The sequence below is a fragment of the Helianthus annuus genome, chromosome 4 (genome assembly GCF_002127325.2).
Source record: "Helianthus annuus cultivar XRQ/B chromosome 4, HanXRQr2.0-SUNRISE, whole genome shotgun sequence".
In the NCBI taxonomy this organism is placed as follows: domain Eukaryota; kingdom Viridiplantae; phylum Streptophyta; class Magnoliopsida; order Asterales; family Asteraceae; genus Helianthus; species Helianthus annuus.
The window spans coordinates 178677998-178745592 of NC_035436.2; the positions used below are offsets into that span (position 1 = coordinate 178677998).

The 67595-nt window shown below is 36.7% G+C and overlaps 4 protein-coding genes and 1 long non-coding RNA gene across 5 annotated transcripts; 4 read left to right on the forward strand and 1 right to left on the reverse strand.

The window, feature by feature from the left end:
• The first annotated feature begins 192 nt into the window (after window positions 1-192).
• On the forward strand, window positions 193-698 carry LOC110935130. The gene is made up of 2 exons (XR_002588889.2): window positions 193-313; window positions 393-698. It is a non-coding gene; the product is annotated as an uncharacterized LOC110935130 (long non-coding RNA).
• An 8877-nt stretch (window positions 699-9575) lies between these two features.
• Window positions 9576-12182, forward strand: LOC110937429 (40S ribosomal protein S24-1). The gene is made up of 6 exons (XM_022179851.2): window positions 9576-9699; window positions 10732-10811; window positions 10896-10937; window positions 11130-11300; window positions 11675-11761; window positions 11911-12182. The coding sequence occupies exons 2-6, from the start codon at window positions 10737-10739 to the stop codon at window positions 11944-11946; spliced, it is 411 nt and encodes a 136-aa protein (XP_022035543.1). The 5' UTR covers window positions 9576-9699; window positions 10732-10736; the 3' UTR covers window positions 11947-12182.
• A 17957-nt stretch (window positions 12183-30139) lies between these two features.
• LOC110933973 lies at window positions 30140-37335 on the forward strand. The gene is made up of 12 exons (XM_022177172.2): window positions 30140-30381; window positions 30465-30622; window positions 31397-31607; window positions 32048-34021; window positions 34551-34662; window positions 34781-34863; window positions 34968-35197; window positions 35354-35440; window positions 35535-35634; window positions 36250-36463; window positions 36582-36958; window positions 37054-37335. The coding sequence occupies exons 1-11, from the start codon at window positions 30211-30213 to the stop codon at window positions 36953-36955; spliced, it is 3714 nt and encodes a 1237-aa protein (XP_022032864.1). The 5' UTR covers window positions 30140-30210; the 3' UTR covers window positions 36956-36958; window positions 37054-37335.
• A 1944-nt stretch (window positions 37336-39279) lies between these two features.
• LOC110937431 (40S ribosomal protein S18) lies at window positions 39280-40993 on the forward strand. The gene is made up of 5 exons (XM_022179852.2): window positions 39280-39396; window positions 40012-40053; window positions 40153-40313; window positions 40387-40575; window positions 40660-40993. Exons 2-5 carry the CDS (start codon window positions 40051-40053, stop codon window positions 40763-40765), a joined length of 459 nt encoding a protein of 152 aa, XP_022035544.1. The 5' UTR covers window positions 39280-39396; window positions 40012-40050; the 3' UTR covers window positions 40766-40993.
• Window positions 40994-61393: 20400 nt separating this feature from the next.
• On the reverse strand, window positions 61394-62509 carry LOC110933940 (ATP-dependent DNA helicase PIF1-like). Its single transcript, XM_022177140.1, has 2 exons — window positions 62359-62509; window positions 61394-62244 (listed from the first exon to the last, which is right to left on the reverse strand). The coding sequence occupies exons 1-2, from the start codon at window positions 62507-62509 to the stop codon at window positions 61394-61396; spliced, it is 1002 nt and encodes a 333-aa protein (XP_022032832.1).
• Window positions 62510-67595: the final 5086 nt, after the last annotated feature.

Here is a 67595-nt window from a genome sequence, read left to right on the forward strand (position 1 = left end):
AAGAAACAAGATACACATGTGTCAATTGTGTAGATGAAGCAACCTTTATATCTCTTCTAGTATCAATGAATGGCATACCAACTGGTAATATAATTTGGACCATTGACATAAAGTGTACTGAAGGTGCTTGTTTGCATTTTGACACTGACTTCATACCAAAACAAGCCTTGTTACTTATTATTACAATAAATTACCATAAATGATCATCAGTTGAGGAGTTGAAGCTTTTAAATGGGGTGGCTTCAATCTTTATTCTCCCCCATCAAGAACCTGTGGAATCGAATTCAATGGACTCATACGCGCCATCGTAAACGTGTGTATTTAAGGTTTGTCCGTATTGTTCTTGAATGGCGCTTTATTGATGTTTGGGTTATGTTGCGGTTTGTTTGTAGGTAAAGGTTTGTATGTGTTGTATGAAGACGTCAAGTGTTGCTCGTGCGAAGATGTGCAGATGTTGTGGTCGATTTTGGTTGGACCAGAACCAAGATTTTCGATCTAAAACACGAAGGAAATAGTAATTACGCGGTTATGATTAAAAAAGTATAGCCAACCAATCAAGGTTATGTATATATTTTGTTTAAAAACCAGTGTAAATGATATATAATTGTGATGATTGGTTTGTAAATTGTAATTTGTTACTTAAAAATCAGTGTAAAAGATATATAATTGTGATGATTAAGAGTAAATAGTTTGCATAATTATTTTTAATTTTTAGGTTAAAATGCATTATAACTTTTGTTTGACCCACTAGTTTGATGTGTACTGTTCTAGTCGAACAATTGAAATAGTTGGTACATATGAAATGTTCTATTTAGTTAAGCACTACACCTGAAGTTGCATTTAATCTGTCACGGCCCCTGACCCGGTTTGACCCGTTTCAGGAGCCGCGGGACAGGAATCCCGTGGTTTTTAATTTAGGCGACAGCGGAAGTCTTTTTAAAACAGGATCTTTCAATAATTTAGGGATAAATTCCCGTAATTTACAATAATGTGATTTCCCAGGGAAATCTTTATTTTCAAAACATGTTTCTTTTATTTATTTACACTGAGCCACTTTTCTAAGCTGGGAGTGCTTCACGGCACTTTTCTTTGCTCACAACAGATCACCTGAAACATGTTTGAAAAAGGTTTTGTCAGCGGGGAAATACTGAGTGAATCATTCGGTTTACTAAAACGACACATTTGTTATAATTTACAGTATTAAGGGGAATTACAATGTTTCTGATATCAAACCAACTACCCACAGTATTTGTCACTCGACTACCCATTGGCTAGCCCATTTGTCCAATGGTGTCTGTGACTGTGGTCAGATCACCCCTTGGTCGCCCGTTTGTCCAAGTGTGACGGGAAATAAGTAATGTATACAAAACCCCACATACCGGCTGTAACTTGGTGATTACATAGACTTAATCCCTGTAATTATAACTTTGGAAAATAATTTGGAGTTTTGTAAAACAGTTGATAAAAAGAGAATGACTCACATTGCAGATTTTAGGAGCAGAGTTTAAGCCTACTGTATAGCCCTGATTAACCTAATTTAAATAATAATGCACACACAAACGGGTTAGTAACTAATTCAGCAGTTACGTCAATTCACGAGATTTAAACCCTCACAACGATTATTAAGTGAAATACTTAATCAATTCAATGGATTCACAACGAATGACAGAGCATAGTCCGAATTCGAACAGCACTCAAACATTCAAGTCGAAATCACAATGAATAATAAAGTATAAGCTCTATTTAAGCAGCACTTAAACAATCGTTGGATAGTTGTAATCGATCGGACGTTGAATCGTAATAGCGATCGAGTTATTACCCTGATTGCGGCAGCACTTCGTGAATCGTGTGTGTTTAATTGTACTGTAACAGCTCTAACTCGACGTACAGACAGAGTTGAGACGTCGTTTTCATTTCATTGTTCAAGTCCCAATGTCTGCTATTTATAGTGATTTTTGAGACTCACTTACGGACCGTAAGCCATTTCCTTTGCGGTCCGTAAGCTAAGCAGTCTAATTATAGGCTGCCTAGGCTCGGGACTAGCTTGGCTGAATCAACAAATTGGACAAATCAGATTGTCCCAACGTTTTATTTAGATAAACGTCCAACTAGGGTTTGCCCCCCTTGAGTTTTAGGGGCCCTAATCCTGATTCCGATTGTTCTGAAAATTTTAGGGTTAATGCAAAATTACTTGGGTGTCTCAATTAGGGTTTTCTTATTATCTAATTATCATCCTACTTATTGATTTTTGTGAGAGTTGTTACATAATCCATCATGTTCAATACAAAATATGTAAAGAAGCCAAGTCAAGGGGTTGTTCAAAACTCAAATTGAGTCTATTTTAAACCAACTCAAGCCAGTGTTGAGCCTAACTTAAAACTTGTTTATAAATGAGTTCGAGTCCGAGCCTTATAGATCAAGGTTCGCTAGCTTAAACGAACTTTAATTTATAAATATATTATAGTTAGTATGTAATATCATTACATAAAAAAATTATCTATGCATAGTGTATTAAAGGCATAAGCAGTATAATAGCGAAAATCGAATAAACGTTTATTTATAAAGTATGACAATTACATTTATATATAACTTATGACAATTACAATAGAAGATAAAAAAAAGTCTGATGTGTCATAAAGTTGTTAACTAATATAAACTAGGATTACGACCCGCCGCATTGCGGCGGGGATGCTTTATTTATAATTAAGTCGATCTACGACCCACACGTTGTGTTAAACCTGTCAAACGGTGTAACACCTCGAAATTTTGTGTCCAACAATGTATTGACACGTGTCTTAGGTTTACACGTGGTATTAAATACTAAATAAAGGACTAAAGTTGACAAACCTTGAAAGTATGTAAATTCGAGGGTTTGTAAAAATGTCAACGAGGGTTAAATATACTGTATAGTAACCCTAAATGATGCTCATACCTTCAAACGAATGAATCATGGATCGTACGGAGCGAAATGCGGAAGAAAGTGAGAGATTACAAACTACAGGGGTTAAATGTGTCAACATATTTAATTTATACCTCTGAGTGACCCTTTGACGAACCCGAGACTTTGTAACAGTAAATTACGCTCACTAGAATATACGATATAAATTTCGCGAAGTTCCGTTTTAAAACGAGAAAGTTATGATCAAATTCGTATGCGAGGGGTTAAAAGCGTCAACAATGAAAGTTAAGGCTTTTCGGATAGTAATTAAATTAACCGGGGACTTGACGATGTGGGTAAAAGTCACGAGGCCCTTATTCGTAAATAATCGAGGCCCAAATCGCAAAGTTACCCCTTCGAAACCGAAAGGTCAGGTCAATGATTACAAAAGATTTGAAAATCTTGAAAATCAAGTCTGAGGCGGGCCGCGTTAAAGATCTGAGTAACTTAATGTGGCCGCGAGCCATCTGTAGATCCGGTTACTGACATTAGGATTCAGGCGGCCCGCATAAAGGTGGCCTGATCCTTAATGCGGGCCGCGTCAAGGTGCCAGATGCAGTAAACATGGGCAGATTCACTGTTTGAGCTTGTAAACGACCTTGGATGCATTAATTGAAGCATGGGCGCCCCCTACATGTCCCCTAGCACTCAGGGACACCTGCTGATCATCCATGAGCAATCATATGTTGAGTTGTAATGATCTTGAGCTCAATTTTTCAGTATAAAAGGCAAGGTAGTGCACCATTGTTCAACACACCTCAAACCTGCCTTCTTGATCATTTCTGAAGCTCTCAAGCATTCTTCTAACATCTCTGGTCGTGCACCAAGCTTCTGTAAGTATGCCTAACCCTTTGTGGCTTAGTTTATGCATAGTTTAGCTTAAAAGTCAATCCGTCGTAATTAACGATTGACTTTGCGATAAATCACAAATGGTCCAGTGGTTTGTCGAATCAAAAGTAGTTATATGTTGGTAATCATGTGGGCTTTAAACCCCAAAAAGGGCACCCTCTGATTCCCACTCTAACTAGTCCGAATGTCGAGTCAAACTTGCCTAGAAAAAGTCAACAGAATACCATTTTGTGATTTTATGCATAATCAGTAATGTAGATGGTGTGTAACCTGTTTTAACACTCATAAAACATGATAATAAGTATATTAACTAGTCTGAGCTTGTTTGATCCGACCATTTACTGTTTTGACCCGGTTCGGAGCCGAAAGTCGCAAAACTTTGACTTTTGTTTTGACTTCAGTTCTGACCCGTTATGATGTGATATAGATATGCCTTAGGACTCTCTTAAGACCAGGTTACATGATGGTATAACCCTCTGTGACCGGTTCGTTGTTTGTCCGAGTCTTTTACACCTTTCCGTTAAATGCTTAAAAGTTGACCGTAACGCCCTTTTCAATTTAAAACGAGAATTTCGGACATGTGAAAGGACCATAACCTTAGTTACTGATTTCTAAGAATGTCCCTAAAATTTCACGTCAATCCGAGGTCCAGAATAGGAGTTATGCTAAATAGCGCAATTACGGAAACTTTAGTAATTAAATAACGCAATTAGCATAACGCCTATCTAAACCCAGATTTCGACACCAAACCTTTTACACACTGATGTAAAATAATATTTTGGGATTTTTAAAGATTTTTAATTATTTTTAGCCTGCTCATAACCTGCGGTTATGGCATCGGTTCGGTAATTACCGAATATACCCTTTTCGGACATAACTTGAGTTCTACAAGGTCTTTTGACCCGATTCCAGTTGCTACTGATTTTAAATATTAAATAAAGTATTTCGGACTTTATAAACTGTTCGGAAAACTCAGATTTCCTGTAGAACTCAGAAACCTCTTTTATAAATCTTTAAAATGACCGAAATACCCCTACGGGGCATAAAATAGATTTAAACTCGTTACGGGCATTATGGAAGGTATCCTAATGATACCACAACCTCTTTAAAGCATATTGACTTAGGAAACCTGTGTAGGACTCTTACGGTTACCCGTTGCGCCTTTTGCGCGCACGGTTCGGTTTATGTAACTAGTTTACATAAACAAGCCGAAACGGGTCAAACCTTATTGTTTTGACCTCAAAATCCAGAGTGTGATTATTATACCCATATAAAACAAGTCTTCAAACTTGTTGGGTCCAAATCACATTCCATTCCCGGTTTTCGCCTTTCACGCGATTAAACCGTAATTATCCTTTGAAACTGACCGGTCTAAGCTACGGCTAAATTAAAGACCCGTCAGGATTCTAATAGGTTTATTTTAAACCTTCGTTCCAGAATAGGAGACCAGTAAAAGATATTTGCACTTATTCGATTAAGGATTTATACTTGCAAAGGTAAATACTTTTAACTTATTTTCCGTTATACGGGCTTGGGTTACGGTATATAAAATACCGCTTGGTCGGGCAATTGACCCCAACTCATTAGTAGTTGGGTATTATCAATGTGACCCGTTTAAAAATTGGTTTTGTTGGCTTTACGCCTTTGGGAGCTTAATGACCATGTCCTGGATATCCTTGGCAGCATTTTACGAAATGGCCACGACCTTGACATCCGGGTGTAGGCGTACACCCGGCATTATGTCTATAATTATAAAGGTATAGCCGTTGGTTTTCCCGCCACGGTTTTATACTATGTGGTGTGTCTATTAACCTTTAACCCGGCACGACCCGGGCGACCGAACGCATAGTAAACATGTAATCTTTTACAAGATCTAATTATAAATTATCCCAAGTTATAAAGAGTTCGTGCCTTGTGCATTCAAATCAATTTTATTAAACATTTTACAAAAGTGTCGGTTGAATGTATTTACCAGTGTAAACTGACGTATTTCCCCAAAAAGATTAAATGCAGGTACTAAGCGTAATTGGCTGGATAATTCTCCTTAGCATCAATAAAGAGTCTCGCAAGCTTAAGATGCCTACGTCTGTTAAACAATACTTATATTTTTATTTGATCCCCTGTGGATTTTATTTCAACGATGGTGATACTTTGATATTACATTCAATGTTGAAATACATTTATCTTTATGCTTCCGCTGTGCATTCATATATTGTGTGGTTTGGCTATATTGTTGCCAACTACATCACGGTAATCCCCCACCGGGCCCACCGGTGAGACACGTGAAAATCGGGGTGTGACAAACGGGGTAAAAATAGACGATGTAAAAACGTTCACCCACACACGCACGTTGCGTCGTGTTAACTCGCAAAATTTAGAACGAAACGTAAAAACGTTAAGACAAAGACGCACGCTGTGATGTGTTAAATCACAAAATTTAGAACCAAATTTGCGGAAAATGAAAACTATAAAGGACCAAAGTTGAAAGTAAAAAAAGTTATGAGGATAGATTGTAAAAGATAAAAAATTTTGGGTTAAAAGTAAAAAACAAATAGTTTTGGGTTAAAAGTAATTTATGAAATACTTTTGGGTGAAAAGTAAAAAAAATCAAAATTTTTTTTTGGAAAACCCCCAAAGCCAACGTTACGACAACCATATGCATAACAATTTTTTCTTTGAAAAATCCCCAAAGCACACCCCGCGTTGCGGCGGGGCGTAAAACGGTGTCAAATAGTACTAATGTCACACAACCGTCATCGACAACCAACACTGACTCGACCTATAATATGCGTATTGCGACGAACCTGTCAAACATGGAAAAATAGAAGTAAAAACGTTGAACCACACATGCACGTTGCGTCGTATTAACTCGAAAATTTTAGAACTATACGTAAAACGAAAATTTGCGAAAGATGAAAAGTATAAGTGATAAAAGTTGTGAAGTCAAATTGCAAATAATGAAAAGTTTTGGGTTAAAGTTAAAAAAACAAATTATGTAGGGTTAAAATTGAAAAATGTACAAACCTTTGGGTTAAAACAAAAAAATCAAGTTTTTTTTAAAAAAAAAAAACACCAAAACACAGCTTACAAGTCCTTATGTACAAAAAGTTTGCTAATTTATATAGCTTTTAATTTAATTTTAATTTTAATATAAACAATAAACTAAACTTGTCAGAGTCAAGCTCGAGCATGCTGACTCACAAGTCGGTCCATTTACACCTTCCATCAACACCATTATGCCACATAGCAAAATATCAAAATACCATATATCAACTCATACAAATATTTAAGGGTGTTAGAGCATTCACATCCAATCCATCAAATTATACATACATTCCACTAAAAAACAACTCCTATATCAATATATTTCCACTAAAAACAAATACTTTTTCTCTCTCCTTTCAATTAAATAATATTATCATTACATTTTTCTCTAACTTCCACTCACAACCACTTTCAAAATATATTAAAAAATTATAACGGGTGAACAGTGTCCCCCCAAATATACAGATGAACAGTAACATTTTCTCTCTCCTCTACTCACAACCACTTTTTATACCCTTTATAATATAAAAACCCTTCCTCACATAATTTGATGGTTAGGATGTGAATGCTCTTAGAGCATTCACATCCAATCCATTATATTTTCACCCTAAATTACACTAAAAAACATTATATTTTCTCTCTCATTTTCAATTAAATAATATTTCCTTATACCTTTATCATTACCTTTTCTTTCTCCTCAACTCACAACCACTTTCTAAATATATTAAAAAATTATAGGGGGTAAACAGTGTCCCCCAAATATACAGATGAACAGTAACATTTTCTCTCTCCTCCACTCACAGCCACTTTTAATACTCTTTATATTCTAAAAACAACACACACATAATTTGATTCCTTGGATGTGAATGCTCTTAGGAGTGGGCGGTAAACCCACTCGGCAAACTGCCTTTGTCGTGCGGTAACATCGCCGCCAGTGGGTTTGCCGCTGGTGAAGTTTGCCAATGCGGGGAGATGACGCCGATGCGGGGAGATGATCGGAGAAGAGAGAGAGGGAGGGTATGAGAGAGAGGGTATTATGGGGTGGGGTCCATGGCATCTCTCAACCAATCACACATTTTCCTTTTTTTTTAAAAAAAAAAGTTTACCACTTTACCAAGTGTCTAAACCATTGCCAACACTTTTCACCAAAGTTTAAACACTTTTGACTGATTGACATGACGCGCTCTAATTGGTCGGTTTTTTAGTTTGCCACTCCAAAGTGTTTAACCACTCCTAACACCCTTATCAGGTATGAACAAATACATTGTTTAGTGTTGGCAATAAATATACATCCTTAATTTAACATTTAACAAAAATGGTTTCTGAGTGATTTTTACTATTTATTTTTCTTACATATTTGACCTTTCAACTTTTAACTTCATACTCATCAACCCCTTAGTTTTTATTTTTTAACCTCTTTAATTTTCATCTTTTACAGATTTGTCGTTTTACGTTTCGGTCTAAATCTTGCGAGTAAACATGTTGCAACGTGCATGTATGATTTAACGTTTTTACATTTATTTTTTGGAAAAATTAAAAGTTTTGTCCTTTATCTTTATACCACTTTTCAGGCGGTGTCCTTTTTAACGAATGTTGACAGGCGGTATCCTTTACTAGGTATTTTGTTGCAAGTTTAGTCCTTTACACCCAACCCAGTTAAAAAACCCTGTTAATTGTTGGTTGTAAAAGACTAAACTTGCAACAAAATACCTAGGTAAAGGACTAAACTTGCAACAAAATACCTAGTAAAGGACACCGCCTGTCAACAATTAACAGGGTTTTTTAACTGGGTTGGGTGTAAAGGACTAAACTTGCAACAAAATACCTAGTAAAGGACACCGCCTGTCAACATTCATTCGAAAGGACACCGCCTGAAAAGTGGTATAAAGATAAAGGACAAAACTTGTAATTTTTCCTTATTTTTTTGGTGGTTTAACGGTCCCATTACAACTTGCGGGTCCTAAGCCGACTCAGTTATTCTTTTCTATGTTTTACATTTTGGTCTAATTTTTATTAGGGCTGTAAACGAGCCGAGTTCGGCCCAGCTCGAGCTCGAATTTCAAATCGAGCTAAAATTTGAGGCTCGACTCGATTAAAATTTTAGCTAGCTCGGCTCGATCTTGCGCGAACAACAAAGAACCGCAAAATTTACTACTTAAAAAGCCCTGAAAAAATGAATCTCTTCATAGACTAAGGGTCATAATTGCAATTTAATTTAACCAAATGACTAAATATGCAAATATAAATAGTAAACTCACTTTGTATATTGTCTTTACCTTCTATTATAGGGGAGATACTCCCTTAATTTTTGTCTTCCGAGCGATGTGGAATAAAAAAAATGAAGGATGTAAACCTTATCGAGCCGGCTCATGAGCCGAGCCAGGACAAGCTCGAGCTCAGCTCGTTTACAAACCGAGCTGGCTCGTTTACAACCGAGCCAATTTCGAGCCGAGTTTTTTTTCGAACTTTTTTCGAGCGAGCTGCGAGCCACAAGTTTTTTGAACACCCCTAATTTTTTGTAAGTTAACACATTGTAACTTGCATTTGTAGTTTAACGTTTTTACAAGTTTACTTTTTTTTTTTTTTTTCAGTTTAACAGCCCTATCACAAATCACGGATTCTAAACACTAGTTTTTAAAAAGACAACAAATCTTGTTGTGATGTGTTTTGGGTCACAAATAAAATAAGTCTGTTTGAAGAAAATGGGCCATAGTGTGTTGAAAATAAAGATCAGCCCAGCCCAGCCCACTAAAAGACCGTGTGTGATTCATTATATGCGATTGCAATATGAGCGTTAGGGTTTCTAATCTGTCTCTGCCGATTTCTCAACAGCAAAAGCCGTCGTCAACCGGAGTAGCTCATCTACGGTAATTCTTATTCTTACTACTCTAATTTCGGAATATGAATTCACAAATCTTCATGTATTGCTTCATTTCAGTCAAACAATCACTTGTTTTATCCAAAAAACAAATCTTAGAATTCAATGTGGTTTTGGTACCAGATTTTAATATGGTTAGGGTTTCCGTGCTGTGATTGATCGGTGTGAGTGTTAATTCATCGAGTTTCTTGTAGATTAGTGTAGTATTAATCAGTTTTATTCTTCTTATTGCATTTAGAAACTGTATAGATGTTCATTAGTGGCGTGTTAGTTTGTCTGGCTGCTTAATGTTGACTATACATGTTATAGGCGTTTTTGTTGGCTAGTTTGATACTTTGATCTAGTTTAAGTTAGGGGTGTGCACGGTTTGGTTATTTATAAAACCAAAACCGTAACCGAAAGTTCGGTGTTCGGTTTTTTAAAACCATTCGGTTTTGGTTTTTTTGGTGTCAGTTATTTCGGTTTTAGCAACGGTTTGGTTTTTCGGTTTTTGAAACAAATTACGCAAGATTCAAAAATTAAAAGATTAAAAATCTTTCTTAAATGCAATCTTTTAAAAACCGGTTTTTATACCATACCGGGTTGAGCTCAGAAACGGTTCGACGGTTACTACCTGCCAGTTTAAACCGGTTTTTAAAACATCGCTTAAATGTTTACATTTATGTTAGTATATTTAGTCTTTGTAGTTAGTATTGTTTACATAAATGTAACCTTCTAATCTATTTTAATATTTCTCCAAAGTTTTCGGTTATTGAAAATGGTTATTTGAAAACCGAACCGTCGGTTTTCGGTCCGGATTTTTCGGTTATTTCGGTTTTCTGCGCACACTTAGTGTAAGTTATGTGTTGGATGAAGGTTATTTGGTGTGTTGTTGCAAAAGATTAAACAAACCTAGCTAAATTGATTGACTTTTGTTCAAAGTTCAAACCAGAGTTGTGAATTAAGTTTCGTTGTTCTGTTATTACTTGTGAATTACATGAATAGAAGGTTTTATATTGTTATGTTTTTGTGCATTGTTTAGTGAAAATGGCGGACACCAAGGCAGTGACAATCCGTACCAGGAAGTTCATGACAAACCGACTCCTATCCAGGAAACAGTTTGTGAGTCTTGTCTAGTTTCTGATGCTTTGATTTCTAGTTTTGACAGTTGTTTATGATACTTACGAATTGGTTGTGTCGATGTAGGTCATTGATGTGCTACACCCAGGCAGGCCAAATGTCTCCAAGGTTTGTTCTTTTTTGTGATCTTCTCATATACGTTTATGTTTCTATTGTGCATGTGTTTTGTTTGGATATCAAGGATTTGTATAAAGTGTAGATGAAAAGTTATTGTGTTTGATTAGTTATATGTTATAAGGTATTCAATGTTTTGTTTTTAGGTCCTCTAAATTGTTTTTTCACTTTTTGTTTTTGTTAAAGGCTGAGTTGAAGGAGAAATTGGCTAGGATGTATGAGGTGAAAGATCCAAATGCTATCTTTGTATTCAAGTTCAGAACTCATTTCGGTGGTGGCAAATCAACTGGTTTTGGTTTGATTTATGATTCTGTTGAGAATGCCAAGAAATACGAGCCAAAATATAGGCTTATCAGGGTAACTCTCTAAACTCCAATGTCAGCATCAGTTGATCTTGGTTTTCCTTATTTTTGGTCATGTGGCATTTAGGGGATGCTTGGATTCAGGGTTTGGGCTCATTTCAAGGTTATGGGTTTTAAAATTAGAAATAATAATTTTAAAATTAGAAATAATAATTTTAAAATTGGCATTTTCTAAAAGTACCAAAGGGGATGGGTTTAGATATTTGTTCGCATTCTCAGTTTACTCCGCTGGTTAGCAGTATTTATAGTGATCATACCTTGGAAACCAAAAACACCACCTTATATTTATGTGTTTTGTAACCAAAATAAGTTTATCGTGACATTTACTCTTGGTTTTTTTATTTCTAATATTTTTGTGAATTTATGCAGAATGGACTTGATACCAAGGTTGAGAAATCAAGGAAGCAGTTGAAGGAAAGGAAGAACAGAGCAAAGAAGATCCGAGGTGTAAAAAAGGTCAGTACCCAACTATATTTATCTTGATGCGTACAAAGGGGTTCGTATACATACGCATATGTGTGTGTGCGTACATGCACCTTTGTTTTTATTGTTTTCTTAAAACCACGGGATAACGGAAGTCTAATAGATATTTGCTAACTGTGCAGACCAAGGCAGGGGATGCTGCCAAGAAGAAGAAGTAAGCAATGAAACTGGTGGTATTTGTTTTGTTCTTATGACATCTGTCGTGTTTTCTTGGTGCAACTTTTTGGTTGGGTTTTTGTTTAGGAACTTAAAATTAAATGAACTAGAATTGTAGCTTTATGTTGGATGTTTTCGGCAGTTTTTATGGCTTAATGTTTTGCAATATATGTGCTCTCCGAACCTGGTCATCAAAGGCTTTTAGAAAGTGAAACTATTCTGTGGTTGGCTATGGACACTCGACACGGTCTTGTGCTTAATCTTGAACTTTTGCTTCATAACTTACACATCAATATGTGTTTTGTCAAAGCTTTTATACTTGAAAAACCGAAGGGCTGTTTCAGAACTTGGAACTTGTGAACTATTAAGTGCTGAACTATTAAGAGCTAGTATAATACTTAATTATTCAGAGGCAAATGTCTGACCAATTCAGATAAGAGATCATAATCATTCAGATTTGGTATAATATTTAACCATTCAGAAACAAATGTCTTAATCATTCAGATATCTGCTCGTGAAACAAACAGTCTGAACCATTAAGTGTTGAACAAGTAAGACGTCCAAACCATTAAAAGTTCGTTAAGAGCGGAAACAAATGGCTTCTAAAACTTGAAAGAGATAGAATAGATTTAAAAATATACTAGATTATTCGACTCGTGTATTACACGGGTTTAAGGATATAAAATTATAAATTATTTAGTTTTATATTGTCTTCATAAATTTACATAAGTGAATTTTTTTATCATAGATGATGCAACAGTTGGTCATTTGTAAAAAACTATTCTTTTAAAAACAGACCAGCTTTGCATAGAAATTGCCCTATACTTTTATTTATCGTCATTGAGGCGTGTGGGTGTGTATATATGTTTTAGGTATATTTTAAGCCCTTTTTACACCTTTTTTAGCCAAGTTCTAAATTTATAAAACACGATATTTACTAACACTACACACACATATGGGCAAGTGCACCCATCGTGGACGTAGTATAGTGTTGGTAAGATACCGAGGTCGTCCAAGGACACAAGAGCTTTTAGTACCGGTTTATCCTCAACGTCTAATCAAATCAAAATGTTAGAAAAGATTTTTAAACTAAGAAAATAAAACTAACTAAATGCTGAAAAATACAAATAAAACAGATAGACAAGATGAATCACTTGGATCCGACTCGTGTATAGTGTAACCTTTGATTATTTTCACACTTTTGCACTTGTTTAAGAGATTATCTTAGTTATTGTAGTAGGCCCCTCTTTTGAAGGTGACGTTACCCTCAACCCAGTAGTTTGAGTCAACAAGGATACAATCCTAAAGGGTCGGATTATTGAAAGATAATTAATTAAGTTATTAATGCAAAATATGGTAGGCCCCTCTTTTGAAGGTGACGTTACCCTCGACTAAGTAGTCTGAGTCAGCAAGGATACAGTCCTAAATAGCCGGGTTATAGTATTAATAGTAGTTAACTTATGAGGGGGTCAAAGAGTTTGGATCCCTGCCATCCAATACCTTTGGGTATTGAAGGAGATCCTACTAAATTTGACCCAGGTCCCTTACAGGACCTCTAAACGCTGAACAAGGGCAAGGCTCTTACCAAACCGTTCCCTTAACCCCCGACCAGGTAGCCAACATACCTCCATATAGACCGTGGAGATATGAATAGTGAAAAACTTTTATTTTATATAGACAGTAAAATAATGTCAAGACACCACGGACAAATGATAAGGAAGAATCACCTTCAACATAAGAAACTAGTTATTAAAGTCATCAATACAAAACCAAAAAGAAAGTGCAAAAGATTAAAAATAAAAAGTATTACACTAGACACTTGTCTTCACCAAGTGATGTAAGAGACTTAGGCAAACATGGCCTTTGATTGTCAATAACTCTTACGATCAATCTTGGATCCTGAGACGACTCACACACTCTATGATGGACAATGGATGATGGTGGTGGATGATGGTGTTATGGTGGTGGTGGGTGGTGGGTGAAGTGTGAGAGAGGTGGTGTGCCAAGGGATGAGTTGAAATGGCTCCAAGCACTCCTATTTATAGGCTGAACATAAGCCTGGACACGGCCCCGTGCCCGCTGGGCACGGCCCCGTGGCCGTCTGACACTCTCTCTCTCTTCATTAATTGTAATTCGCAATTACAATAAATGCGCCTGCAGTACTCTGACCACGCCCCTGTGTCCGCTGGGCACGGCCCCGTGGTGGGCAATAGAAGCTTCTATTAGTTTGTCTTTTCTGCTGCTTCTTGGGCACGACCCCGTGCTCGCTGAGCACGGGTCGTGTTCAGTCTTCTGCCTTCTCTGTTTTGCTTGGGAGGATGCTGTCGAGGGGTCGGGCAATCCACTTTTGTTCCTTTTCTTGTATTTATGTTAGATTTTGCTGTCTTTTTGCTTCTTTTGTTAATTTGAGCTCATTTAATCCTGAAAATACAAAAGGAATACAAAAACACACTTTTTCCAACATTAGTACTAAAAAAGGGTTAGTTTTATGCCACAGTTGATATAATTTATATGTTGCATTTTACGTGTATCAGTCATAGCAAAACATATGGCAAGAGGAAACTGTAAATTTTTCAATTTAAACGGAACTTTTCTATTTGGTGATATTAAACGAAATCCAGTGATAAACGTTTGAGTGTAATACTGGATAATATGAGTGACTCATTAACCGGATCACCCAATGATAGGACCTGTAGTTGAGTTCCATTACATAAACCATTCTTTCGGTCAATATTTCTTGATACGTCACTGAAACACTGACCTTTGGTAACTATCAATGGGTTGACAATCCTAAAAATTTAGCTCAATTTAGGACATCCGGTGAGTATAGATTTGCATCAAAATTATTATGAAAATATTTTATGCTTAAACCCGTGTATTACACGGGTCTAATAACATTAAAAGTGTTTACGAAACATGGAAGTAAACTCGTTTTTAAGTATCGGATTTACCTATTCTTTACCATTTTTATTACTACCTATTCTTTACCATTTTTATTACTATAATACGAAATAATAATTTATTTAATAGATGTTTTAAACATATAGTAAAAATCCTTTTAAAAATAAGAAGATGTTACATTGACATTATTTGAAACTGTTTAGTATAAGTAGAATCGTTGGTAATAACTAATTATATATTTAGATAAGTCAAAAGTAATTGATCAATATCCAAGTAAACAATAAAACATTTACTAGTATAAAGTTGTTAAGGAATTTTTCATTGTTTTGTATTAATTAATTAATTAATTTATATTAATAATAATAATAATAATAATAAATTGAAGGAGAGAATGTCATGTGACACTAAGTAGAATTCTTTATTACTATTAGATATGATTTGGTTTAAAAAACGTCCTTCTCTATGATGTTCATGGTTCTAGTCCCATAATGGACAAAAGATGTGGATTTAGGGTTTATAACCTGGTGGTACCACAACGTTGGAACACGTCCCCCTGCATAAAGTTCATGGTTCTTGCCCCCGTAGTGGACAAAAGATATAGATTTAGTAGTATGAATAATGGATGGACTTCAACCTACATGGACGGAATATGTAAAAAAAATCAATTAAAACATACAAGTTACATTCAAGTTCTAAAGTGAGTTCAAACTCACCTTTCTTTCTTTTCTTCGTAAATTCTTGCTTCAAACTTGTTTGGAACACCATTTTGAGGTCCAAACTTCCTGTTTTGAAGTTATATATTACAACTTTTTCATAAACTTAGGTTTCTTGTAAGAATCATGCACCTATCTTGCTTCTAACTAAACCCATGGTTATGGGGCTTGAATATGGTTGATTCCCACGAGTTTAGAGGTCCAAGAACTTCCTAAACGTTCTGTTTTGATAAGGTTCCAAGTAACCTTCAAGTGTGTGACCATCCAAGCTCACCATTGTTCGTATGGTGAGTCTTGCATGTGTCTAAGTGTGTGAACCATGGAAGCTTGGGCTTTTCAAACTTGTTTCACTACCTCACTTACTTGTTTTTGTTTATCCAAGTAGCTTCATAGAATCAAAGTAATACAACGCCATCACACCTCTAACATTTGCCATGATGGGTATGGAACACTCGGGTCGATCTTACTTGGCTACTTGACGAACTAATTATTTAGACTTTTATTTTCTTATTCATGACCAACTGGGTCATCAACTAAGTTGATGACTTTATGCTTTGGTGAATCATACAATGAAGTTTAATGGATGGAATTCAATTTACCTTCATGTTTGACTTACATGATAATACATGATGGACTATATTATAATATATCATATATAAAATATAATATAGAGTAAATTACGTTTTTGGCCCCTGTGGTTATATCACTTTTACTATATTAGCCCAAAATAAGATTTTTTAACATATGTGCCCCCATGGTCTCTATAACTAACTATTTTGGCCCCTGAGACTAACTCCATCCCAAACCCTGGTTAATTATTAGACACATGACATGCACATGATGGGTATTTTTGTAATTTATCACTTCTCCTTAATCCTATTTCTTTTTAACCAACATCTGCAAATAATTTCTTTTATCACTTCTCCATCATCTTCCCCAAAACCCTCTTCAATCCCACTCTGTAACACTCCAATTTCCCCTTAAATTTCACCTTTTTTCTTGATACATATGCCTAAAACATGAAAAGGGTTTTATAAGGGTTTCAATCATCATCATCATCATCATCATCTTCTAACTCATCACTTTCAACCATCATCATCTCCAATCAGAACTGATTCAAAGCAACAGACGAACAAGCAATCAATCAATCTCAAGAGAGTTGGTGTCTAATTTTTTAAAACATAAAACACCCCACCCCATCCACGAACCTGCAACTTCCGGCGACTTTACCCAGATTCCGGTGAACCTGCAACTTCCGGCGAACCTGTAACTTCCGGCGAATCTGCAATTTATAGCGATTAACAAAAACGTGAAGATTATAAATGTAGCAGTTTCACCATTGTGTGTGTGTTACCATGTGTTTGATGAAGCTCTTGCAAAAGATTATAAACCTCGCCGGAGCCTGGAATGTGCTGGGTTATCAAGAATTGAGGTTAGGGTTTCTGTGTTGGGTCATCAAGAATTGAGGTTAGGGTTTCTGTTTCTTGATTCTTGAATCGTTGAGTTGATTTTGTGAAGTTTGTAAGATGGGTAATTTTTGTTTGATGTGAATGTGTTGGTTTGGTGAAGGTGAGTTGTAGTATGTTAGGTTTGTAATTAGGGTTTCAGAGGTGTGTAATCTAGTGATTTGTGTTGGGTTTTGGGTTGTTGTTAGTTGGTTATTGCTGGATCAGTTGTGTGTTATAGGGTTTTGATTTGTGTTTGAAGTTTATGTGGGGATGATGATGATGATGATGGATGAAGATGATGATGTTCGTTAAAGATCTGGGTTATATTTAATTGAAGATCTGGGGATGATGATGATGATGGTTGAAGATAATGATGTTCTTGAAAAATCCGGGTTAGATTTAAAGGGGAGGTTAAATTACAAAAATACCCATCATGTGCATGTCATGTGTCTAATAATTAACCAGGGTTTGGGATTGAGTTACTCTCAGGGGCCAAAATAGTTAGTTATAGAGACCATGAGGGCACAAATGTTAAAAAATCTTATTTTGGGCTAATATAGTAAAAATGATATAACCACAAGGGCCAAAAACGTAATTTACTCTATAATATATTAAACCGAATTCATGATACTAACCGGCAGTGGCGGAGGTTGACCAAAAGTTTCGAAGGGGCATGAAGTGATGGGACCCAAATTGTTTTTCCTATCGTTATCTTTTGGGTCGGGTCAAATAATAATAGTTCCAAATAAAACTAAAAAAAATAATTCATTCAAAGGACCCGTTCTTGCATATAGAAAAACTAAATATTGTATAACAAACTAAATATTTATGATATACAAATTAGGAAAAATAATCTGGGAGGGGGGGATCCTATATAATTTTAAAATTTTCGGACGAAAAATCGGAACTTATACACTTCTAACCGAAACATTGGGGGGGGGTTGCACCACCGACCACCAACTATCATTTGCCCCTGCTAACTGGATTATGGTTAGATGTCATGAACTTAGGTTATATTGTCTTCGTTCATTACTCCTTGTTTGTGATTCTAATGGGCAAATTGGTGCCAATGAGAACACATGAAACATAGTATCCAAACGAGTATTTAGACGAGATATATTACATATACTTTTATATTTAATTTCGAATCCAAACCCTCTACAACTCCGAATACTCATATGCCTTCGTTTCCCCAATGTAGGGTAACTTCGGTGCTCCACTCTAACAAACTCGTCAATCCACGGTTAATCAGAAAGCTTAAGAAAAGCGTGAGTGTACATGACCCTTTTTCTTTGAGTAAACTGCCATTCTGGTCCATGAGGTTTGGCCACTTTTGCCACTTTAGTCCAAAACTCAAACCTTTAAAATCTGGGTTCTTGTGGTTTCACTTTTATTGCCATTTTGGTCCAAAAATGAAATCAGCTGATATTTGGCTAATAAAATCCTGTTATTTTGGCCTTTTCCTCATGGGCAAAATGGCCAAATATCAGCTGATTTCAATAATTTAATTAATAATGTGTTATAATAAGATTATATTGACCGTTTTGCCCCTGAGGAAAAAGGACAAAATAACAGGATTTTATTAGCCAAATATCAGCTGATTTCATTTTTGGACCAAACTGGCAATAAAAGTGAAACCATAGGGACCCAGATTTAAAATGTTTGAGTTTTGGACTAAAGTGACAAAAGTGACCAAACCTTAGGGACCAAAATACCAGTTTACTCCTTTTTCTTTTATGACACTTTTTGGGTGCAATACTTATTACTTATTAAAACGCACACATGCACTTACAAACATGCTTACAAACAAACAATCCGATATACATGCTTGATACGTGATACTAGAACTCATACATGCTAGAAACTTATTTGCTTTATACCTGTCATTAACTTCGTACAAACCTCCCTTAACATGTATAGCGCTATAAGATTAACGCACCGCCCGTATTCTTGAGGTCATGTTAAGTTAAACAAAATGGTCTTGTCGTTGTGACGACAAGATTACGTTAGCGGGAAACTTTGGGTTAACAATTATAAGTTGCATGTTAGTATTGTTATGTTAAGTCATATATTACGGTTATGCCATGTGGGATTGTTTAAAACGTTTATACTTATGATAATACTCAAACTTGTATCCTCGCCAATACTTTATGTGTTGACATGTACTTTAATACGTATTGCAGGAAATTGATGATGATGATGAACGGAATCTAGGAGGATGACTAGAAACCCACTTTTAAATTCCGTATTTGTTATTGTATTTTGTTCTTTGTTCAAGTCGTTGTAATTTGGTTCCAAACTATGTAATGCTATTATAGAAATGAAATGAAATTCTAATTATTAAATACTTGTTGCAAAATAGTCGTCACGAAGTCTCTTGCAATCTCGTTTTCGTCTCACTCCGATGTTTTCGCCATCGGTTGGGGTGTGACACGCAGGTCTTAGAGTTGACTCAAAGGTAGAGGATCGGGTCTGAAGATATGATTGTGTGTGACCGACATAGACGAATTATCTATTAAGTAAAATGAAAGAATTGTTAAACTTAGATATTCTTTAAAAGATTTTAGTTTGGGAAATATATTGTTTGTGTGCATTGGCAAACAAAAAAAAATTATGGTGACCGCTTTTTCGCTGCTAATTAAATTGCTAAATCTTATTTTAAACTAGGGTGTTACAAATTACTACCCAGGTGTAAACATTATATGTAAATTGGAACTTGGTTGTAAAACACCATGTATAATAAACCTTATTCAAATCGTAATATCGATTGTAAAACACCATGTGTAACGCTCCGCGTTTCCAAAACTTTCCATATTTATAAGACGTTGTTCATATTCTTATTTTTGGAAACTTTGTATCCTCGTATTCGTCGTTTTGTTATGATCGTCGAAAAATCTTCTATCTTTAATTTAATTCGTTATAAACATGATTATTTACCTAATCCTATTTTATTTAATTAATTAAATTAATTAAATTTTACAATGTAAAAAGTTTATTTTTATAACAAATCTAAGTTAGTCTCGTTAGCTGGTAAAGTTAGTAAACTAACCTAGTTAGCTTTGTTGTTAAGTTAATTCTTTTAAGGAAAAATGTCATAACCTAACCAAGTTAATTAAACCTCAGGAGTTGGATGTGCAAATTCAGAAACTATTAAATCAATTAATCAAAATAAAAAAGACTTAACCCATACTTAACCTAACTATTTAAGAGAAGTGAAGCCCTAATCCTCTTCCATTTTATTTCTTTGTAGCCGACACCATCTAGTTTCCTCCCAAAACATCCCCTGCCTTCAACTTTTGAGAAAAGCCTTCTTCATTCTTTCTTTTATTTTTGAACCCACATAACCAAGAACATGTAGACACTTCATCTTCTCCATCTACTTCCTAGTGAAAACCCTAAACCCACACTTACACCTCCTGTGTCTCTCAAATCCCACCTGCAACACCCCCGCTCGGACCCCCTGTAACCCGACAACCACTCAACTTTCAGCCACACCCCTCCTCCCCTCGAGCTACTGGACGGAAGACCACCACAAGTCTGGTGGCGGTGGCGATGGTACAACAAAGCAGGGAGAGAGAGAGTGCTAGAGAGAGAGAGAGAGGAGATCAGAAGAGAACGACGGAGCAAACTGTGGAACCGCCGTGTGCGGCGGCGTCTGCGGTAGTCGGAGACTCGATCCGACGAGCTCACTCTGTAAAGCCTCACCTCCTTTCATTTTGGTTTCTTTTCTTTTAATCTGATACGGATGACTCGTGTCGACGATTTCGCGCTGGTTGCTGATGACGGTGGTTAGTGGTGGTTGAGGCCGTGGTTGACGGCGACTGGCGACATCTCAGGCGATGTGGAGGTGATTCAACTCGGATCCTTCAGTTCTGTTTCGCTACGGTTCGGATTCGGGTCAAAGACGGTTTAGACTCGGTTCGGTTAAGGTTAGTCAAGCTTCAAGTCTTTTTTTTTTTATTTGGTTACACGTTTTGATTCAAACCCGGTTGTTTTTGTTATCTCAGTTGGTTCGGGTTTTACGGCACGAGTTAGCTCGGTCAAACAGTCCACTCGGTCAACTGTCGGGTCCACTCGGTCAAAGCTGGCCAGCCGGTTCAGTCACGATTCAGTCTTGTTTCGGTTTCGCGTCAGCGAGTTAAATGCGAGATTTGAATAACATTGGCGACGTTATATAATGTTTTGTATTAATTAAAATTTTTATCACAGAACCGAACCTTAAACAATTTGTATTTATAAGCATACGTAGAATTTTATGTTTAAATTGTTGCGAATATTGTTGCGTTTTGGAGAATATATCGACAGGTAGTTGTCGGGGGATCGTCCAAAAACAGAGGAAACTCTGCCCAATTTTCGTTAAAACGATAAACATATATTTTTTTTTATAGCCAAACCACATATTAAAATCAAATAATTTTTATAACCATAAGTACAAAAGTATATTTATCTTTGTCAATACTTCCACAATACTCTTGATGGATTTAATTCCGAATATATTTTTTTACATAAACTATACATTTATATCACCAATTTATACTCTAAATTCCAATTCATATTCTTCGTCGTAATTTCGTTTATTCATGCACCATCGCTTGCCTATATAGGGTGACATTGGTGTTCCATCCTTCGAATCTTACGCTCGTCAATACTTGGATAATCGGAAGACTTAGCAAATTTTGTGAGTATACTCGAACCCATTTTTACTTTTAAACACTTTTGGTGCAACATGTATTCTATATTAAACGCACGTGACACTTGAAACTTATTTGAAACTTACTCTATCCATTTAAACATGAAACATGAAACTTGTGATTCTTGAGACTATTTTGTGCTATGTGAACGTTTAATCCCTGTGTGTAGTTCCGCCTTAACAATAGTAGCGCTATAGGAGTAATGCACCTCCCCGTTAGTCTTTGGGGTATTGTTAGGAGGAGACATATCAACCTCCCGTGAAACTTTGGGTTAGGTACTTTAACGCATTGGGAAACTTGGGCTATCACTTGGACTACGTAAACTAGCATGGTTGAAACTATTTTAATATGTTCGTGTTGGATATGAGTTTTTATTCTATTATGCTATGTAAACAAACTTGTATACTCGCTCTTTGCTTTTGCATTGAAACTCTATTTTAATACATGTTGCAGGTTGACAGTCAAGATGTTGAAGAATCAAGTTAGGATGGACCAGATACCCATTTTAATAATAAACCATGTTTGTTGCAATTTGTCTTATTTGAATCAATGTATTTGAATTTAGTCATTTATGAAATTTGATTTAATCTATATTGTCACAAATAGTGTTATGATGCTTTTGAGCGATTTGTTCGTCTCATCCCGATGTTTCCGCCATCGGTTGGGGTGTGACAGATTGGTATCAGAGCCATAACTATAGGGAATTAGGAAAAGTAGGAATGCTTTAACCTAGTCTATAGTTTTAGAGCTTTATTCGTATGTTTTACTTGAAACTACTTGCATGCTACTTTATTTGCCTTATTTACTCTCTTTCGATCTTTTAAACATATGTGTCACTTAGGTGTTAATACTCGACATGCCATCCTTATGTGTTAACATTTGTTTCATTGTGTGTTAATGCTTGTCTATTATGTTCTATACTTGTTGTATTATGTGTTGATACTTGTTTTATTGTTCTAATCCTTATGTGTCACTCTCGACATGCCTTCTTATGTGTTTATGCTTGTTCGTTTGTCCTTTTAACATACGCTCTCCCTAAGGCATTTTACTCGATCTTTCTTAAACTCGAAAACACTCATATTATACAAAAGAGACGAGTTTACCAACATAGGAGTGAAACCCACAATTTGGTAAATAACTCTCATCCCGCTTGATTTCATTTTGCTGCACGAAATTACACCATTAAGTTAGGAGTGAAATCCACATCTTAATGTAAGTTTCAAATTTAAAATTTCATTTCTAGTGGGCCCTCGTTAACGTGTCGAAATTTAATTTTGACCCAACGAGTACCAACCACACTTAGGGTACGAACTCGTCAAGCTAGGGGTGAAACCCGCACCTAGTCGACTAGTCCCACTCCTTGATTTTACATAAATCTCGCCAAGTCTCGAATTTTCGATTGAATTGGGGCATGTAGTAACCGGAAGGGTGAATACCGTTAACCGACTTGTCGGCGAGAGTATACCATTTATTAGGCCAAAGCATGCTCTTCAATTTCAAATGACCTTTCGACCACTTTGGTTAGTCAACGTTCCGTTTTGGAACCATCCAAGTCTCTTTTTATCGAACTTACGCCTTATTATTTTCGATCTTTTATGATGAACTCCTCTCTTGTCAATTTTGAACTATTTGTGGGATTTCACTTTTGCGCATACATCATACTATTACATTTCATACGAATATACACTATTAGCATGCATAATTTCACGTAATTTTATTAACACTTTTGTAACAACGAGTGGAGACATATCATCGAGATAGGAGTGATTTCCTTACCTTGACGATTAACTTCGCTTCTTTCCTCATCTCACAACGACCCCACCAAAGGATTAGGGGTGATTCCCTCACCTAGGTGATCGTTACCAAAACCTTCTTTTAATATACTATGATATGTAAACACAATCATGCCTACGTCTAATCGTTTATCGTTACAAATCTTCATTCATTTCAAAATGCATTGTGTATATGAACGAATTTCTTATTCTACAATCTATTTACATATCGCTAACACCCACAAAATTCTTAGCTTTTACCATAAACGCTTATTCCCCAATTTTCAAATTGCACGAAATGCTACTTATCAACCTAATCGATCTAATGAATCCATTGCCCACAAAATTTCGTATTCCACGTAATTACTAAAACACACCCATCTCACATATCATTAAACTAGAGATTTTCTATTTTTAATTGAGAATCAAATCAACTTTTTCGCACACACCTATAAAATATCACCAGTATTATTTAAGCATTTACTAAAACTCCTTTTCAAAACCAGTAAAACATTTTTCAACAATCACTAAGTTCGTATACCAAATTCTATTTTCTAAGGATCAACTTTTTCGCAAGAATCCGTAAACTTCAAAATTTTCTAATACAAAGTTACTTAAAACAATGCAACTTATTAATTCCTAGAACTTTTCAAAACCTCACGTGATACGGCAATTAAATTCAAAACACTTGGGCAAGGAAACTTCATAAGAACCGACACATTTTTCAACTATGTAAATTCTTTTAAAACCATAGTAGCATTCCCATACTTTTACAAAGTACTATTTGCATAAATAGTGGATGATTTATACTCTCTTTACATTCATAAACTAGATTCTACATTTCATAACAACTCAACCTGTTTTGATTCAAAAAAAAAAAAAAAAACAAACAAAAAAAAAAACTCCACGTTTCGCTCACAACAATGCATTATGTTACACTTATGTTCCAAATACTATTCTTATTCATACAATTATACGTCTACACTTATATTCGCATTTATGCATTTACGTTACGCTTAGCATATTCATACGATGCACGCTCATACTTATATTTGTCAAATATGCATGAACGTATACACTTATATTCATACACCTACATCTTATTCATACTTATACAAATATTCTTTTTTACACTTAAATTTATGCTCCCACATTTTAATCATGCTCATACACTTGTGTTTACTCTTATACTCATATTCATGTTTATACTTGTACAGCCTACACTTTCGTTTATAGCTGTACTCATACACGCATATTTACCCGTATACATTCAAACTCACCTTTATACTCACGCAATTTACGTGATACTTAAATTCATATTCATACACCTACGTTTTACTTATAATCATATACACATTCATACGTATGCAATTTGCGTATACGCTTATACCGCTATGTTTATACTTGTATTTATATTCAGACACATTCTCACGTCTTTTATGATCCTCGTATTTATATACTCATAACTACCACGACACGTTTCGTGTCTATACTTTGACTCATATTTACACACGTACTCCCCACAATACGTTCGTATGCTTACACTTGTACTCATATTTATACTCATACTCGCAACGACATACTTGTACTTGTACTTATACAAACACGTTTACACTCATATATATATATATATACACACTCATACATTCCATTCGTATTTAAACATTCACGTTTTACACTAAATTTTCACATTTACATCCATACTCATGCATCTTATGTTTATACTCATATTTATACTCGTATTCACATTCGTGCTCGTGTTTATACTCTTGTTTATACGATTTACGTTATATTCGTACTCGCATTTGTAAGATTTCTGTTATACTCGTACTTTTGTTTGTACTCTCATTCATACGAATTGTGTCTATACTCACGTCATTCGTTTGTGCTCAAATTGTGCTCACATTTATGCTCATTTTAATACACGTTATGCTTATACTTCTACTCATACTCCTGGCATGTGTTTTGTGTTTATGCTCACGTGCGTGTTCAAATTTAAACTTATACTATGCTCATGCTTTTTACTCAAAAAAATTTATACATTCGCACATGTACACGGGCGAAACCCGAAGGATTCGCTTACGTTGGACTTATACTATTTGGAACGTAAACATGCTTATATGCTACATTTCTATACTCACGCATTTGTGTTTTCAAAATTTATGTATACCTTGAGTCATACGTAACTAGTACAAGCTATGCGGATCATGCGACGGTCAATATAATCGCGGGTGCACACGGGATTATAGTGATAGGCGTATGAAAACCATAGAGTGTACTACTGTGTATGGTAAGACACGAAACGTAACATGGCACCGAATACGGAACAGACGTAATGTTGTAAAAATATGGTGGATACGCCGCTGGTACTTCCTATATATAAGTGTTTTCACCATGTTACCAAATTTCGTAAAACGTGCCATGAGAAATTCAGTGTTTTGCAGACCTTTTGGACCTAATACAAACTTCACACGACTCACAAAAGCATTATATCCGATCATCCACGACGAGACTTCATTCTTAACATGTTACTTTTGTCTATTTGATACTTATGCTATTCTTATACTCATAATCGTTTTTAGATAAATCGTTCACCCTCATATCTCCGTTATTCTCCGCCGCTCTTCATGCAAGCTTAAATTTTAATAGATCCTCTTCTGTTTGCCAAAACCCTATCAAGTCTTCCTTCTGAATAAATTTCGGGACGAAATTTCCTAAAGGAGGGGAGACTGTAACGCTCCGCGTTTCCAAAACTTTCCATATTTATAAGACGTTGTTCATATTCTTATTTTTGGAAACTTTGTATCCTCGTATTCGTCGTTTTGTTATGATCGTCGAAAAATCTTCTATCTTTAATTTAATTCGTTATAAACATGATTATTTACCTAATCCTATTTTATTTAATTAATTAAATTAATTAAATTTTACAATGTAAAAAGTTTATTTTTATAACAAATCTAAGTTAGTCTCGTTAGCTGGTAAAGTTAGTAAACTAACCTAGTTAGCTTTGTTGTTAAGTTAATTCTTTTAAGGAAAAATGTCATAACCTAACCAAGTTAATTAAACCTCAGGAGTTGGATGTGCAAATTCAGAAACTATTAAATCAATTAATCAAAATAAAAAAGACTTAACCCATACTTAACCTAACTATTTAAGAGAAGTGAAGCCCTAATCCTCTTCCATTTTATTTCTTTGTAGCCGACACCATCTAGTTTCCTCCCAAAACATCCCCTGCCTTCAACTTTTGAGAAAAGCCTTCTTCATTCTTTCTTTTATTTTTGAACCCACATAACCAAGAACATGTAGACACTTCATCTTCTCCATCTACTTCCTAGTGAAAACCCTAAACCCACACTTACACCTCCTGTGTCTCTCAAATCCCACCTGCAACACCCCCGCTCGGACCCCCTGTAACCCGACAACCACTCAACTTTCAGCCACACCCCTCCTCCCCTCGAGCTACTGGACGGAAGACCACCACAAGTCTGGTGGCGGTGGCGATGGTACAACAAAGCAGGGAGAGAGAGAGAGTGCTAGAGAGAGGGAGAGAGGATATCAGAAGAGAACGACGGAGCAAACTGTGGAACCGCCGTGTGCGGCGGCGTCTGCGGTAGTCGGAGACTCGATCCGACGAGCTCACTCTGTAAAGCCTCACCTCCTTTCATTTTGGTTTCTTTTCTTTTAATCTGATACGGACGACTCGTGTCGACGATTTCGCGCTGGTTGCTGATGACGGTGGTTAGTGGTGGTTGAGGCCGTGGTTGACGGCGACTGGCGACATCTCAGGCGATGTGGAGGTGATTCAACTCGGATCCTTCAGTTCTGTTTCGTTACGGTTCGGATTCGGGTCAAAGACGGTTTAGACTCGGTTCGGTTAAGGTTAGTCAAGCTTCAAGTCTTTTTTTTTTATTTGGTTACACGTTTCGATTCAAACCCGGTTGTTTTTGTTATCTCAGTTGGTTCGGGTTTTACGGCACGAGTTAGCTCGGTCAAACAGTCCACTCGGTCAACTGTCGGGTCCACTCGGTCAAAGCTGGCCAGCCGGTTCAGTCACGATTCAGTCTTGTTTCGGTTTCGCGTCAGCGAGTTAAATGCGAGATTTGAATAACATTGGCGACGTTATATAATGTTTTGTATTAATTAAAATTTTTATCACAGAACCGAACCTTAAACAATTTGTATTTATAAGCATACGTAGAATTTTATGTTTAAATTGTTGCGAATATTGTTGCGTTTTGGAGAATATATCGACACGTAGTTGTCGGGGGATCGTCCAAAAACAGAGGAAACTCTGCCCAATTTTCGTTAAAACGATAAACATATATTTTTTTTATAGCCAAACCACATATTAAAATCAAATAATTTTTATAACCATAAGTACAAAAGTATATTTATCTTTGTCAATACTTCCACAATACTCTTGATGGATTTAATTCCGAATATATTTTTTTACATAAACTATACATTTATATCACCAATTTATACTCTAAATTCCAATTCATATTCTTCGTCGTAATTCCGTTTATTCATGCACCATCGCTTGCCTATATAGGGTGACATTGGTGTTCTATCCTTCGAATCTTACGCTCGTCAATACTTGGATAATCGGAAGACTTAGCAAATTTTGTGAGTATACTCGAACCCATTTTTACTTTTAAACACTTTGGGTGCAACATGTATTCTATATTAAACGCACGTGACACTTGAAACTTATTTGAAACTTACTCTATCCATTTAAACATGAAACATGAAACTTGTGATTCTTGAGACTATTTTGTGCTATGTGAACGTTTAATCCCTGTGTGTAGTTCCGCCTTAACAATAGTAGCGCTATAGGAGTAATGCACCTCCCCGTTAGTCTTTGGGGTATTGTTAGGAGGAGACATATCAACCTCCCGTGAAACTTTGGGTTAGGTACTTTAACGCATTGGGAAACTTGGGCTATCACTTGGACTACGTAAACTAGCATGGTTGAAACTATTTTAATATGTTCGTGTTGGATATGAGTTTTTATTCTATTATGCTATGTAAACAAACTTGTATACTCGCTCTTTGCTTTTGCATTGAAACTCTATTTTAATACATGTTGCAGGTTGACAGTCAAGATGTTGAAGAATCAAGTTAGGATGGACCAGATACCCATTTTAATAATAAACCATGTTTGTTGCAATTTGTCTTTATTTGAATCAATGTATTTGAATTTAGTCATTTATGAAATTTGATTTAATCTATATTGTCACAAATAGTGTTATGATGCTTTTGAGCGATTTGTTCGTCTCATCCCGATGTTTCCGCCATCGGTTGGGGTGTGACACCATGTATAAAAATCCTTGTTAAACATCTTTAGTTTTTATATAACAAGCCAATACTCATATTAAACATCACAATTCATCGTCATTATGGTGTGATTAAAAAACACAACATATAAAAAGTTTTGAATATTTAAAAAAAGTCGGGTGAACATGTCTATTACTTGCATGACTGACTTAAAATAAAAAAAAAAGTTTTAAAAACAACTCTTTTTTTACAAACCTATTTTTTTCACATATTTAAACAACTGATTCACGTGTTTATATGCAAAAACTCTGATAAAACTATGTTAAAATGATCCATTACAATGTAAAAATGAGTTTTTTACATATCAATTTAATGGTTCTATAGCTTTCCAGTTTTTGTGGTTCTACAACAAACCTCTCCATTACCCATATTATCGGATCATGTATTGGTATATGTTTTACTACTGAAGCCAAAAATTAATAAGAATTTTATTACAACGCCATGTGTAGTCATAAAGCCCCTTGTGGGACATTATGCGATAAGTGGCGAAAAATGCAAGAGGGGGCTTTATATCACAAGAAGTTGTAGTGGTAAGGGGGTTATATAACAACCTCTTCAATTATACATACATATGTATGTATATATATGTGTGTGAGTTGGGAAGAATGGGTCACACCGTTATGTATTTCATGAGAAGAACACAAAACCAACCCATAGCGCCGGCCGTAGCGATATGGCTAGGCGTTATAGGGTGCGATCACCAAAGCTGGCGGTATATACCGCCCCATTACGGACGGTGTAAAAACAAGAAAAATAAAAAAAAGGGTTAATGGATTTAAACACCCCCAACTATGGCCATTTGGCCGATGGCACTCTCAACTTTGACTTTGCCTCACACCACTCCCAACTTAACACATGGGTTGTCATGGTACCCCCTCGTTAAATATTCACTAACTGGGTTAGTTATTTTTGCTGACGTGGCCATTTTGTCCAACGTAGCATGCTGACATGGCCTGTTTTTATGAGATAACATGATGTGTATTGTTATTTATTTTTAATCTGATCCAAAATTTGAACCCCAAATCAAACTCCACCTTCAACTTCAAATCTGATCCAAAAATTGAACCCCAACCACCACCTCCCTTTCTCCCTTTCTCAAGTTGCAACCCAGTCACCACCTTCATCACCACAACCGTTGCACCCACCGTCACCACCACAGCTCCACCTTCACCACCACACCCACCCACCTATAAAACCTAAATCAATCCCCAAATCATTAAATTGAACCCCAAATCAGGCAAAACACTCAAAACAAGCTCGACCTTCACCACCACACCCACCCACCTTCACCACCACACCCACCCACCGATTACCGGCCGGCTTCCATCCTCCGGTGTAACCCCCACACAACACCCCTCGTTACCACCGTCACGGGTACCGCAAACTTTGACCCATCAACAACAGATGGCGAGGAACCGCGAGTTGGGTAACCAAAGACCGTTCGCTCCTGGTACCGGTCAGTCTAGCCCGGTCATGCCAACACCTGCTTTTAACAAGCCGCCACCTGCTGTGGAGCCCCCCGAGCCTTGTAACAGGATTATAAGCAAACGAAGCATCCAAGAGATAGTTGCTCAGGTAAGTGTTTTCTGAACTAATATGTAGTCTTGTGGTGACTTTCAAAACTGTTGACCAATTTTTTGACTACGTGTTGTGAATAGATTGATCCAGCTGAACGGTTAGATCCTGAGGTGGAGCTTATATACATGGTAATAGGAGAAGGAGTGGAGATGCAGAAGGGGTGGCGGTGGATGTTAGCAGGTGAGGAAGCGGTGGCGGTGATGGTGGCAGTTGTTGGTGGAGAGAGGGAGAGGGAGAGGCAGAAGGGGAGAACTACATATACACATATATATATATATATATGTATATATATATATATATATTATTAGGATAAGGATCATGTGAGAAGTAGTAGGTTAATTGAGAAACTTGAGAAGCATTCTGGACTACACATTTTCTCTAAGCTTTTCGTAATATACACATATGTATAGTTTAAAATTGACTATATACATATGTGTATAATTCAATATACATATATGTATATACTCAATTTTAAACTATACATATGTGTATAATACGAAAAACTTAGAAAAATGTCTGGTCCAGAATGCTTCTCAAGTTTCTCAAATAGGGTGGACTTCTCTTAGGATCCCTACCCTATATTATTAAATATAATAAATATTATATAGATGTCTTTAAAAAAATAATTGGCCACATCAGATTTAAATGACACATCATACATGCCACATCAGATAAAATTGTCACATAGGCTAAATTTACTAACCTGGTTAGTGAATATTTAACGAGGGGGTGCCATGACAACCCATGTGTTAAGTTGGGAGTGGTGTGAGCCAAAGTCAAAGTTGAGAGTGCCATCGGCCAAATGACCATAGTTGGGGGTGTTTAAATCCATTAACCCATAAAAAAAACCTTTACAAAATAATGATGACACTCATTAACTATTTTTACCATGGTACCATATCACTACCGAATCGAACAACATCAAAATCAATATCATATCAGTATCCTTTTTTACTGTTTCGTTATTTTTCACTATGAATACCAAAACAGTATATAACTTTCTTGTTACTAGTTATTATAAGAATGGTATTTTGGAGGGAAGAAAGCAAAAACCCTCAAAAGTTGCAAATCCCGCCCAATTTCCTCACACCTCTCTCTCTCTCTCTCTCTCAATCTTCCAAAAGATTCCCCAAATCAAAACCCCCAAAATCTTCCATCTTCCCACCATTACTTCATTCGCATTTTCATCTCCCTCCCCAATTGTTTCTCGATCCGGTTATCAGGTAAGATCTTCACACTTTTCTTAATTTCTAGATATTTACAACATTAATCTCTACTTTCTACTGTGTTTGCTATCTCGATTTTTAATTTCGTCAAAGCGATTGGAGGTTTAGGGTTTTAGTTCGCTGTTTAACGATCGAGGAATCAAATCGTTTGATATCATACCTAGGGTTTATTCTTCTTCGTGTCACTATGTGTGTGATTTGCGTCTCTATATGATGTATATTAATGGAGTTTTTATCATGTTTGTGCAATGTTTGATTTTTGTAACGGTGTTAGGGTTTGTTTAATTGTACTTTGAAGTAATGCGAGTAAGATGAATCGAGCTATTAAAGCTGGAGAAATAAGAGTTTATTGAATTGTGGCCTTTGTTAAAGAAATTGCCAAAAAAAGGATTCAGTGTGATATGGTTTAATGTTTACTTTTTGATTACTTTTGTCAGCTTGAGGATTTGTTTACTAATTCAACACATAAAGTAGCAATGGAGTGTGAAAGTCAATCTGAAGTTGTAGAACGCGAGAGTGTAGTTGATTGTGGTGATAAAATGAAGACTGTTAATGGATTTGAGAACATTATACCATCGTATATGGTTCTTCATGACTCGTTGGATGGTAGCGAGACTGGTGGTGATGATACCGCGGAAGAGAAAGTGAAGGCTGAAAACACGACTGTGTTTTTGCAAGAAGAATGTAAGAAAGAGGTGACTGATGGTTCAAATGTCACTAATGAGAATGGTGAAGGTTCTTTGGGGATTAAGAAGTGTAAAAGGGGAAGGAAGAAGAAAGTTAAGGAAAGTTCTGATTGTGTTAGAGATAATAGTCCTAAAATGGTTAAAGATGATAAAGATGGAGTTGAAGTCACGGGTCGGTTGTTGCGGTCAAGGACTAAGACAATAAGTGGCAGAACCACGGTGGATGAGAGCCGGCTTAACGAGAGCGTTGTTGGTTTCAAAAGAAAAATGGAAACTGAATGTTTCGACCACTCTGAATTCCAGAAAGAAGTAAAAAAAAGCAGTCAACTTGCGGGTAGACCACAGAAGAAACAAAAACGTCGTGGGAGACCTCCTAAGACTGACGGTGAAGCTGGTTCTAGAAGAAAGATGAAAGATGAATGTTTTGACCAAAATGAGATCCAAAAAGAAGTCAATGAAAAAAGTCAACTGTTGGGTAGACCACAGAAGAAACATAAACGTCGTGGGCGACCTTCTAAGATGGACAAAGAATGTTTGGACCAAATTGACCTCCAGAAAGAAACCAACGAAAGCAATCAAGTAACTGGTAAACAACAGAAGAAAACTCAAGTGGAAAAACACAAAGATACAAGCGTTGAAGAGACTGTTGAAGGCGAGAGTACAACACAGTTGAACAATATAATGTCATCTGAAGAAAGGCAACAGAAACGGAACTTTCTTAGAGAACAAATAGCTAGTATGCTTATGAAAGCGAAATGGACAATTGAGTATAGGCCAAGGCAAGGAAGAGAATACCTGGATGCAGTATACGTCGATAAAAAAGGGGGAACACACTGGTCTATCACCAAAGCTTATTACTCTTTAAAAAAGAGAGTAGAAAAAGGTGACGCTGATGATAAAGAAATTTCTGCGTTTACTCCAATACCCGATGAAGAAATGAACGTTTTATTCAGGTCTGTTTCGAAGATTAGAAGTGATAAGAACAAGAAGAAAGGCAAAAAAAGCAAGAATCCATGTAAGGCCGCAATAGTTATCGGTGAAGATGCGTCATATAAAACACTCAACAAGAAGGGCAAAGGCGGTAAAAAGAAGAAAGGTGTTCTTAAATCTGCTGTAACTTTGGCTAACAAATCATCAAATGTCAAAGTGAAAAAAGATAAAGTTAGACATGAACAAGGTGTTATTGCTGAGTCAGCAGTTAAAAGACGGTCAAAAGTAAGTCAAAAAGGTAGGCAGAGTAGAAAACCATGCTTGGTAGCTCGTAGCTCTAAAAAGGGTGCGGATCAAGATAATGATGACTGTAACGGGAAAAGAAATATTTTATCTTGGATGATAGATTCAGGTGTTATTACGCTAGGTGGTAAATTGACGTGCAAGGAAGGTAGAAGGAGAAACAAGTTGCTTGAGGGCCAAGTTACAAGTGATGGGATTCATTGTAGTTGTTGTAACAAAACTATGGATGTATTAGATTTTGTGTCTCATGGTGGCGGCAAACTCGATCAGGCACTTAAAAACATACATTATCAGTCTGGACCGTCTCTTTATAAGTGTTTGATGGAATCTTGGAATAAAGAAGTCGGGTTAACGAATATAAGATTTAATCATGTTGATGTTAAGGGTGATGATCCTAATGATGACACATGCAATGTTTGCGGAGATGGTGGTGATTTGATATGTTGTGATGGCTGCCCTTCAACATTTCATCAGAGCTGCCTTGATTCCCAGGTATGATATATATATATATATATATATATATATATATATATATATATATATATATAGGGGGCTGCTAGAATGAGAACCACCCCGAGTTGTAAGAACCGCGAGAACTACACCCCACGGAGCGCCGTTCGCCGTGATTTTTTTTTACAAGTAGATGTGTGCATTATAAACACGGCCGTAAAAAATCACGGCGAACGGCGCTCCGTGGGGTGTACTTTTTTACACCTCAAGTTTGGTGTTTTTTAATTTTTTTTCTTTTTTCTTTTTTTTTTCACCAAACTTGAGGTGTAAAAAAGTACACCCCACGGAGCGCCGTTCGCCGTGATTTTTTACGGCCGTGTTTATAATGCACACATCTACTTGTAAAAAAAAAATCGCGGCGAACGGCGCTCCGTGGGGTGTAGTTCTCGCGGTTCTTACAACTCGAGGTGGTTCTCATTCTAGCGGCTCCCTATATATATATATATATGTTCTTTTGTATATGTCCACATCTTTGCTTTATTGATTCTAATGTGGTTTGTGTTTGTTGTAGAACTTTCCTTCTGGTGACTGGCATTGTATATACTGCTGTTGCAAGTTTTGTGGGCTAGTTGCGTGTGGTACTACATCTGAAATGATCAAATGCTGTTTGTGTGAGGAAAAATGTAAGATTTAGTCACTGAAGATTCCAATTTGTTTCTTTCGTATATCTATCTTCTTATTTTTATACTTCGTAAATCCTGTTAACAAAAAAAATGTTTTTTTTTTTTTTTTTTTTTGCAGTTCACCACTCGTGCTTACAAGAAGAAAATGTGATAGATGTTGGTTCCAGTAGCTTATCTTTTTGTGGCGGGAAATGCCATGAGGTATGTACATGAAATTTAGTTTTTAATATTAAGTTAATAACCGATGTGAGGAATATACTGTTTCCACTTGTGATTTTTATATCTAATGTTTTGTTTTCTGATAGCTCTATGAGCAACTGCAGGGGTATATTGGGGTCAAATTTGAACTTAAAGAAGGTTATTCATGGACTCTACTTAAGCGTTGTGATCTTAGCCAAGACGTTGATGATCCAATGAAGGTTCAATGCAATTCCAAATTAGCTGTCGCATTCTCTGTTATGGATGAATGTTTTGTGCCAGTTATGGATGAAAGAAGTGGAGTCAATAGGATTCACAATGTTGTTTACAACTGTGGGTAAGTTCTCATTAACTATGCGTTACTTTTTTATTGTATGTTAGGTACGTTATCAATTAAATGTTTCCATTTCTTTTTTATTTGGTTTACTTAAATCCTCGAAGATTATGTCGTATAAATTTATAAAATTCATATCCTCTTGAAAATTCTTGTCAGGTCAAACTTCAGGAGGCTGGATTATTCTGGATTTCTTACAGCAATTTTGGAAAAGGGCGGTGAATTAATCTCAGCAGCATCCATAAGGTTACACTTACAGCTTCTAATTTTATTTGATCATTTTCTGTTATTTTTTTCTTTTGAATTTTGTTTTTACATTGCCTTGTTTTCACAATAACAGAATCCATGGAAACCGGTTAGCAGAAATGCCTTTTATTGGTACCCGTCACATGTATAGGCGTCAAGGGATGTGTCGTCGGCTTTTGGATGCAATTGAAGCCGTATGTTTTTTTACCTTTTTTTATATATTTTCCTTTTATGCCTTTTTAATCAACTAGATTTTCCATAACCACACTAACGGTAGGGGTGAGCAAACCTTAACCGTTAACCAAAATTAACTGATAACCGAACCACCACCGAACCGAATTAATCGACAATTATGGATAATGCTATTTGATTAACCGATAAATCGGTTATGGATATGATTAAAGGTATCCCATAACCAAACGTTAACCGAACTGAAATGAAGTAAGGCTTGGTTTTAAAATATATCTTAGTTTAAATTATACATGTTCAAGGAATCAAACTCTATATACATAAAAAACATATACAAAAGCTTTTTATGTTATATAATTAGTTTTAAATGTTTAAAAAATAATTATTGTATAAAATTGACTTATTTTATGTATGTGTGTTAATTTTTTTTATTTATAAAAACAATTGTAACTGGGACAATAATTGCCTAATATGTTCATTTAGTTTAAACTTAGATCTGTTAATTAACCGAAACCGAACCATAACCGAAGGTAGCGGTTATGGATATGGCTAAAGGCAATAACCAAACTGAACTACCATTTGCACACCCCTAATTAACGGTATCTATTTTTGTTATTCAGGCTCTTTGTTCTCTCGGTGTTGATGAGCTGGTGATTCCTGCGATCCCTGATCTTTATGAAACATGGACCAAGGTGTTCGGCTTCAAGCCGCTTACGGAATCGTTGAGGCAGGCAATGAAGGGTATGAATTTGATCGTGTTTCCTGGTACCGATATGCTTCACAAACCTCTTCTCGAGAATCAGTTCGCCGATAAGAATCTTAATTCAGTCGCAGGTGAGTTATGATATATTGTATTTTATCTGCTCTTGTATTTAGTTCCTTATGTAATTTGCCCTGGTGATTGGAATGAGAAAAAACAATTTAAACAATATTTTATTCATCAATTATGCAGTATCAGGTGACAAAGCTGTGGAATGTATCACAACGGAGAATGACGACAATACCCTTTCTAATGAGCAAACTCTTGCTACACATCTTGAATCTGAAACACCCACAACCTCTTTTCAAACGTCTGACGATGAACATAAATCGGTTGGTTTGGTCAACAATGATGACACTGGGGTGGTCAAAACGTGTCATGTGACTTCCACATCTATTCCAAAGAATAGTTTCGATTTGAATCTTCAACCTGCTGGAACTGATACTGATATCCAACCAATTGATGACAAGTCTATTTCAAGTGACTCACAAGTGTGCAAAAACCCGTTCGAGCTATCAGACTCAATGGTTCAAGTTGACAAAACCACACCTCTTGTTTTGGTTTGACTGGTTAGATCTAATTTCCTATCTTGGTCTTTTGTTTTTGGTTTTGGTTTTACGTGTCGTTTGAAATGATGTATTGGTTGATGTGGTTCTTGGTACAGGTGGATTGCTGTAAAGAAGAACAAAGCAAGTTAGCAGTTTTGGGTGCTTGTTTATGAGAGCTGATTGGCTTAATGTGAGGGTTTGTAAGTTGTTAAACATGCTGTCTGTAAGTAAATCTTTGTAGTGAACTTTTGGCTCCTATGTCACATGCGATTACCAGAATTCAAATTGGAGTTTAGAGTTTATGTCAATGGTACTATAGCCAACTTCTGGGGCTGAAAAGTTGTTGTATGCATCATCGAGATCTATGTTTATCAAATTGGTTTTTTGGGTTATTTGTATTTTTTGAATGTGAGTTCGTATTTTGGTTGATTCGAATGATTAAGTTATGATAATTTGTTTAAAAAATACGTTAAAAAAAGTAAAAGCATATGTGTATTTAAATTAAATTTGGATATAAATGGTTTGAAAATTGCAAAATTGTTCTTTCACGTTTTAACTTCAACGACTTTGCTATTAAAACCCCCAACCTCCACCCATGTGTGCGTAGTGCGCACACACAAGGTATCTAGCTATTAAAAATTTAAATTACTTTTACAAAAGATGGGCTAAAAAAGCGGAATGTTATCTTGTGACGAATTTATAAAAAGGCAAATAAAGTTATTTGGTTTGTCACCTATTTATAAGAGGCAAATGAAGTTATTTGGTAAAGTTTTTTCACCATTTTTATAGATTGATATTCAAATCTCAGTTGCTAACCAATAATTGTAAAAAGAATCATGATCATATGTATATAAAGTAAAACCTAATATATAAATAAGCCAATAAGCTTAAGGGGTAAATTTAACACTTTTACGTATATTTAGAAGGGCCCACCCTTTCTTTTTTACTTTTTATACCCTTTTTTAAAAAAAACCAATTTAAAACTTTTCAAAAAAGACTCTTGCAAGAGCCAACGTAGACGCAATGTATGAATTACCCACGCCAAAGGGGCAACGTTATGCCCAACGCCAACCCAAGGTGGATCAGTTGGCGTTTAGAAGCCAAAACGCCCCCAAACCAACACCCACACCCACTAGTCTAATTTAAATATCTTTTTTGAATTGTTTAAGAACTTAAAATAAGCAATAAAAAAATAACATATACTGTTTGATGCTATTTATTTAAAAAACTTTAGAAGGGAGTGCAACCAATAAAAAGGGAAGTGCAACCCTATTTAAGCTTGTAGCCCTCCCTTAAGTTTATTATTTTCATAAATTTGTCCTTAAACTATGTGTTTACTTCCTTTGGTGTTTACTATTTAGGGTGTAATAAGTAAAGTTTTGGCGCTGCTTAGGCCACTTGGGGCACTCCACGAGTAAGGCTTTGCGGCTTCGAGCCCGGGCCAGGACACCGCCGCCACCCCTGCGGATTAGGCGTGCGGGTATGCGAAGCCAGCACGGATACCCGCTTGAGATTGATGATTTCGATGATGGTTGTTGACCTCCAACAGTCATATGGCCGTTTACATTTAATTTTGTTTTAACCTTATAAATAACCGTTTCTTTCTCAGACATTTTCACTCTAAACCATTTCATACTCACTAAACTCTTATTCATTTTTACTCGAACCCGTTTTTATGACACAGTGCTTGCGGAATTGATGGATAGTGATACGCATTGTCAACTTAGAAATAATCTTCTCGTCCATCTTGCAACTCAAGATCTACCTTACCTCGAGGAGGAAGACGATAAGTAGTATGAATTATGTATTTTTCCTACTTTCTTATATTTTTATTAGTTTGCTTTGAATTATGTATTTTTATTTTATTCAATGGAGTTTACTTTCTATCTAACAATTAACTATTTTTAAATTAAAAAAATATATAAAAATACTTACTAGCAAATGAGTATTTTACACTAAATTTGATGTGGCAGGCAGGTAACGGTTGGTCAGAGCTAGGGTACTTAGACTATGTGTTGTGGCTGAAGTCACAACCCGGATTCATCCTCTAATATTGCGACACATGGCCCCAAAAAACCCTCAAAACAGCCTATGCTCGCACTCCCTTGAAGCTTGGACGTTGTAGTGTTCACGAGCCACTGTGGCAGCTGCGTGGCTAGCGCCCGACGCTCACGACTCTACAACACATAGTCTTACCCTTGACTGCCCCGTCCTTCCTTGAGTGTTTTAGCTGATTATTAGGTGGCAAATGATTGCAGGATGTCATCCCATGTTTTTATGTTGGCAAATCAATAAGTTTGGAGTGTGTAAATCATTATTCCGGTCCGGCCCGGCCCGGCCCAGCCCAGCTCACGTACTACGGTTGACGGGTTGAGAGATTTTAAGTGGATTTTAGGGTTCCATTGATACTTCTCTGGAACGAACGAACGAAAGAGGCAGGCCGCCGTCCTCCATCTCAGGTCACTTCTTCCTTCTTGTTCAGTTTTCTTATATGCAATTCTATATCTCAATCCGATATGCGTTCGTTAATTGATTTGTATTACCATATTATTAACTGCTTTTGGGGTAAGAGATCTACAATGAGTGATTGTTTCAAGTTAGTTAGGGTTTATGTAATAGAACTAAGATTCATCCTTTGTGCCATATAATACTAGAGATGTTGTTTCACCATTTATCTACTTACATTAAACTCTATGTTCAATTGTTGTAAATATCATCTGTAAACCTTATTATAACTATGAACATTTACAACACTTAAACAACTATATAATGGATGTACATAAATGGTGAAACAGTTAGAGTAAAAAGGATGGATCTTAGTTCAAGTAATTAAAAAAACTGAACTATTGCTTAGGAATTCAAACCACATTTATTAACTATGTTTGATAGCATTTAGATACTCTGATTAACCATTGTTGTGCTGGACTTGTAATGTCTACAATATTTACATGATCGTTCCCAAACACACGACTGGTATAATAAAACCTAATTGGGCTTATTTTCTGTTGTAGTTCTATTTTTCCAAAAGTAGGTGCTCTACATTTTGATGTTATACATTCTTATATTCATTGTAGGTATTTGCATAAGGGAAGAAGCTCAATCGCCTTTCAGCCATGGTAATCGTTAGTTTTTTTTTGTTGTTCCTTCACGTGTTTCAGCTTTTCTTGTGTTGATAGTTGATATACTTGTGCATTGTGATGTAATAAATTTGGCAGTCTCTTGTTGCAAATGAGGACTTCCAGCACATTCTTCGTGTACAGAACACGAATGTTGATGGCAAGCAAAAGATCATGTTTGCTATGACCTCCATCAAGGGTATCGGTCGTCGTTTTGCAAATATCGTTTGCAAGAAGGCTGATGTAGACATGAACAAGAGGTAGTTTTTAAAAACTGAAACTTTATTTCTATTGTGATTGTTTTACCTTTTCTTACATTGTTATTTCACGCAGGGCTGGTGAGCTGTCTAGTGCCGAGATTGATAACCTGATGACAATTGTGGCTAATCCTCGCCAGTTTAAAATCCCGGACTGGTTTCTTAACAGAAAGAAAGATTACAAGGATGGCAAGTACTCTCAAGTGACCTCTAACGCTCTTGACATGAAGCTTAGAGATGACTTGGAGCGTTTGAAGAAAATAAGGTCTTTTTTTAATCTTTAAATTTATTAAGCGCATTTTTACTTTTTAGTAATGTTTTATTTTTAACCGGTTATTGTTACTTACAGGAATCATCGTGGGCTTCGTCACTATTGGGGTCTCCGGGTTCGTGGACAGCATACCAAGACCACCGGTCGCAGGGGAAAGACTGTTGGTGTCTCCAAGAAACGATAAGTTTGTTTTCACTTGTTTTGGTTTAGAAGATATCTTCTTGAACCTTTATTCACATCGATTCGAAAAGGTGTTATGGTCTTTAAGTTTTAGGATTTCATATGAAGAAGGAATTGCTGTTGAGTTTTGTTCTCTAGTTTGTTTGACTTGAAATCATTTATTGGGCATGTTGTCGGGGACCCATTTTTTCTATTTTATAACTATTAATTTTAAGTAAACCAGTTTCGTATATGTTATAGCCTTGAAAACCTATGCACTGCCTATCATCTATTCATTGTATGTATAAATCCACTAAGAGTGAAACAACTCACAACATATTATCAGAACCATTATTATGCGCTAGTTGAGTTCTTCGCTTGTTATGGTTCAGTACTGTGGCCGCAACTATAGACACAGCTATCACACTCAAGTACCATTGAAGTCGATAAAATTTTATGCAGTTGTAAAAAAAACTTATGAGGATCGTTTGGATTTCGGTTGTATAGATGTTATATATAGGACGTATTGATCCATGATTGCTCATGCAAACGGAGATGATGATGGCGATGGTGGAACAAATGATGGAGCATAGGGGTGTAAGGTGTTTATAACCTGCTGTAGCTGATTGAACCGTCCTAACCGAACCAGGTTGCTTGATTTGAGATCCAAGCGGTACAATTGATGATTTGGTTTTGACGGTTTAACAGTTCAATCCAGTTTGGAGCTTGGAACTCTGAATCGGCCATCTAACTTAGTTTATTTATATAATATAATTTTTGAAAAAAAAATTAAGAATATGTTGGTGTAGCCAAAGGCTCTCATTTGCCTCCCAGAAATAAATTTGAGTCTGTCACTAAGTGTAATAAACTTGGGATGAGCATTTGGTACTATTGGGTACTGGTACGGGAAATGGTATTGAATTTCCCGTACCGATTTTTTTCGGTACCGGTGTCGGTATCCACTTTTTGACATTTTCGGTATCGGTTCGGTACGGTACCAGTAAAATACTGAATTTTACCTTTAAATACCGGTACCGTATCGTACCGAATATTTCGGTACCGGTACCCAATTTTGAGGAATTTCAGTATCGGTATTTTCGGTACCGGTAAACCAACGGGTTCAATTTGTCGTCTCTCTGTTTTGGTCAAAACCGTCCTAATCAAATTATGTAACATATTAAAGCAATGTTGAGATGATGGTTGGGCTGACAAGTCGTGTCTTAATGGATTTAACATTTATTTGATGACGTGAACAACACATTCTAAACATGAATACAACTTGTTTTAGGGGTGTGCACAGTTCGGTTCGGTTTTTGGGTAAAACTGAAACCTAAAATGTCGGTTTTTTGGTTTCTTCAAATTGTCCGGTTTCGTTTTTTCGGTTTTTGGAACAAAATTATGTAAGGTTCAAAAAATAAAAAAGTATAATTTTAAATTTAAGAATCTTTCTTATATATTTACATTTAAGTCATTATATTTAATCTTTTTAATTAATATTGTTTATATAAACATAACATTCTAATTTATTTTCATGTTTCTTCAAAAAAATTTATTAATACATTTTCTTCTATAAAGAAGAGTTAACTGCCATTTTCGTCCCTGTGGTTTGGTCACTTTGGCCATTTCAGTCCATTTTTAAAAAATGCGCCATTTTCCTCCCCGACGTTCTGGAAAGGTGCCATTTCAGTCCAAAAATCATAACCCAGTTAAGTCGGTTTGTAAATAAGGACTGATTGTGTAAATTTGTAACATAAAGGACCATTTAAGTAAAATGTATAAATATTAATATAATTATAAAATATAATATATATGTATATATATATATATATATAAGGGGCCGCTAGAATGAGAACCACCTCGAGTTGTAAGAACCGCGAGAACTACTTGATCCGGGGCGAGGTGGACCAATTTTTTTTTCAGAAACGTAAATGCATGTATTATAAACACATTCGTAAAAAAAATAATTTTAAAAAAATGTCGTGCGTGTAGTTTTTTACACCACAAGTTTGTGGTTTACGAGTCCCGTAAATTTACGGGACTCGTAAACCACAAACTTGTGGTGTAAAAAACTACACGTACGGCATTTTTTTTTTAAATTTTTTTACGCATGTGTTTTTAATACATGCATCTACGTTTTTGAAAAAAAAAATTGGTCCACCTCGCCCCGTACGGTGTGGTTCTCGCGGTTCTTACAACTCGAGGTGGTTCTCATTCTAGCGGTCCCCTATATATATATATATATATATATATATATATATATATAGGGAAAGGTTAACATACAAAAAGGCTTATCGTACAAAATGTACGCGACGCGCGTAACCCTTGGATCAGGCCAAAAATCACGCATGGATCAGTTAATCACGCATGGGAGCCAGTTAATCACGCATGGGAGCAATTAATCACGCATGGGATCAGTTTTTTTGACCTAATCACGCATGGGAGCTTAATTACGCAAGTTATGTTGATAAAAAAAAGTGATAATCACGCATGGGATACTAATTACGCACGTTATAACTCTGTCGCGTATGATAATGTAGGATAAGCCTTTTTGTACATTATACTTTCTATATATATATATATATATATATATATATATATATATATATATATATATATATATATATATATATATATATATATAAAATGTATACACACACTCTCAGTTCACACACACACACACACACACTCTCTCTCTATGCTCTGCAATCACCACCACCATCACCTTTACCTCTCTACTCCGGTGATCGGAGTAAATCCGGCCATCTTTCCGACACCTCACACCCCCACGAACCAAACTAACCACACACCCCTCCACATCTCACAGATCAGACGAGAGAGGGAGAAAGTCGGAGAGAGAGAGAAAGAGATAACGACGAGAGAGAGAGAGAGAGAGAGAGAGAGAGAGAGAGAGAGAGAGAGAGAGAGCGAGATAGAGAGAGAGAGAGAGAAGGAGGCGGGAGAGAGAACCGGCGACGGTGGGGGTGCCGTTTTTCCGGTGAGTTGCAGGCGGCGGCGGTGGTGATGAAGGTCTGATGATGATGATGAAGATCGCGATGATGATGATGAAGGTCGATGATGATGATAACAGATGATGACGATGATGACGTTGATGGTGGTGGTTCCGGCGGCGGCGGTGGTGACCACCGGGGCTCCGGTTCCGGCGGCGGTGGTGAGTATGCAGGTAAGGTGTTTGATGAAATGTCTGTGTGAAATGAAATGTTTTAGGTGTTAGGTTTGTTTGGCTGTTTTGGTGATGGCGATGGTGGTTATGGATGGGATGTTCACTGTGGTGAATGAGGGTGGTGAATTGGTGATGGTTATCTGAGATGTTGTTGTTACTGGAGTTAGAGAGAGAGAGAGAGAGAGAGAGAGAGAGAGAGAGAGAGAGTAGAGAGACAAAGGGTAATGTGGTGGGATGGTGGTTATGGATTGGATGGTGACGGTGGTGAACGAGGCGGTGACTGGTGGCCTGAGATGTTGATGGCGGCCAGGGCTAGTGGTGGTGGTGTTTTTATATAGAGTAGGGAGAGAAAGGGAGGCGGCAGGTGTGGTGGTGGTGGTGGTGGTGGTGTTGTTGGTGCATGTTTGTGACAACAGCTTAGATTTGGTCTTTGGATATCTTGTAATTAGTTAAACGATAAACAGTTAGCGGGTTTAGCTTTGTAATAGTTAGTTGTAATGTTTGGGCTAACTAATCCCAACGAATTGGGTGATGGGGGCGAATTGGGCCTGTCCAATTCGCAGCCCAGGAGTCTTTAACCTAGCCCAGTTGTGAACCTTGTGTTATATAAACAAGGTTAGACATTAGTGTTAAGGTTAATCAGCCAAAACAGTTGTTAGAGAGCAATTTCGTGAGAACATTAGGGTTTGGACGAAATTAGGGTTTGGTTAGGGATCTTGGATTGATAGTAATCAGATTGATAGATAATCAATAAAGATCCAGTTTGAAAGTGAATTGCTGTTTCAGTTTCTACACGTTTTCTGCTAATTCTGATCAAGAGGATTCCGCACTCTTGATTGAAAAGACGATTCTGTGACGATCCATAGACTCAAGGGGACCTACAATTGGTATCAGAGCATTAGGCTCTTGATTGCTCGGTTCAGAATTGTTTGTTGCAGAAACAAGGAGTAAAAATTCGAAATTTTTGAAACCTGATAATTAGGGTTTTTAAAATTTTCGAAATTTTGGTGTGTTTTGATTCTGATTTTTGATTTTTGTTGGCTGTTTTGATCTTCTGGTTTGTTTGTTTGGTGGTTTGCAGGTTTTCTGGAAAGATTTGGCTGATTCTGGAAAAGTTTGTGGCTGATAGACTTGAAGATTCGAAGACTGTTCTTCGTGTTCTTCGTGTTTATTCAATCAGTTCTTCATAATTTTCGGTTTTAAGTTGCTGATTTGGTGTTTTGATTTTGCAGATAAGTGTTGGAAAATCTGAAAAATCTTCATAATTTTCGAACAGATCAAGTTTCCAGATTTAACTGGCGATTTTGATTAATTTTGCTGACTGACCAGCGAAATTGACAGACACAGCGAATTTAAAAGTTCCAGCATATTTGTCGGCGAAGTAAATCCAAAGGCGACTTTGGTGATCGTATAACTTTCCACAGCGAAGTTATTACGATTCTCGGCGAATTTACTGTTCGTCGTATTCGCGAAATAGACTAGCGAAAATAACCAGCGAACCTTATCAGCGAAATTGACTGTTGAACCTTATCAGCGAAATTGACTGTTGAGTCTTACCAGCGAACCTTATCAGCGAACCTTATCAACGAATTTAACTGATTACCTAGCGAATTTAAGCATAACCAGCGAAATTAAGAAAGAAGTTAAGGGGTGGAATTTAAGTTGGCAAGCGTCGGAAAATTTTCAGTGTTTCGCAAATAGAATTTGATCCGTAGCTCGTTCGACAGAACCGTTTGGACCGTTGAACTCGTGTGATTTTTAGGACAAAAAAAAAAAAAGTCTGGAAAATCCCGATTTCGGTCTTTGACATTATATATCATTGGATTCGTCTTTTCGAGACGATTCTAACGGTGTAATTTGGTAACCACTGTTTTCGGACGACTTTTGTACGGTTTTCTCAGTCTGTTAACGTTAAAATGTCAAACATGTCTACTTTGAACGAGTTGTTGAAGATGGAGCATGAGGTTGGTACTACCAACAAACCACCTAAGATGATGAAGGTGGAAAACTATCTGACATGGAAGGATCGTTTTCAGTCCTTCATTGAATATCAGGATACGCGCATGTGGATATGCATCGAAGATGGTTACGTGAATCCAACACACGACTTTGAGGGCAGACCACGTCGAACAGAATATGTGAACATGCAAGATAATGATAAAAAGATGTATGAGGCTGAAAAGAGAGCCTTGGCTGCAATCAAAATGTCGTTGCCTGATAGCATCAAACATACCTTCAAAAAGTACACTAACTCAAAGGATATGTGGGATGCTTTGGAGAAAAGATACGCTGGTAATGCTGATGTCAAGAAGAACAAGATTGATCTACTGAAGAAGCAGTTTGCTGTTTTCAAGTACATGAAGCATGAGTCACTTGAAGACGTCATCACGCGTTACTACCATCTGATGTCAGAAATGGACAATTATGAGATCGATTGCTATTCTGACGTAGAGAAAAATGACAAGCTGCTAGATGCTTTGCCTACCAAGTGGGATATCTACACTTTAATGATCAAGGGTGAAGCAGATTATGAAACAAAAGAGCTTGAAGAGGTTGTAGGAAAGTTGAGAGCTTATGAGCTCAACATGAAGAAGAAAGATACTGGATATGATCAGGTTCAAGATCCGGCAGTGTACAATGGGCTTACATCTTCTTCATCTCACAACGCTTCTAGCGACTCTGCTACTGCGTTTTTATCATGTGAGAATGAGCAGGTTATGGTGAATCAGGATGGTGATGTGTGTTTTGTTGCTGCTTCAGGAGGATCATCAGGAGTTAAGAAAACATCAGCTTCTAAGCAGAGTACTACTGCCAAGTCAATGCCAATGAGTGTGAAGTCTGCTGAAGAGCATTTGGCTCTGCTTGCTTCGTTTGTTGCCTCCTATGAAAACTATATTCAGGGAAAGATTTCTGATCCTGCTACTTTAGATGAAGACTATGATCAGATTGACCCTGATGATCTTGAAGAGATGGATTTGCAATGGCAAATGGCCATGATTTCTAGGCGTGTGAAAAGGTTCATGAACAGAACAGGAAGAAAGTTTGTGGGAAGGAGCGTTGGTTTCGACAAGACCAAAGTGAGGTGCTTTAATTGTCAAAGTTATGGGCACTTTGCTAGGGAATGTCAGAAACAAAAGCAAGATAATTCGAGCCAGAGTTCAAACAACAGGAATGCATCAAACAACTCTAGCTCAAAGGCATTGATCTCTACTGCAAGAGAGGGTTCATACGATTGGAGCATTCACTTAGAAAATGATGGGAATGTCACTCAAGCATTCATGGCAGAGATTACTCCAGTCGATGATGATGAAGCTAAAGTAGATGATGCTGAAGTGAAAGAGGATGCTGAGGTGACGGTAGAGAATAGAGCTGAAGAAAAGAAAGATGATCAGACAACAGGTGCTGAAGATGAAAAACAAAAGTCAGAATATGAAAGAGAAGCTGAGGAAAAGGATGCTAAGTATAAACAATTGGAAGCTCAGCTTGCTGCTCTAATGGCCAACCTTGACAAACAAACAGGAGAGGTAAAATCTAATTCTGTGTGTTTAAAATGTCGTGAACTACAGGGTGAGGTTGACAGGTTGTCTGCACAAAACAAAAGTTTGGTAAGTGAGATGTCTAACATTAAAGAATCAAACTTTTTTGCTAAAAGAAACGAAACGTCATACTTGAAGAAAATAAAAGGTTATGAAAGTGAACTTGAAGCCGTAACCTGCAAATTAAATGAAAAACTTCAAGTCATTGACTTAGCTCATGACATGATGGCTGAAAAAACAAAAGAGATTTCTGATAAAAACAAAGAGTTGTCAGATGCTCAACTCAGAATTGTTGAACTTGAAAAGAAATTGGGTCAATTCAGGGATTCTACTTTTGTTATGAAACATATGATGGGTGGGTTAAAGAAGAGTAATGACAAGACTAGTGTGGGATTCCAAGGCTATAATGAAGTCCCACCTCCTCTTAGTCATGATTATTCATTCCTACCTGATGAAGATGAGCTAACAAAGTTTATGTCAACAGCACCAAGTAGTTCCACAGCAAGTCGAGGAGAGGAGTCTGCGAGAGATGAGGCCAAGAAGGATAATAACAACAAACCTGTTTTGAAAACGAAAACTTCACATCCTAGGAATAAAAACTCAACTTCTGTTAAAAAGATTAGTTTTGTTCAAGGAAGTGACATGAAAAACGAAACAGCTGTTATTGAAAATGAATCGAACGTAGAGTTTGCAAAAAATAAAAACAAAGAAAATTCTGAAATTAAGCAAACTGAACCAAATCCTTCTGTGGCATCATCATCAAAGCCTGAATCTAGTTCAAAGGCTTCAGATAAGAAGTCTTCGAAAAGGATGCCGTGCTTCAAATGTCATACCAAAGGACATGTAGCTAGCTGCTGTCCTAACAAAACGAATGAAGCACAGGTGAATGAGAGGAAGAGAGAGAAGTCACCAGAGAAAAATGGTGATAAGCAGGAGAGAGAGTCCAACTCTCCTAAGAAATCTGCTCCTAAGCAACCAGAGCCAGTTGCTGTTGGTGTGGATAAGGCTGAAAAAGGAACTCCACAAGTTCCTCGTTTTCAAAGAAATCAACCTAGATTTCAGCCTAGATCTCCACCAGGCAGATTTGAGAGACCTAGAAGCAGTTCACCAAGAATGAACAACCAAAATACAAATAATTTCAGAAGTCAAGGTCAATATCAAAATCGATACCAAAATAATGGTAGTCGAAATTTTTATAACAATGGCTTTAGAAATTATAACTATAATGCTTCTTGGAATCAAAATCCAAATTTTCAAAGGTCAAATAGTCCAAACACACATAGGAACCCTCAGGACCAAAGACCTAGTGGAAGTCAAAATCAATTTCCAACAGGTCTAAGATCCAAGACTCCAGTTAGGAGTAATGGATATTGGATGGACGTTCCGGTGGTTGGTGAATTTGGACGACCCAAGACCATTAAGGCTTGGGTCCCCCAATCTAACTAATTTCTTGGTTAGTGTGTGCAGGAGCTGCTAAGGAGGATTATCAACTTGTGGTATGTTGATAGTGGCTGCTCTAGGCACATGACGGGGGATGCGAGGTTGTTAACTGAATTTGAAGATTATGATGGAGGACAAGTGAATTTTGCGGGTGCAAAAGGTGGTAGAATTACAGGCCGAGGAAAGGTGACCAATGGGAAGATCACACTTGACAAAGTGAACTATGTGGAGCAGCTTAAACACAATCTGATGAGCGTGTCACAAGTCTACGACAAGGGTCACTCGGTCCATTTTACCAAGAATGAAGCATTAGTTGAAACCAGGTTTGAAGATACCGGACGATTGGATAGTGATGCGAGCGCCAAGGAGAAATGACACTTATGTCATGGACATGGGTGCTAAGGATCCAACTGCAGTGGTGGCATGTTTACTATCAAAAGCATCTGAAGCTGAATCGATGTTGTGGCACAGACGCATGGCCCATATTCACTATCGCAAAATGAACTATCTTGTTAAAAATGAGCTAGTGAAAGGGGTTCCATTGCGGAGGTTTCAAGTGGAAGACAAATGTCTTCCATGTCAAAAGGGAAAACAACACAAGAAACCTCACAAATCAAAAACAGTAAATTCCATAGATGCCCCTTACGAATTACTTCACATGGATTTATTCGGTCCAGTGAACGTAAGGAGCATAGGTGGAAAGTACTATTGTTTAGTTGTCACTGATGATTACTCACGTTATTCATGGGTTTTCTTTTTAGGTACAAAAGATGAGACAACAGAGATGTTGATAGATCTTTTTACAAAATTGGAAAATGTCCATGATGCAAAGATCAAGAGGATAAGGAGTGATAATGGCACAGAGTTCAAGAATCGTATTCTAGATCTCTATTGTCTTCGCAAGGGAATTGAACATCAATATTCTGCTCCTTATACGCCTCAACAGAATGGAGTTGCTGAGAGGAAAAACAGGACGTTGATTGAAGCCGCTAGGACGATGCTTTCAGATTCTAAGCTACCAGTTCTTTTCTGGGGAGAAGCTGTGAATACAGCTTGCTATGTCCTAAACAAAGTTTTGACTGTTAAACGTTTTAACAAAACTTGTCATGAATTAATGTTTAACAAGAAACCAAACTTAGAAGGCTTTGAACCATTTGGATTACCCTGCACCATTGTGCGAAATAAAGATAAACAAAAATTCGGTGAGGTGGCTGACGAGGGCTACTTTCTAGGTTACGTACCTGGCGCACCGAATAAAAGGGTTTTTAATCTAAAAACTGGTAAAATTGAGGTTGTGTTTAATGTTGAAATCACTTCTTACAAACCTCAACAGTCAACGAGTGGACCAGCTATATTATATGATTATGAAAGTGTCTTTAAATCATTTAATATTCCTGTGTTTTCCAATGCAGATGAGTCTCAGCTGATTCAAACAGTGATTGGTGATGATGAAGGCGAGTTCATGCCTAGATCGAATGTTGATACAACAGATGCTCCGGGACCTTCCCAAGATGCTGCTGATACTGATTCAAGTGACGATGAACCCGAACCCAATCAGGGGGAGGATTTCATTAATCCGTTTGCGGATCAGCATATTCAGGGGGAGGTTGGCTCAAACCTGGGTGACAATTTGGAAGTTGATGCTGTTGCTACTACACGAGCAAATAGAGATCATCCAGTTGACATGATTCTTGGAGATCCTGCTGCAGGTGTTCAGACAAGAAGAAGCATAGCAGCGAATACTGGTTTATTTGTGTCGATTGAGAAGACTGGGATTGTGAACGAATGCTTGTATAGTTGCTTTATTTCCCAAGAGGAGCCGAAGAACATTCATATGGCTCTTAAAGACAATTCATGGGTTGAAGCTATGCAAGAGGAATTGGCCCAGTTTGCTAAGTTGAAGGTTTGGGAGTTGGTTGATCTTCCTAAAGGTGAAAGAGAGATTGGCACTAAATGGGTATTTAGGTGCAAGAAAGATGAAAGAGGTATAGTCACGCGAAACAAGGCTCGATTGGTGGTCAAAGGTTTCAATCAGCAAGAAGGGATTGATTACAATGAGGTGCTTGCACCAGTGGCGAGGTTGGAGGCAATTCGGTTGTTTCTGGCTTTTGCAACTTTCAAGGGCTTCAAAGTTTACCAACTAGACGTGAAGAGTGCGTTTCTTTACGGGAAAGTCCAAGAAGTGGTGTATGTCTCACAACCAGATGGGTTCGTTGATCCAGATTATCCAGATCGAGTGTACAAACTTGATAAGGCTTTGTATGGGTTACATCAAGCTCCCAGGGCGTGGTACGAGACACTGTCTACACATCTGATAAAGAATGGTTTTGAAAGAGGTCAGATTGACAGTACACTGTTCATCAAGAGGAAGAAGGAAGATTTTCTGCTGGTACAGGTGTACGTGGATGACATCATCTTTGGGTCATCTGATGAAAGCATGTGTAAAGAGTTCGAGCAGGTGATGAAGAGCAAGTTCGAAATGAGTGCTATGGGTGAGCTGTCCTACTTTCTGGGATTACAAGTTGAACAGAAGGCGGATGGGATGTTTATTCATCAAACAAAGTATGTGTATGACATTTTGAGTCGGTTCAAAATGAATGATTGCACTACTTCCAACACACCCATATGTGAAAATCACAATCTTGGCCCAGATCATGAAAGTACTGAAGATGTTGATCCTACTCAATACAGGGCAATGATTGGTTCTCTAATGTACTTGACTGCTTCAAGACCCGACATCATGTTTGCCGTATGCTTGTGTGCCAGATATCAGGCGAATCCTAAAGAGTCACACATGAAAGCAGTGAAGCGAATTATTCGTTACTTGAAGGGGAAACCTAAACTTGGGTTGTGGTATCCAGCTGATAGTGATTTGACGTTTGTTGCTTACACTGACTCAGACTTTGGAGGATGCAAATCGAACAGGAAGTCTACAACAGGTGGTTGTCAGTTCTTAGGAGGCAGGATCGTTTCTTGGCAATGCAAGAAGCAATCCTGTGTGTCTACCTCTACGTGTGAAGCTGAATATATTGCTGCTGGAAGCTGCTGCTCTCAGGTTCTCTGGATTCAACAGCAGATGTGCGATTACGGTTTGGATTTCACTCGTACTCCTATTATGATAGACAATAATGCCACTATTTCAATAACTAATAATCCCGTGAATCACAGTCGCACAAAACATATTGACATACGTCATCATTTTATACGGGATTGTGCTGAAAAGAGACTAATTGAATTACATCGAGTCGACACAGAGGATAACCTGGCAGATCTTTATACTAAAGCATTTGACAGGGCTCGCTTTGAACACTTAGTCGAACTCAACGGGATGAGGAATCCTGAATAACTGGTTTTTCATAAGAATTTTTGTAAATAGTTTACTGCTTTTCTTAAAAAAAAAAAATCAAAAACACAAAAAAAATTGAAAATTCAAAAACATAAAAAAAATAGAAAATCAAAAATGAGATTTCACTGTGTCAAAAAGAAGAAATGATAGTACATCAGCAAGTTAGACTGTCACACTGAAATTGAACCTAAATTGCTTAAGTGTGATAGCAGCTTCATCATACGATGTACCAGTAGGCAAAAAGCATGAAATAATCAACTTACCAATGTGATATAAACTTAAATGAACTGAATATGAGTGGGGAACATATCAGTGATGTATGGTTTAATGACCTTAATTCTTGCGTTGATAGATTGCCAAAATCTGAAGTTTTGGGTCTTTATACTGTTGTTTCAACTAGGGATATCTTGGCTGTCTGACTGTTAGAACTAAAAATGTACATGACCCCAGGAAAGATAGTCACTTGGAATTAGCTCATTTCTATTTGAATGTCTGTATATTTCCCGATACACACAATTTTGATCTGATTCTGAAATCTTCTCTGAAAAAAGTCGTGTACCTCCTCTGCTGCATCCAGATATATGCTGACCTGGAGGTGCTAGGCAACGACAGCTTCTGCTGCATCCAGATACATGCTGACCTAGCTGTTCGTTGTCGCGCTATAGATCTAATACACCCGAAAGAGGCCCTCAAGTGCCCAAAAGAAACCCAAGAAACCTATATCAAACTGAGAAAATCTCATTTGATCTGTATATTATACCATCTCTACTAAAGATCTATTCTGTTCTCTTCTCAACCTATTCCCAGTTAAGATTTCAGAAATCTGGATTGGACTTGTGAAATATGTGGTAGGGAAGATACTTGCATGATAGAGTGTGCTGTTTATATTTCCAGGATTTGATTTGTATTTAATTGGGTGTTCATGGTTACGAAATCAAAACATGATAAAACAGTTTATATGCAGAACTAGACACAGTCAGGATATCTTAAAGGATGAATTCAGTATACTCACCTACTACGATGAATCTTTGTGCATACCTTGATCGTGGGGGTACATCCTGAAGTGGGATACGCTAGTATTTCAGAAAATTAAAATTACCTTAACGTATCATATGGTAATGGTACTTGAAATGTTCATGCATTTTGTTTAAGTGGACAAACATACTGGTAATCGTCTTGAACTGTTTTTCACGAAAAATTGAATAAAGAATTATCTAATTGTGTGAAACAGTTTGATTGTGCTGATATGATCTTCTTACCAGTGATTCTCACAAAAATAGAGTGTGTATTGTTTTGTTATTTACTTGCTTTCAGAAAAATATAAAAATCCAAAAATAGTGTCTTTTTCTGTTTAAAAATTCTTAACGTACGGAAAACTGTTATTCGTGGAGGAATTGTTACTGATAGGGGGAGACGGTGTTAGAAAGTGAGTTCAAAATTTTCAATAAAGCAGGTTCTTGTGTGTTGAACAAAAAGTTTTGTGTGTTGGTGATGAAATTGAAAATGCTTAATCTGTGATACAGTTTAACTAATCTCTTGAAAAATGATAATTTATTTAACTTTGTTGAAAAATTCTTATGGTTTCTCGAGATGTTTGTTTTATAGTATACAGATTGAAGCAGTATGTTGCTGAGAAGATAGTTGCTGAGAAGATAGTTGCTGTGAAGATGAGAGTTTGATTGGATGCATGGTAGAACCTCCTTTCTATATTGCAGACAAGATTGAAGAGTGTGAAGATTGCTGTGCAAATGCTAAACTGGAGTTTACTCAAGTGCTAACGTGTTGAAGATTTGGTGATTGGATGCATCAGCTTAGGGGGAGTCTGTTGCTGACAGAAGCTGTTGAAGCTGAAGCTATCCAAAGACCAAAGACAGTGCAAGATTACTTGAAGATTGCAAGAAGGCCGAAGATAAAGTTTTGACTCAAGACAAAGTTTTTATGAAGCTATTGTCAAGGGGGAGTTTGTTGGTGCATGTTTGTGACAACAGCTTAGATTTGGTCTTTGGATATCTTGTAATTAGTTAAACGATAAACAGTTAGCGGGTTTAGCTTTGTAATAGTTAGTTGTAATGTTTGGGCTAACTAATCCCAACGAATTGGGTGATGGGGGCGAATTGGGCCTGTCCAATTCGCAGCCCAGGAGTCTTTAACCTAGCCCAGTTGTGAACCTTGTGTTATATAAACAAGGTTAGACATTAGGGTTAAGGTTAATCAGCCAAAACAGTTGTTAGAGAGCAATTTCGTGAGAACATTAGGGTTTGGACGAAATTAGGGTTTGGTTAGGGATCTTGGATTGATAGTAATCAGATTGATAGATAATCAATAAAGATCCAGTTTGAAAGTGAATTGCTGTTTCAGTTTCTACACGTTTTCTGCTAATTCTGATCAAGAGGATTCCGCACTCTTGATTGAAAAGACGATTCTGTGACGATCCATAGACTCAAGGGGACCTACAGGTGTGTTAGTGGTGAACGAGGTGGAGATGGTGGTATGAGATGTTGGTGGCAGATCGGAGTGGTGGTGGTGGCAGTGGCTGTGGTGGCGGTGGTGGGAACTGGTGATGCAGGTGGTGGAGAGTGTAGAGATAGAACAGGTTTGGTTTTGGTGGATGGTGGTGGTGTTGGAAGGGGATGTTGGTGGGGTCTGGTGTGGCGGCGGCGGTGGAGGTGAAGGTGATGGTGGTGGTGGTGGTTTAGAGAGAGAGAGAGAGAGAGTAGAAAGAGAGAGTGGCGGTGATGGTGTGGTTACAGGTTACTGAATGTGTGTATATTTTGTATAATATAGATTTTATAATTATATAAATATTTATACATTTTACTTAAATGGTCCTTTTATTAACAAATTTACACAATCAGTCCTTATTTACAAACCGACTTAACTGGGTTATGATTTTTGGACTGAAATGGCACCTTTCCAGAACGTCGGGGAGGAAAATGGCGCATTTTTGAAAAATGGACTGAAATGGCCAAAGTGACCAAACCACAGGGACGAAAATGGCAGTTAACTCTATAAAGAATATCATTTAGTTTTTATATTAAATACTTAACATACAAGAATAAAATTAACAGTTTCTACTAGTATGGGTTAAATACATAAAAAAACTAAAACTTAAATATAAAAATATATGGACTAGGCCTATTATTGTAACATATCAGTTCAGTTAGGTTTTTTCCATTATTGAAAATGGTTATCCGAAAACAGAACCAAAATTTTGGTTATTAAAAATCCGAAAACCGAACCGTAGGTTATTTCGGTTACTGTTAAGTTTTTTCGGTTATTTCGATTCGGGTTTGGTTTTTTCGGTTTTCTGCTCACCCCTAACTTGTTTAATTACTTTATATCCAATGTTTTTAACACAACTGTATGTTTTATGTGTTAGTAAGGAGAAATGATGGATCCTAACATTCTAATTTTAATTATCTTTAAAGGGTGAAAAATTGCATGATGTACTTTTCAGTAAACAGGTCTAATCGTGTCATATACAAGTTACCTATTGATAGCCCTAGATAATGGTAAGTGCAACCATTAGCGGATCCAAAATTTTATTCTAATGGGTTCCTTTTGATAAATTCTATTTATTCTCACTAGTTTTTTTTTTTAAATTATTTAAGGAGAACCAATCTTTTTCATTTTTCTCAAACGTGTTATCCATAAATGTAGGCTGGATCCGTCTCTGAGTGTTACAGCGCCTATAGGAGGTGAGGGGTGGCATAAATTAGATAATAATACATCTAATAATGATGACAAGGTAGTTATATATATTTTTATAGTAACAATTAAAAAGTCTAAATACAGATATAGTATAAATTAATAGAATAATAATAAGATGTGATTGTGATGTCGGTAAATTATTTACGAAACATAATGAACTGGTCGGTAAGGTGCTTTATATTTTTATTATTTGCATCAAATCTATCATAAGATTTTATTGTATAGTGATGTGGTATCTTGTTGGTGGGATAAGGCTTATGACCATTATGTTATGGGTTCGATTCTCATAAGGGTTTTTTTTTCCCAAATTTATTGGGTTTAATCCTGAATTGGTGTATATGCATTATCTCCTAGTGGAGATGGATAGGATTGAGTGGTTTCGCTAGTGGCACGATGATACTCTAGTGATCCGTTAGTGATCCAAATTTGCCGTTAAAAAAATCAAAAGATTTTATGCTTGTAATTTATAAATCTTACAATAGTAATTTAATTTAACTTAGGGGCTATTTGTTTACCTCTTAATGAGGCTCTTAATGGTTGAGACCTCTTACTGGTTCAGCACTTAATGGTTCAAGACTGTTTGTTTCGTGAGCAGATGTCTGAATGGTTCAGACATTTGCCTCTGAATATGGTTAAGTTTTATATAGAGTCTGAATGGTTAAGACATGTAATCTAAATTGGTCAGACATTTGCTTCTGAATGATTAAGCATTATACCGGCTCTTAATTGTTCAGACCTTTACTGGTTCAGTACTTAATGGTTCAGACCTCTTATTGGTTCAACACTTAACCATTCAGAATTTGCCAAACAATCCCTTAGTTATACTTTACAAAAACTTGGTTTAGGTTATTTTATTTATGTTTTCTCTATTTTTCAAAATAATACTTTTTAGTTATTTCTTTTTTTGTTTAAGTGATTTTAAAAAAGATGAGATACTGACAGCTATTTAAATATGCAAGGTTCGAATCTATAGACTATACTGCTGAATTTATTTGTGCTACAAATATATATATATATATTTTTTTTTACTTAAAAAAGCAATTTCATTCCAATCATCAGGGCAAATTACATAAATCAGGGCAAATTACATAAGTGTTTTATTTTGAAAGAAACATGCAGGTGCTAGGAAGAAGGCAACTTATTTGGTTGTAAAGATTCAACATATCTTTACTTAACAACATTGTGGGCCCAAAAGCCCATAACATTATACCCCACAAAAGATCATCTTTCATCACCTCAATTATTGTAAAAGGCATTATGCAAGTTGGCCAGCCTCGGCCATTCAACTAAAACCACTTCAATTTGAGTTGTATTTTGATGATTGGTAACGGATAAATCAGTACAAAATAATAAATAGAAACACTTGAATTTTGTCTAACGTTTCTTTAAACCGTCTTGTTTGAAATATATTTTATACTAGTCTAACATCTCACGAATTTTACAGGTGGATTAACACACAAATATATAACTTAAAATTGTTGAAATAATCTTTTGAAAGAAACAAACATTTAAGTAATGGAATCCATCCCTCTACCCGCGGGTACATAATGTATCAAACGAAGTTACAAAACCAACACAGTTGTTTTTTACCAGCCAAAGCATGCTTTTATTCACTTAAAGAAGAAAATAAACATGCAGACTTAGCAAGCAACTAATGCCTGCATAGTACAAAACCCAAAGAGGGCCAACACCAACAAAAACCAAACAAAGAAGGATTATAGACGTGGCTGGTCAGCAAGTGATTTTCTCAAACTTGCTCCAATCTTCCAGGCTTAAGGTTGCAACCTTGTATCTTTTCACCATCCACCAATAATTATTCTCTTTTATCTCATATATACAACATTAATCGCCTCCACTTTGTTTGGAGGATCAGTAGCAATATTGTCTGATGGATCAACTTCAAGATCATCGTTGGAGAGGCTATCAGGCTATCAGCTGCACGTGAGATGTTTCAGCAAACTCGGTGGTTATAACTGATGAATCTTGTTCAACCGTTTCTCTCCATTCGACCCAGTCAGGTGGTTTATCACTCTCACTTGATCTTGACTTTTAAATGAAAAAAACGTTCCATTATATTATTTGCAAATGATGCAATGAAAGTACCTTTTGACCGGTCAACTATATCTTTCCCGCCACGTGTCGCCCAGCTGCTACCGTCACATATTTTGATCTTAATCCCCATAGGCTGCCATCTAGCATAAGCAACTCCTTTGTCTGCATGGTCGCTATATGTTCATACGAGCACAAAGTATTAATACAGTTATGATTAAAAATAAGTCGATAAAATTAAAACTAATATTATCACTGAGTAAAAATAATATTTGTCAAGTATTAGACCAACTATACTCTAAAACTATTAGTTAAGTTAGTGCCCGTGTGTTACATAGGTTACTTAAAGTAAAGAGGTCATACCTTAGCTGACGAAGGTGATGTCTATATTTTTCGGGCAGTCGCCAATCTCCGCATTCACGTAGTACCTGTTGTGTTTGTTTAGGTTAGATAAACTAATTTTCCTTCACTTAATCCTTTTCAAATTTGAAGGATCATCAAGGTTCGGTCATAGTCAACATAGTTTTCAGTTTTCAGTTTACCCGTTTGACCCGTTACACCATAAACCTGATATATAAGAAGAAACCGCATAATTTTACAGCATTAAAATGCAGCAATATACACTTTTTAACAACATTATTTTGCAACAAAAGGCTCTTCTAATAGAATTAAAATGCAGCTAAAATTGCACTTTTTGATAGCACTAAAATGCAATAGAAACCTTATTTTGACAACAATAAAAGGCAGCAAAAACTGCACTTTTTTACGGCTTTTAATTGATATAAAAACGTTGTTTTGGCAGCAATAAAATGCAACTCAAACTACACTTTTTGACAACGTTTAAATGAAATAAAAATGTTGTTTTGACAACAATAAAATGTAGCTGAAACTGCATTTTTTGAAAGCGAGTAAATAAAATAAAAATGTTGTTGACAACAATAAAATGCAGCTAAAACTGCACTTTTTTAACATCATTAAAAAAATATTCAAGTACCTGTGTATTCCTCGCAATAACTTGAATACTCATTTGATCCGTCACGTTCGGCTAAATACATGATTTTATTATAGAAGTGTTAGTACAATTCTTAGAATAACATTTTTTTTATAATCTGATACTTTCAAATTCTATTTCCCATATCTCCAAATATTAAAACACGCTGCAATGACTCTTGTCCTGGATACAAGGAGGATTTGAACGAATATGATTTACTCCAAACAATTGATCCATTTTTCAGCATATGCCCCATTCTGTATTCGTAACTGGACAAATGTTTTATATATTAATAGATGGACATGTCTAATATTAGATAGTTAAAAGTGACACCACATATGCCCCATTCTGTATTCGTAACTGGACAAATGTTTTATATATTAATAGATTGACATGTCTAATATTATATAGTTAAAAGTGACACCATTGCTATTTAAATAATTCTTCACTTACATTCAGGATCAAGATTTATGGAGAAAACCAATCTAGTATTCGAGGTACAACGTTTGCTAAAGTAACCCCACCAACATCATCAATGTCAGTTACTTCACGCCGCATATGATCTACAAACCAACAACAGTAATGGGAACAATATATATAAAACTAATCTGGTTATAGGGCCATTGAATGTTCAATTGCTTATCTTCAGTCCACCTAAAGTTGAAGCTAATTCAGAGCTCTGCAAAAAAAAGTTAGAATCCAGTTACCAAACGAAACAATCTCAATTCTAGAGAAACTTTGATAAACAATGACTTACATTCCGTCTGCTTCGCCTCCCACCATTTGATGTCTTGTTCGAAATGCTATAACATCTAATTAAACAAACAATATTGAATCAAAATAAAGTAAATTCAACATAAATTTAAAGGCATTCATTTCAATTAACTTAATAACAAACTTCCCACGCTTGCTATCCAACGAAGACAAACACGTGAATTCAACCCTAAATTCTCCGCAATGAGTAAAAGATCAGGAGAACAGAACGAAGATGATGAAAACTCCCATTTCGAATCACCTTTCTTCCAATCTTGAACCCACTCCTCCTCTTTCTCCTTCTCAACATCATCATCATCATGATCATCATCATCCACCTTGGGTAATGTCAGTTTATTCAAGCAATAGTACGAATACATGACAGAAAATTACAGAGATGAAGAAGCAATAGATGAAACAAACGACCTAGAGGATTGATTGAGAGATGAATCGGCAAGGATTGATTGTCCAGTTCATTCTCCTTGAATAATAAACATTATTATGGGGTTTATAAAAATTAAAAAACTCCGTGCCTCTCGCATATAAATCGGTAATCCAGTAATCCACCATTGGATCAACTAATACACAAGAACATATAAAATTGAGACAATCGTACCAAAAAAAATGAAAATAGATGAAATCCAAGTAAAACATATAAAAATCAAAGATTAACATACACAATTACAGGATGAATTAGACAAATAGATTGATTCGGAAACAAAACATACCGATGGAAGAACAAATCACTCGAGCAAAACGCAGCAGGGGAATGCGATTAGGGTTTGTGAATGCAAAATAAGATACAAAGGAAAGGTTCTCTTCATTATGGGAAGTCCAATTAGATTGAAGGTTGATTGAGAAGCGGTGAAGAAAAAGAGCGTGTATTCAATTTGCCGCTCAAAGGGAGAATTGGAGAAACAATCAGATGCCATGTGTCAAGTAGATGTGTAAGAACATGCCATGTGGACTAAGCTTGTTTTGTTTTATTAGAATTTACTAGCGGTAAGACCCGTGTGCAAACACAGGTCGTTTCTTAGAAAACCATGCATAACATATATTGACAGATAGTAAAAAAATAATTAGTGCAGACTTAATAAATTGATATACACTAATGGCAATAGCTTTATTCAACAGCAATTCCATTATGTTGATAGCAAAACCACTGTTGTTTCTTAGAAAACCATGCATAACATATATTGACAGATAGTAAAAAAAAATTACTGCAGACTTACAAAATTGATATAAATTAATGATCAATAGGTTTATTCAACAGCAATTCCATTATGTTGATAGGAAACTACTGTTGTCTATTAATTGTTAAAAACTTCTGTTGTTTTCCAACAGACTTTACTAGGAACTGTCATCGATTATCTCCAAGAGAGCTTGCCAGATGATTAAATAGATAGTAACTATCAGATGTTAGTCGACCCATGTTAAAAAGGTCAGTCAACAAAAATTACAAAGGTTAGTAAACAGATATTAAGAGAATAATGTTATTAACAACATGTGTTCTCAGGATAAGCTTAATGCAGAGCAAGTATCAGATGCTTTCAAAAAGTTGTATTGCTTTCCAACAAACATTTCCTAACAACAGTTCCTCCATTATACCCAACAGACGTTGCCAAGTTGACAGATGTTTAGTATCATCATAGATTTTGTAAAACTTCTTTGTAAACCACATTAGTAGTGATTGTGCAGACTCGTTTCTCTTTATCACAAATCAAAATTTTCAACCCCTTCCTACTTTTTACTCTAGATACAGCAACATAGAGCTGGCCATGACTAAACACTGGACGTGGAAGATATAAACCAACACCCTCCAATGATTGTCCTTGACTTTTATTTATTATCATAGCAAAACACAGTGAAAGTGAGAATTGTCTTCGAGAAATCTTCACTGGTATTCTTTTATTTGAAGGTGTCATCTTCAGTCTTGAAATCAAAGTATGATGACATATATTAGTCCCTGTGATAATTTTTGCTTCAATCACAACTTTTTTGAGCTTCGTGATTTGTAAACGTGTACCATTACACAATCCATTTGCCTGATCAATGTTTCTGAGTAACATCACCGGAGCACCAACTTTCAGTACTAATTTATGATTAGGTAAACCAGATAAACGAAGATTGTTTAACACATCAGGAGGAAACAACGCCATATTAAGCTCTGATTCTTCCTCCGATTGGCATAAACTATCTGAACTAAAATAAACCTTTTCTTCACTGGGCAGACTCTCTAACAACTCTTTATTTATTGAATCCACTACTTCATTAGTTGGAACAAGAATCGCTCTTTGTTGGAAATACGTTAAATCCCACAAAAACTTATTCATGTCCAGATATATATATGAAATGAGAGAAGAAATAGGATTGACTTGGTCATGAATAAGTAAATCATCTGGTATTTCAATATCAATCTCACCATCATTTTCTTCACCAAGCAGACCATCACCAAGCTTTAAAATCCATTCTCCAAATTCCTTTATTTCTTTCAAATCTGCTTCCTAACAACCAACTCTTAATCTCATATTCTCAGTTAGCTTTAGTACTTGACAGTGCCACCATATATAAGAAGAATTCAAAGAAGCATTGACTATCATTGTTCTGGTACCTTTAGGGATGACCGGAAGAATTTGTCTAAAATCACCACCAAATAGAATGACCTTTCCCCCAAACGGCTTCGATTGCATGTTCGGTTGACTGGAACGTGATATGTCTCTCATTGTTCTATCAAGAGCCTGGAAACAATGCTTGTGAGTCATAGGTGCTTCATCCCAAATAATCAATGTGCTCTTTTAATTAAATCACCTAACTTAGTATTAGGCTCTATCGAACATATTGAATTCTCATTAATGTTGATTGGAATTACAAACCTTGAATGAGCAATTCTACCACCATCCAACAAAAATGAAGCAATTCCACTGGATGCAACATTCAATACAACTTCACCTTTTGATCGTAATGCAGCTGAGAATGTCTTCCAAAGAAACGTCTTTCCAGTTCCACCATAACCATTGTCACACCCCAAATTTCCACGTGTCACCGGTGGGCCCGGTGGGGGATTATCGTGACGTAGTTGATATCATCATTGTCAAACAACATAAATTATAAGACACAGCGGAAGCAATAAAAATAGATTTACTTCAACCATCAAATGTAATATCTAAGTATCACAAGTAGTCGAAATAGATCCACAGGCGGATCGGAATAAAAGAGGTAATTGTTCAACAGATAAATGCATCCCAAAGCTTGCGAGACTCTATGATGCTAAGGAAAAGCCAGCCTATTCCGTGTAGAACATGCACTTAATCTTTTTGGGGAAAATACGTCAGTTTGCACTGTAAATACAATTTAACTGACTCATTTTGAAAATATTTAGAAAATTGGTTTGAATGCACAAGGCACAAAACTTTTTATAACTTGGGAATAATTAATCATAGTTAAACTTGTAAAAGAATTACATGTTCGTTATGCGTTCAGTCGCCCGGGTCGTGCCGGGTTTAAGGTTAATTGACACACCACTCAGTATAAATCTGCAGCGGGAAGCCAACGTTTATACCTTAATAAATATGGACACATTACCGGGTGTACGCCTACACCCGGGTGTCAAGGTCGTGGCCATTTCTTAAAATGATGCCAAGGATATCCGGGACATGGTCATTAAACTCCCAAAGGCGTAAAACAAACAAAACTAGTTTTCAAACGGGTCACATTGATAATACCCAACTACTAATGAGTTAGGGTCAATTGCCCGACCAAGCGGTATTTTATATACCGTACCCCCAAGCCCATATAAGGGAAAATAAGTTAAAAGTATTTACCTGAGCAAGTATAAACCACAAAAGCAAATGCAAGGGTCTTTTACTGGTCTCCTATTCTGGAACGAAGGTTTATAATAACCTATTAGAATCCTAACGGGTCTTTTAACATAGCCTAAGCTTAGACCGGTTAGTTTCGAAGGATAATTATGGTTTAATCGCGAGGAAGGCGAAAACCGGGAAAAGAATGTGATTTAGACCCGACAAGTTTGGAGACTTGTATATTATGGGTAAACTAAATACATTCTGAATTTAGAGACTAAGATGATACGGTTTGGCCCGTTTCGGCTAATGTGCGTAAACTAGTTACATAAGCCGATCCGAACGCGAAAGTGCGTAACGGGCAACCATATAAGTCATATACAAGTTTCCTGAGATTATATGCACCAAATATGGTGTAATATCAGTAAGATATGTCCTATTATGCCCCAAATGATTTTCAACTCACTTTACGCCTCATAAGGGCATTTTGGTAATTTCACATAAACTTAAAAGGTCAAAACGGAAACCTGAGTTCTCAACCTTAGTTTACTGTTATGATATAAAATTTTACTAATTATATCAGTAGGTATTAAACCTTATGTATATAAACTAGTTTTAACATATACTATGTCGTAAAAATGCCTAAAAAGGCGATTTGGAGCCATTTCCGGGTTTTAAAAGAAAAGCTGATATTTTTATAGTTCTAGAAGGCTCAGAATAATATATTTAATATAACAAATCAGTAGAAAAAGGTTTGGGGTCAAAAGGTTTTGTAAAACTCATTTTATGGTCTAAAAGGGCAAAACCGGCATAAGCCGAATTAAGCTTAAAACCTTAAGTTATGCTCAGCCTAAAAAATAAATAAAAATCTTTAAAAATCCCAAAATATTATTATATATCAGTGGGTATAAAGTTTTGATACAAAATTTGGGTTTAGGTAGGTTACATGCTAATTACGCTAACTATTTACTAAGAAAGCTTCTAATTACGCTAATGAGCATAACTCTTAATCTAGACCTCAAACCGATGTCAAATTTTGGGTACAAGTTTATAATTCAGTAACTAAGAAGTCTACCTTTTTTATTCTCAAAAATCATGATTTATGGACATTTGGGCATAATGGTCAACATATGGGCATTTAACGGAAACATGCATACGATCAAGATATCTAATGAACCAAGTTGTATAATCACAGGAGGATATACTAACATGTTATTAGGTCCAAAAGGAGCTCTATGGCAATCTTAATCATGACTAAACCGGGCCAGAACTGAAAGTCAAAGCGAAAGTCAAACTATGCGACTTTCGGTTCCAAACCGGGTCTAAACAGAAAATTGTCGAGTTGAACATGTTGGAACATGTTCTTACATTATTTACCAAGTTATATTAATGTTAAAACAGGTTGCATGCATCCTACATTGCTAATTATAAGTTAATTCGGATTTAAGCATTCTGTTGACTTTTTAAAGTTAGCTTTGACTCGACAATTGACATGCTTAGAGTGGGAATCTGAAAATACCATTTTAAGGGTTTGTTACCCACATAATTACCTACTTAAAGGTATCTTTAATTCATGATTTGACAGAGCACATTTTAATTAATCACGAAGTTAAACCTTAATTACGACGGTTTGACTTTTAGCTAATTAACTACGCTAGAATGGATTAAGGGAGGTTAAGGGCACTTACAAGAGTCCTAAGGAGGATTAGGGACCTAATGAAAGTTGGTTGCTGTCCAGGGAAGCTCCAGAGAAGTCTTGAACCAATGTTTCAAATGAGCAAATGAAATGGTCACCACCTCATGCCCTTATATAATGAACTAAATGGTCCAAGATTGAGACAAGCAACTCTACAAAGGTTGGGGGATCATCCCAGGTGTCCCTAGAGGGCTAAATACTGCCTAGCAAGCCCCTGATTTCAAAAACCATCATTCTAAGTCGGTGTAACGGGTTGAACAGGCAGCTGTCCAAAACTTGCTGCCAGCGACAGTCTTACGGACCGTAAGCTATAGACCGTGCGGTCCGTAAGCACCTCTTGCGGACCGTATGCTGAAATGGCTATGGTCTGTAATCGACCTTTGCTGAAAATGCCCAGGTACCTTCCTTACGGACCGTAAGCCTAGAGCCTTGCGGTCCGTAACCGATGGTCAGAGGACAAAATTTTTAAAACTTTTAAGTCTTGACCATGCAACCTTGAAATGCCGAAACATCATGCCTTTACTGCAGTGTAGGGTCCACTAATTTAGATTTTGCATGCTTGCATGAACTTTGATACCTTGGACTCTTATGGCATGCTTTAACTTTGACGGAATTATCAAGAACAAGTCTTGGTTTTCTCATGGAAATTGGACAAACTAAATAACTATCTTTGATTCCCCTTTTTTCAAAGGTTTTAGTCAGCATTTTAGTAGTAACCATCCTGATAATCCTAAGTCCATATAAAAGATGAAACCTTATTTATTTGGAAACAACCGGTTATTCTATAAGATGTTTATCTAACGGTTTAAGGATCTTGGGATTTATAAAAAAAAATTGGGTCGTTCAGAGGTGATTTAATAACATGTCGCCCTTGGGTCGTTGAGGTATTTTAATAACATAACGCCCTTTTTACTAAAATCCTACCGTACATCTTTTTATCTGATCCGGTTTTCCTGACACGTCTGTCTCTCATGACACGTGTCTTTATTTCAATGGACAGGAATTTTCAAGGTGTTACATCCTCACCCCCTTAAAAGAAATCTCGTCCTCGAGATTTAGGGAAACAGATGAGGGTATTTCTCTTTCATTGTGGATTCTAGCTCCCATGTGTATTCAGGACCTCTTCGGGCGTCCCACTTCACCTTGACAATAAGCACAAGCTTTCTCCGAAGCTTCTTTACCTGTCGATCCTCAATCAACACAAGTTTTTCCACAAATTTTAAGCTCTCGTCTATATGCATATCTGTGTGTGGTATGACTAGTGACTCATCAACTAGACATTTCTTCAGATTGCAGACGTGAAATACATTATGAATACCATCGAGCTCTTCGGGTAAGTTTAACTTGTAAGCCACCGATCCTACACATTCGATGATTTCGAATGGTCCTATATACCTTGGGCTCAACTTACCTTTCTTGCCAAATCGCATCACCCCTTTCCAAGGTGATACTTTGAGCAAAACTTTATCGCCGACCTCAAACTTGAGAGGTTTTCGTCTTTCATCCGCATAGCTCTTCTGCCTATCTCGAGCAGCTTTTAGACGGTCGCGAATTTGGACAATCTTGTCCGTTGTCTCAAAGACTAAGTCAGGACCCGATAATTGCGTATCTCCCACTTCTGCCCAGCAAATGGGCGTTCTGCACTTTCTACCATATAGTGCCTCAAAAGGCGCAGCCTTAATGCTAGTATGGTAGCTATTATTGTAGGAGAACTCGACCAACGGTAAATGCCTGTCCCAACTTCCTCCTAGATCGATTACACATGCACGCAACATATCTTCCAACGTTTGAATGGTACGCTCACTCTGCCCATCAGTCTGAGGATGGTAAGCCGTACTGAAATTCAATTGAGTGCCCAGAGACTGTTGGAAACTCTTCCAGAAATGAGATGTGTATCTAGTATCCCGATCTGAGATAATAGATACTGGTACGCCATGCAAGGCCACAATCTTATCTACGTACAATTGGGCTAGCATGTCAGAGCTGAAGGTCTCTCTAATGGGCAGGAAATGTGCTGACTTAGTCAGTCTATCAACTATGACCCATATAGTATCATTTCCCTTCGGCGTCTTAGGCAATTTGGTGATGAAGTCCATCGTCACCATTTCCCATTTCCAAGTGGGAATTTCAGGCTGTTGCAGTAAACCTGACGGCTTCTGATGTTCAGCTTTGACTTTAGCACACGTCAAGCATTTAGCTACATAAGCAGCTATAGACTTTTTCAAGCCTATCCACCAATAATTTGCCTTTAAATCCCGGTACATCTTATCAGCTCCAGGATGGACGGAATACTTGGAACTGTGGGCTTCCTTGAGGATAACATCACGAAGTCCTCCATATACAGGAACCCAT

What these genes read in the sequence shown, in the direction of transcription:
- LOC110937429 (XM_022179851.2), top strand. Translation starts at nt 10,737, where the DNA reads ATGGCGGACACCAAGGCAGTGACAATCCGTACCAGGAAGTTCATGACA. An exon ending in TCCTATCCAGGAAACAGTTT is followed by an intron (nt 10,812 to 10,895) that starts GTGAGTCTTGTC and finishes GTGTCGATGTAG; the next exon opens with GTCATTGATGTGCTACACCC. An exon ending in AGATCCGAGGTGTAAAAAAG is followed by an intron (nt 11,762 to 11,910) that starts GTCAGTACCCAA and finishes CTAACTGTGCAG; the next exon opens with ACCAAGGCAGGGGATGCTGC.
- LOC110933973 (XM_022177172.2), top strand. Translation starts at nt 30,211, where the DNA reads ATGGCGAGGAACCGCGAGTTGGGTAACCAAAGACCGTTCGCTCCTGGT. An exon ending in GGAGAGAGGGAGAGGGAGAG is followed by an intron (nt 30,623 to 31,396) that starts GCAGAAGGGGAG and finishes TCTTGTTACTAG; the next exon opens with TTATTATAAGAATGGTATTT. An exon ending in TTTTGGATGCAATTGAAGCC is followed by an intron (nt 35,635 to 36,249) that starts GTATGTTTTTTT and finishes TTTGTTATTCAG; the next exon opens with GCTCTTTGTTCTCTCGGTGT.
- LOC110937431 (XM_022179852.2), top strand. An exon ending in GATGTAGACATGAACAAGAG is followed by an intron (nt 40,314 to 40,386) that starts GTAGTTTTTAAA and finishes TATTTCACGCAG; the next exon opens with GGCTGGTGAGCTGTCTAGTG. An exon ending in GAGCGTTTGAAGAAAATAAG is followed by an intron (nt 40,576 to 40,659) that starts GTCTTTTTTTAA and finishes TGTTACTTACAG; the next exon opens with GAATCATCGTGGGCTTCGTC.
- LOC110933940 (XM_022177140.1), bottom strand. Translation starts at nt 62,509, where the DNA reads ATGACTCACAAGCATTGTTTCCAGGCTCTTGATAGAACAATGAGAGAC. An exon ending in TCTTCCGGTCATCCCTAAAG is followed by an intron (nt 62,245 to 62,358) that starts GTACCAGAACAA and finishes GTTAGGAAGCAG; the next exon opens with ATTTGAAAGAAATAAAGGAA.